This window comes from Mastigoproctus giganteus, chromosome 3 (genome assembly GCF_048544385.1).
Source record: "Mastigoproctus giganteus isolate SK-2022 chromosome 3, ASM4854438v1, whole genome shotgun sequence".
NCBI lineage: Eukaryota > Metazoa > Arthropoda > Arachnida > Uropygi > Thelyphonidae > Mastigoproctus > Mastigoproctus giganteus.
Genome location: NC_143577.1, coordinates 51,635,823 through 51,700,624, shown reverse-complemented (window position 1 = coordinate 51,700,624; position 64,802 = coordinate 51,635,823). Strand labels below are relative to the sequence as shown.

Here is a 64,802-nt window from a genome sequence, read left to right as displayed (position 1 = left end):
GGTCTGAGACAGTATTTAAATTCTGTATGGTGGAACCAACTGATGATGTTACCAACAGCAAATTCAAAATGGAAAGCATTCAAAGAATTAATCTTGGAAGGCTTTTCTTACCATTAAACTAGGCTTTTCATACCAACAAAAAAATATTGTTCAAGATTTAGGCCTAAACGGATGTCAGATGAACTAATTAGACATGTGACAAAGAAGAAAAATGCATGGGATATTTATAAATTAACATGTGACACAGAAGCCTATGATAGATATAAGCTGGTCTGTAACCAAGTTACAAAGGAGGTTAGGCAGGCAAAGGCAGATTACAATAAATCTTTGGCAAAGGATGCAAAGAAAAACAGCAAAGAGTTCTTTACTTATGTAAACTCTAAAAGGAAGGGGATGAATCAGATTGGTCCACTTGATATCGATGGTTCAACTGTTGATGATCCTGCTCAGGTAGCTAACAAACTAAATGAATATTTTGCATCAACATTCACACATGAGGAGCTATTCAGGGAGGGGAATGCCAGAGAGGTGTATTCAACTCTGGCATTAGGCTAGATAATCTTGTAATAAGAGAGTAAAGTGGAGGAGAAATTAGTAGTAGTAGTAGTAGTAGTGGCATGTGATGCAAGAAAGCAAATGTATGAGCTTATGCAGCATCAGCCAAAAAAAAAAAATTGTTGAAGATAAACACAAGAAAGGCACCTGGGGTGGATGGAATCTATACATTTATATTAAAGGAGGCGGCAAAGGAAGTAAACCCTTAGCCATAATTATGAGAGCTTCGCTGGACTCAGGGGAGGTACCCATGGACTGGAGATGTGCAAATGTGACCCCAATCAACAAAAGAGGATCAAAGGGAGACACAGGTAATTACAGACCTGTTAGTTTAACTTCTGTTCTAGGGAAATTAACGGAGGCACTGGTTAAAGAAGCATTGCAGGATCATCTAGACAAGACTTCAATTACAACTCAGACACAGCATGGGTTTGTTAAGGGGAAGTCTTGTCTGACTAATTTGATTGGATACTATGATGTAGTCACAAAGGAACTTGGATGCAAAGAATAACTTTGATATCATATATTTGGATCTTAGAAAAGCCTTTGATACTGTTGCACATATAAGACTGCTGCACAAATTGGAGCAGTGTGGCATTGGAGGCAAATTGCTGCTATGGATAAAGGGATGGTTGAGGGGGAGAAGACAGAGAGTGGTAATCAATGGACACTGCGCTTCGTGGACTAATGTTATTAGTGGAGTCCCTCAGGATTCAGTGTTGGGTCCATTGTTGTTTTCTGTATTTATAAATGATATTTATGATGAAGGGGAAGTCTTGTCTGACTAATTTGATTGGATACTATGATGTAGTCACAAAGGAACTGGATGCAAAGAATAACTTTGATATCATATATTTGGATCTTAGAAAAGCCTTTGATACTGTTGCACATATAAGACTGCTGCACAAATTGGAGCAGTGTGGCATTGGAAGCAAATTGCTGCTATGGATAAAGGGATGGTTGAGTGGGAGAAGACAGAGAGTGGTAATCAATAGACACTGTGCTTCGTGGACTAATGTTATTAGTGGAGTCCTTCTGGATTCAGTGTTGGGTCCATTGTTGGGTTCATTGTTGTTTTCTGTATTTATAAATGATATTTATGATGATATATCAGGCTTAATGTCGAAGTTTGCAGACGATACGAAGGTTGGCAGGGTTGTTAATGACACAGTACACTGCTGCAACAGGATCTAGAAAAGTTGAGTAGATGGGCTGAGAGGTGGCAAATGAAGTTTAATATTGACAATTGCAAAGTACTACATATGGGAAGCAGTAATCCCAGAGTGACATATCAACTCTGTGGTATGTGGTAGAGAATGAAAAGGACCTGGGGTAATTGTGCAGGCAGATATGAAGTTTTCTGAGCAGTGCAGACGGTTTGCAAGAGTAGCTCATGGTGTCTTGTCAGTGATATACAAGAATTTTTCTAGCAGGGATAAAGAGGTGATTATCCCCTTGTATAAGGCAATGGTAAGACCACATCTTGAGTACTGTATACAGTTCTGGAGGCCGCAATTTAAGAAGGATGTAGAGCTGTTGGAATGAGTACAGAGAAGGGCAACAAGATTAGTGAATGGAATAAATTGTTGCTCTTACGAAGAAAGGCTTAAGTTTTGCAAATTACAGTGTCTGGAGACTAGGCACCTCTGAGGTGAGCTGATTGAGGTGTATAAAGCCTCGAATGGTTTGAGCATTCTCAATGCTGATGGGATTCTTCCTCTTGCTCAGAATAATCGCCTGAGAGGGCATAAATTCAAATTGAGGAAAGACGGTTGTAGGATAGATGTGCGGAAATTTGCCTTTAGCCAGCGGGTGGTTGATTGTTGGAACAAACTTCCATCTGTCATTGTAGAAGTTGATAGCTTAAATAGATGTTCAAGGCAGAACATGACAAACATTTGGAGTGAATGGATGGGTTAAATAAGTGTTTTTTTTTTTTTTTTTTTTGGCTGATGCCATATAAGCTTGCTTTCTTGCATCATGTGCCTTTGCTAATGCTAACCTGGTGAGACCCTGTATATTTTTCAAGGAACATTTTTAAATTTGCATTAACAGCAATGGAATTGTTTACTTACAAGAACATACAATTAAAAGTTGTGTTTTTGTCTTTTTACACTGTCTTCTAGGGATGGCATTATTTTATTTCAATGATGATTGATTTCCAAAGAAACTGTAAAATCTTTTAGAGAATCTTTCCTGTTTATTTGTGTTTATCGTTGTAAGAATATTTTGGGAGAGAACGTTTGGAACAAGTGGTACAATTCCTTATATAGTTACAGTGCTCATAACATGACCATTAGAACATGATAATAATTCAGAGAAACTTACTTTCTCATTCACATGTTTATGACCAGTAAAAAAAAAAAAAAAAAAAGAAATATTCTTTATTATTATTTATTATAATATTTCATTATTATAGTACTTGTACTATTTTTGTTTGTATTAGTATATAAGCACTGTAATAACAATGCTTGTATACTATTAGTAGTCCAAATGATGTAATAATGCTAACATATGTATATGTAATCTTCAAACTTACATATTTAGCCTGCTTTGCCTTCTTCAATATCAAAATAAATATCGAAAGCAATAATGGGCCCAGCACTGAACCCCTAGGGTGGTCTGCTAATAGTGGATGTCCAAGAAAGAGCAATGCCCATTGATAACCACTGTTTGTCTTCTCCAACTCAACCATCTGTTTATCCAAAGCAGTTTCCCTGGTGTCACACTGCTTCAGTTTGTATAGCAGTCTTTTATGTGGAATTGTATCAAAAGCTTTTATGAAATCTGTGTATATGATGTCAAAATAATTTTTTTCCTTGCAGCTCCTTTGTTATCACATAATATTATCCAATCAGATTGGTCAGACAAGATCACCAACTTAACAAATCCAGGCTGTGATTTTTGTATAACTGCATTCTGTCTAGATGATCCTGCATTACTTCTTTAAATAGTGGCTCCATTATTTTCCTTAGACCAGGAGTCAAACTTACAGGTCTGTAATTAACCACTTTACCCTTTTATCCTCCTTTGAGAATTGGTAATATGTTCCTACATTGCCAATCCATAAGGACCTTTCCTGAATCCAAGGATGCTCTCATAATTATGGCTAAGGGCTTACTTAACTATTTTGCTGTTTTTTTTTAATATAATTGAGTAGGTGCCATCAGCCCAAGGTTACTTATTTACTTTTAGCTTCAACAATCTCTCTACTTTCCTCTCAGATATCACAAAATGAATCCTTGAAATCTCCAGCATCTTGCTTTCAAGACTGCTGCTCTTCTAGTAGAAGCAGTGTGAGAATCCCTTTCACCTCTGCCTATGGCTATTGTTAATCTAATAGACTTTTTGCCCCCCCCCAACTAGCAGTTTTACGACCCACCTAACACTGCCTCGATAGCATCAACAAATATCCTTGCACCCTTTCTATTTAAGTGTATCCCATCCCTGTAGAAGATCTCTCTCTCCTGTTAACAAGTACAGACCATGCTGAGAAAAATTCTACCCCATGAGCCTTTGTCGTTAATCTAATAGACTTCTTGCCCCCCAACTAGCAGTTTTACGACCCACCTAACACTGCCTCGATAGCATCAACAAATATCCTTGCACCCTTTCTATTTAAGTGTATCCCATCCCTGTAGAAGATCTCTCTCTCCTGTTAACAAGTACAGACCATGCTGAGAAAAATTCTACCCCATGAGCCTTTGTCGCCCCAGGGCCAAATTGACCTACAAGGCTCTCATCATATACTCGCTTCTGTCATGTCTGGGCAGATGCATTCAAATTTAAGCCTAACTAGTGATGTTTTTCAATGTTGCCCTGTATTTGTTAAGTCTGCAGATCTCCTATTCTTAATGTCATTAGTGCCAGCCAATGTGTACAACAATTTCATCTTTTGTGCCTTTAAAAGATAATATCTGCTCTACAACATTATCAACTTTTGCTCCTGGCAGACATACCCTGACCCTATTCCACCTATTCTTTTTTGCACAATATATTTCCTGTTTCTCTGGCAATAGAGTCACCAACAACAACTATCTCCTGTGGAACTGGCACATTCTGCCTTGTGGGTTGCCACTGTGTTGTCTGATGATCAAGTGCAAGCTCTGGCATTGTTTTGGGAAGCTTTTTTTTTTTTTTTTATGAAAACCCCAAGCACGAGAGGTATTAGAAGCTATAATACTTAGTACCGTGCTTGGGTTCTAGAATGAGAAGATGAAAGAAGATATTTGTTGACATTAGATTTGAACTTCTGTAGACTGTAATTTTCAGGAAATACGTACGAAGGAAGGTTGTTCCAGAAAATGGCAGTTGAATGAAGTTGGTTGACAAGGAAGATAAAGTTGGTTCTGTGCATTTGATGTTGGACAGTAAATGGATGTTGGCTGGTGGCGGCACGTGTTCGGACTGTTTTGAAAGAGAGGGCAGGAATTATAGAAGCCAATTCAGAAGAACAGTGCCCATGGAAGTATCTGTAGAAAGGGCATGCAGCAGAAACAGTACGTCTATGAGACAGCGAGTGGAGAGGCTCTGTTAGAGAGGAGTCATTAATTAACCTAACTGCCCTCTTCTGAATGGAATCTAGAAGCCTGAGAGAGGTTTTGGGGGCACCCCCCCAGATGTGGGAACAATATTTCATGGTAGAGCGGATTTGCAATTTGTACAGAGTGAACAGCTGTTTGGAAGAAAGGTAATGCCGATAGCGAAAGAGAAAACCAAGTTTTTTTAGATGTAGAGGAAGCAATATTTGTAATGTGCTTGTACCAAGAGAGATTAGAAGTCAGGGTAATCCCCAAAAGAGAGATATCATTTTGCCTAGAAATTGAAGTGTCACCAAAGATAAGCATAGGAGCAGAAGAATCCTTTTTGTGAGATATAAGACAAGACTGAGTTTTAGAAGGATTGAAATCAACTAAGTTGTCTTTGCCCCACTGGAGAATTACCTGGAGATCGGCATTTAAGGAATTGGTAGCCGATATTCGAGAAGTTGAAGCTGATTGTGCAGGGGAAGGTTTCTCAAAATGGAAAGTAGAATGCAATGTGCTATCATCGGCAAAACTATGGATAAGATTTCTGTCCAATGGAAGAAGGTCATTAATATAAAATACTAGGAGAAAAAACTGAACCTTGGGGGACACCAGAATTAGTGGAAAAGTTAGAAGACAGAGAGCCATCTACCATCACCCTCAGTGAGCGATCAGAGAGAAAACTGGAAACCAATTACAAAACACAGTTTGCAAACCATAAGATGGAAGCTTGTTAAGGAGACCTTTATGCGAAACATGATTGAAAGCCTTTGAGTTGTCAAGAGCAACTGTTTCCCCCAAACTTTTCCATTGAATTTGTCCATAAATGGGTAACATAAGCCAGAATATCACCAGTGGATCGACACTGACGGAATCCATACTGGCGATCGTTGATCAGATGGAAGGTTTCTAGGTAGTTTAAGAGTTAGCAGTTAATTGATTTCTCCATTACTTTAGAAAGAATAGAAGTAATTGTAATGGGATGATAATTGGATGAGAGGGATTTGTCACCCTTTTTAGGAACTGGCTGGATATGAGCAAATTTCCAAGCAGAAGGAAAAACAACTTTGGAATAAGAAAGTGAAAAAAGGCGGCAAAGAACAGGTGTAAGTTCAGGAGCACAGGTTTTGAGAACAAGTGGAGAAATACCATCAGGCCTGGAGCTTTCTTAGCATCAAGGTTTGTCAAAATCCTTCTGACATCCTTTTGATGGAAGATCACAGGAGGCATTGAATGGAGCGTGTTGGGAATGGTGGCAGGTGTTTTACCAAGATAATTAATACAGGAGTTGGAAGAAAAATGGGATGCTAGCAGATGAGCTTTATCCTTGGCTGAAGTGACAACAGAACCAACTGATTTTGACAGAGGTGGGAGCAGAGATGGTCAAAAGTTGCAGCCAATAGCTGTTGCAAGAGACCAGAATGCTCTGCTACCATTAGGGCAAGAAGCAAGTTTTCTACTCTTGGCCTGTTCAAAATCTAGTTTGGACTGATTAATAACTGCTTTACAATTGTTGTGAGCTTTGGTGTAGGCAGAAAATGAAACTGAAGAATTGGAAACAAGCTAATTACGATATGCAACGTTCTTCTCTTGAACAGCCTTAGCACATTTATTGGAAAACCAAGGTTTAGATAAAGGACGAGATTTTAAAGTGGAGTGTGGGATAAAGGATTCCATTCCTGCAAGAATAATTTCACTGACATGATCTGAGCAAACGTTGACATCAGAAGTTTTGAAACAGTAATCTGACCAAGGAAAAGAAGAAAAGAAATCTCGCAGGTCATCCCATTTTGCATTCTTGTAATGCCAAACAACACGAGGTTGGGAATAGCCATGAGATAAAGGCTCCACTGAAGAAGAATCACCAAGTTGTGATCTGAGGTACCTAAAGGACCACTCACTTCGACCGTGTACTTAGAAGGGTTGTTTCTGAGAAAAAGTTCAAGCATGTTGGCTGCATGGTTAGGATTGTCCTGTATTCTTGTAGGTAAATGAACAATCTGTGCAAGGTCATTAGAAATTGCAAAAGCATCAGCATCTCGACCAGCTGGGTCGGTGTGGCTAGAAAACGGAAGCCAGCTGGAGTTGTGAACATTAAAATCACCAAGGAAAATGACCTCACTGTCAGGAAAGTTGGACTGGAGAAAGTCAAGTTGCAAAGAGAGGAAGTCAAAGAGCTTCAAGTGATTAGTGGAGTTGGGAGAACGGTAGAGACAGCATGAATTTGACACAATGAGGTAGAGAGATTTTAAGCCAGAGAAGATCAAAAAGAGGAGATTCCAAATTACCAAGTGTCTGACAGGGAATATCGGAATGGACATGTGCACAAGGTGGTAGGTAACCTTTGACATGTCCTTCCGCCTCAAAGTGGTAACCTTTGAGGTGGAAGGAATCATAAAGCGAATAATTTGGGCAACTGAGATGAGCAGTGATTGAATCAACCGATAACTGAGATTCTGTCAGAAAAAGTACATGGGATGTGGCAGACTGCAAGTGAAAATGGACATCATTTAGAATAGAATTGAGACCACGTATATTTGTGAAATGAACTAGGAAGTGTTTGGGAGGTTTAGATCTTTTCGCAGATAAGCTTACTCTATTAGTTTGATAATTCATGGTGTATTCAATAGTAAGAAAAAGTGGGGGGGGACATGCTGTATGAAGTAATGAAATTTTTGGATATGGCAGACACATGGTAAGAATATACCCAGATCCTTGACATAATGTGGCCTCGACAGTGCCCCTTGCATACACACTACTCGGGCTCCCTCCAGTCACTATCTGGCAGAGTAGAGGTAGCAAGATTGTACACTAGCTGATCCGGAAGCCTCCTAAAGAGTTACCAGTAGGTTCGATCCAGTGTACTAACTAGCGGCTGACTGCAAATACCGTGTTAGAGCTGTACCCTCGAAATGTAAGGAAGATTGGATCTCACCATGATGTTCATCATAACCTCAAAAGTCATCAGTCATACTGCATGATAGAAGAGATGAGGAAGGGTTGACCGGAACTTGGTTCTAGAGACTAAACATGGGTTCCACCACTTCAACCTCCAATAAGCAAAGTGGTGGTATTTCACCGGTTGATGAGACTCATCTACCATCTAGTGTTGCATGGTAACACAGAGGGGTGGCATTCCTCCATGTGGTGTGGGTGCCACACCTTGACCCCTGCTTATGTTGGTTCACACCTGGGTGGTCACCCATAGTGTTCATGTGCATGGAGGTTATACCCAGGGTTACCAACAGTCCCACCATTGTGAAGGTGCAAGCAGAGGATTTGGCTGTCACAGACCATCCGGACTTTGCCGAAATCGGGTCCACTTGACTTGAATGTCACCCGAATATCAGTTTCATCAGCATTTTAGACTCCCAGGTAACAAGTACAGCTTGTCTGGCATATCTGAGAGAATGTCTGTGACAACCTCAAGGACCAAAGCTGAGAGCTTTATGAGCTCCCCCAGTTTAATTTCGTCAAGGGTATCTACCTGGTTTTTCAAACTCTCATAAAGGCCCATTACAGTGCTGAGTTGGTGCGTAATATCCTCACGTTCCTTACATGGAGCACACACACAAAGACATCCCCTTGGCAATATCATGACCTGTTCTTGATAACTCTGAAAACATCAAACAAGCTATACATTTCATAAGGCCGTGATTTGCAGGACAACTATCTCCCCTCAGTTCTCCTCAGAGCCACGACACTCCCACTAGCTTGAGCCCTTTGCTTTGCTGCTGTGGTCTGAGGCATGATTTTCGTTCAAATTCAGTATAATGACAAATACTACACTAAAAAAATATACATAATGCAGTAATAACACTATGTACCAGTTATGCTATGAAGTTAACTTATTAATTATATACAGGGTGTTTCAGTTAAACGTTTCAGAACTCCTAAGAGGGGTAGGGTACATCCTGACAACTCGAAATCATATAGCAATGTGGGGTCGGAAATGCTTTCCTGACGCGGTGTTGTACACAGAAGCACCATAAAGAAAAGAGACCGTAAGTGAGAAATCGTTTTAATAATACATGAAAAGAAGCAAAAGGTACATGGATTAAAGTAAGTGTTCGAAGTTTCTTCCACGGGCTACAATGCACGCCTCACATCTCCGACGCATGGACATCCGAACATTCTGGAATACTCCAGGCGAATTTCGAATTTCTTCGGCAGCTACTGCGATTCTTGCAACCAGCTCCCAGCATTGTCAACAGGGGTGTCATAAACTAGCAATTTCATATGACCCCAGAAATAAAAATCAAGACATGATAGGTCGGGTGACCGAGCAGGCCAACGCACGGGACCACCACGTCCGATCCACTGTTGACCAAATGTGACATCCAGGTAGTTACGAACATCTCCGCTATAATGGGCAGGGGCTCCATCGTGTTGGAAACACATTGTGTGTTGCGTCGATGCAGAAATCTGTTCATCTCTCAAAAGTTGTGGCAATACTTGCTGCAGAAAGATCAAGTAGATAGGTCCGGTTAGACGACACGGTAACAGATAAGGTCCGATGAGGTGATCTCCCATAATACCGGCCCATACATTGACCGAAAATCGAATCTGTGCTGCACGACGTCGTATTGCATGCGGGTTCTCGACCGCCCAGATATGGTCGTTATGCTTGTTGAAAATTCCTTCCCTTGTGAATGATGCCTCATCGGAAAACAACACTTCAGCAGGAAAAAGGGGATTTGTAGCACATTTTCCAAGGTACCACTGTGCGAAAGCAATACGAGGTGCATAATCCTCCGGTTGCTGTGTCTGGACACGCTGCCTGGAGTATTCCAGAATGTTCGGATGTCCATGCGTCGGAGATGTGAGGCGCGCATTGTAGCCCGTGGAAGAAACTTCGAACACTTACTTTAATCCATGTACCTTTTGCTTCTTTTCATGTATTATTAAAACGATTTCTCACTTACGGTCTCTTTTCTTTATGGTGCTTCTGTGTACAACACCGCTTCAGGAAAGCATTTCCGACCCCACATTGCTATATGATTTCGAGTTGTCAGGATGTATCCTACCCCTCTTAGAAGTTCTGAAACGTTTAACTGAAACACCCTGTATAATTAAAATTCGAATTTTCTTATTGATGCAAAAAATGGTGGCAGAAGTCAAATGTAGTTCCTTAAGCAATTATAAACAATATGTAACAAACAAATTCACCAATGTATTCAGAGAATCACAAATAATAACTACACTTCTAATTCTTAATGAAAGTTAAATGCACTTATAATCCTACTCCAGTTCACAACTTATGCAACAATAATACTACCATGCTACCAAGTTTGCATTATGTGTATTAGGCTATGCTGTTATGCTCGAAAGTAGTAAGTTAATTATAATATATAACAAAATTATCCAACTAATGCCAATCGAAGTTGTTGTTGTTGTTGTTATTTGGTTTTTAGGAGCATTAGCAACTAAGGCCATATTGCTCTGGGGATATGCGGTGGTCATTCATTGACTTTTCTGCATCCTCCGTATTTGGTGGTCGCGGGCTTGAACCCCGGTCTAATCAAGAAGCGCGTGCTACGCACTGCCACTCCTGCCCACCTGGCTACGGAGACGCCGCCAATCGAAGTGATTCAAAGTTTAGAGCTACCTATTTACCACATTTAAAAAAAATTAGAATTCCCTTACCACTCACCCTATAATTGTAACAATAGTGGAAAGATTCGAATGATACAACGTTTCTACCTGTATTAAGAAGTAACCTACAAAATCTGTAGCTAAATTAAAAAATAAGCTAATGAGCATGACTAGAACTAAGAATTAATATCGTATTTTTTGAGCATTAATTCAGAAGCTTAATTTTTGTGCATTCTAAAATATGGAATTTCAGATTGCATTAAAGTTTTTTCAGAATACTAATTCTAATGCTCTTGCCAAAAGAGTAGACCACTTGTGGAAATGTCTTTAGAGGAGTGTCTTTAGTGTATCAACTGAAATCATGACAAGTGAGACAGTATTTAAATTCTATACAGTGGACCAACTGATGATGTTACCAACAGAAAATTCAAAATGGGAAGCATTCAAAGAACTTATCTTGGAAGCTACTAGGCTTTACATACCAACTAAGAAATATTGTTCAAGGTTTAGCCCTAAATGGATGTCAGATGAACTAATGAGACATATGGCAGAGAAGAAAATGCATGGGATACATACAAATTAACACGTGACACAGAAGCCTATGATAGATACAAGTTGATCTGTAACCAAGTTACAAAGTAGGTTAGGCAGGCGAAGGCAGATTACGAGAAATCTTTGGCAAGGGATGCAAAGAAAAACAACAGAGTTCTTTACTTATGTAAACTCTAGAAGGAAGGGGATGAATCAGATTGGTCCACTTGATATCGATGGGTCAACTGTTGATGATCCTGCTCAGGTAGCTAACAAACTAAATGAATATTTTGCATCGAGGTTGAGCAGATGGGCTGAGAGGTGGCAAATGAAGTTTAACATTGACAAATGTAAAGTACTACATATGGGAAACAGCAACCCCAGAGCAACGTATCAATTCTGTGGTACTACACTGAGAGTGGTAGAGAATGAAAGGGACCTGGAGGTTGGTTGTGCAGGCAGATATGAAGTTCTCTGAGCAGTGCAGACAGGCTGCAACAGTAGCTCATGGTGTATTGTCAATGATATATAGGAATTTTTCTAGCAGGGATAAGGAGGTGATTATTCCCTTGTATAAGGCAATGGTCAGGCCACACCTAGAGTACTGTATACAGGTCTGGAGGCCTCATTTCAAGAAGGAAGTAGAGCTGCTGGAACAAGTACAGAGAAGGGCAACAAGATTAGTGAATGGAACAAAGGGGTGCTCTTACGAAGAAAGGCTTAAGTTTTGCAAATTGCAGTGTCTGGAGATTAGGCACCAGCGAGGTGATCTGATAGAGGTGTATAAAGCCTTGAATGGTTTGAGCATGCTCAATGCTGATGAGATTCTTCCTCTTGCTCAGAATAATCACCTGAGAGGGCATAAATTCAAATTGAGGAAAGACAGATGTAGGATAGACGTACGGAAAATTGCCTTAAGCCAGCGGGTGGTTGGTTGGTGGAACAGACTTCCATCCCTTGTCATGGAAGTCGATAGCCTAAATAAGTTTAAGGCTCAGCTGGACAGTTATTTCGAACGAACAGAGGGGTGAAGTGGAAGTGGTTATTTTTTATTTATTTATTTTATTTTATTATTTTTTTTTTGGCTGATGCTGCATAAGCTTGCTTTCTTGCATCAAATGCCTCTACTAATGCTAATGCAACACAAGGCCTTATTGTAATTGTGTTTATTACTAGGCCTTATTTTTGCTGTGGTCCTATATTTGTTTTTCTTATGTTTTCATCAATTGGAGAAGTGCTCCATTTTAAAGCCTAAGTGGGTGAGAGGAGGGGGGATAGAAGGTAGCAGTACACAAATTCTTCTCATAAAATATGTCATTATTCATGTTTACTTTAACTTCCATTTCATTTATGATGAAAAGTACAGATAGTGCAGAGCATCATTTTTGTATATAACTCTACAAATGAATGGCTTCCTGCTATAAATTATTATGGATATATGATGAACCTAATCATATTTTAAAAAGAAGGGCTTACTCACACAATATACCTTAATGCGATCTCAGGTGGAGGGAATTTGGGTTCCCCTGTAAATTATTCTAGGTTTTTCAGCCTATAGAAGTGTTTCAGCCTTTTGTCTGTCCTTTTGTCTGTAGAAGTGTGTTCATGAATGCACGCACTTCTACAGACAAAACACATATATACAGCTATGAATGTATGCTTGGGAACTGTTAAAATAATAAAAAAATATATATACTTTAATACAATATAGCCTTTACATGTGATGAGAATATCAGTGCAAGTTGGTATGCAGACAATCTTCTCTTGTATTTACCTCTTGAGGCAAGGTTTTCTTTGCCTTAAAGTGTTATTGCCTGTGAATGGTCTTCATATTTCCTGCAGTTACATGTTTTGGCTCCAGGAATTGGCTCCATAGCACTGAGATGACACTTTCGATCACATTAAAGAAACTAGTGATCATTATATATGGGTTCCCCTTCACCATCCAGTGGCTCTCCATTACTGACATTCATCCGGATGATATCTACATGTACATCCCTGTAAAACAAAATCTTCTATCAGATATATTCACTCACCATTTAACTGTCTTTCTAGAAGGATGCAAAATTTGAATGTTTTTGGCCTTTTATTTAAATTTTATATTTTGTCTTAGACAGTGAAATGACATGCAAGTTTTCTTAATTTTTGCATGTGTGTACTTCTTCTGAGTTTGGCATTTGGTTTTCTCTAAGAAATATGAACATTTGATGTATTTAGTGATTTAATTTAACTTTAAATTCTTTTTTTTTTTTTTTTTTTTTAGCAAGCAAAAGCACTAGATCATGAAAGAAGAAAGAAATTACTTTTGGTTCTTGAAAATAATAAAACTAGGTAAGTAACACACACACACACAGTACTGTAAAGGTTGTTAATAAGTTTCATGTGTAATATATTCTATTCTGAAAAACACATACAATGTTTATGCACTCAGGTACGGTTTAAATTTTCGTTGACTTAATGTCAGGAAGCCTCAGAAAGTAATTGTTTTTTTGCAATTATAAAAATTTGTAAAGTGTTCTTTTAAAAATGATGAAATATCCTAGTATTTTAAACTATTTAATTATAATGAAACTGTTAATATCACCAAATAGATAAATGTACTACACTAATCCTATGTAATTTTTGGCTAAAATCAGGAGTTCTACAAGCAGTCAAAGGTCACTCAGTTGCCTCTCTCTCTCTCTCTCTCTCTCTCTCTCCCCCTCCCTCCCTCCCTCCCTCCCTCCCCTCCCTTATTATACTTTTCACCTACATAATTTGTAGTACCAACTGCTGAAGATAACAGTTTTTTCATGAGAAGGAGTGGTAGTGTAACAGACAGAAAAGGGAAAAAATGTTCAACATGCTTATAAGATTAAAACATAACTTGAAATCAGGATAAAAACCATTTAATTATAAACTACAATTTTGTCCCAAATAAGATTTAATAATTGGACCATTCTTTATGTTTTTGGGACTTCTGAATCTATATAAACTATTAAACCATTAAAATCACAATTAATAATTCAAACGTAAATACCTTTAAAAAAACAAATCCAAATTAGCTAAAAAGTGGTATTCCCAGGAATATTGCCTAATTAACTTCCAAACATTCTTTGGTTGATAAGCCATAATGCTCATGGTGCGCATAATGAGTAAACATAAGGGTACTTCAAGGTTCCATTACACTTTGAGGTAGCTTTGCATCTGTTATAATGGAGGTCATTAAAATGTAATATATGATTGTGTGTGTGACTGATGAGCTGCCAAATTAGAGGCCCTTATCCCATTGCTTTAAATGGAGTGATATGGCATTTACAGATCTTAGGCAATTATTTTGCATGAAGCAATGGGACTATGCCTAAGATTCACTATTGAACGGTCTTTTTCACTATGTTTTGTTCGTAGCAAACTGTTCAAATCACTAATTGGCATTGTTTTAATTGTATCTCATATTGTGAATCAACCTTCACGAGTTTCCAAGCTATTGCACTGCTTTGAATAAGTATTGCTTCACCAGTGGAGCAATACTGGTGAAGTATTGCTCCACTGGTGAAGGTGCAATAGTGACAACCCAGTTATGAAGTATAAGTACACAGTATGAGAGATGCCTGATGGCGTGTAATAGTATAAACTAAGGTAATTATTTTGCATGAAGCAATGGGACTACGCTTAAGATTCACCATTGAACTGTTAGTGCTTTTGCACCATTTTTTGTTCGTAGTGAACTGTTCAAGTTGATAATTGGAATCGTTTTAATTGTATCTCATATTGTGAATCAACTTTCACGAGTTGCTGAGGTATTGCATTGCTTTACAACCTCAGTAACTCGTTGTGAAAGTTTTACTGATGAACTGTTTTGAAAGAGAGAGCTGGAATTGTAGACGCCAATTTGGAAGAACAGTGCCCATGGAAGTATCTCTAGAAAAGGCATGCAGCAGAAACAGTACACCTATGAGACAGCGAGTGGAGATACTCTGTTAGAGATGAGTTATTATTATTATCTGTTTATTAACCACAAGAAACTGTAAGTCACCCCAGGACGGCAGTGTGCCAGGAGGGTGAGAGATTTACATACTGAGGTGCGAGGAACCACATATACAATGTACAAGAGTAAATGCATGCTCGACCAGAGATATTTACAGAATTGAACTTACATACGCTTGAAATAAAAACAAAGTTTATAGCAATAGACATCAGAATTAAAAAAAAAAAAAAAAAAAAAAATGCAGTAGCCAAAAAAAAAAAAAAAACCGGGAGTAGGTGATCGTCACAGGTTCAATAGTTGGTAACAGTTCTTGAGGCATTCCTTTCTGTAGAGCTTGTCCTCATAGAACTTATCAGGGTCGATGCCCAGTTTATTTTAGATTTGGAGGCAGTTGGCCGGAAATGTGCTCCTAAGGGAATCATTGTTTGTAAGTATAAACTGGAGAGGGTGGCCGGAGTCGTGGTGTTCACCTCTCGTCTTCTTTGGGCCAGAGATTAATGGGGATACATATGGAGCATCTATTCAGCCTGTGATAAGTTGAGCTAGCATGAGCATTTCTTGTCGTAATGAGAAGTCTCCGGGGAGTGGTCCCTAGATTAGCTTGGAGATAGTAAAAGGGTGACCCACCACCCTGTTCATCCATCTGAGCAACCAATATTCCAGACAGGTACTTTTTTAGGTGGGAGGCAAGAGCAGATGACCAAATTTCAGATGCGTAGAGGGGGATAGGGGTAATGCACCTCAGGATGTACTGACAAAGCAGTGCTGGCTGATGCACACCAACGAGCTCCTGATGCACTGCCTAAAGTGTTGCTTACATCTTCTGTCTCATCCCGACAAAGTGGGGCTGGAAGGTGAGGCCTAGGTCTGTGAGGAAAGTTACCTTTTGCGCCCTTTCCCCACCAACAAAGATTTGAACATCATTTTTAGCTCTTTTTTTGGTTATCGGCAGTTGAGCAGATTTGGAAGAGTTCAGATGCAACCCAGTTATGGCTTGATAATTTTCCAGTTTCATTATCTGTGTAGAGGCCTGTTGGTTAATATCCAGGATCTGATCAGGATGGTTTGAACTCACGTAGAACTTCAGATCATCTACATAAGAGACAAAGTTAGAATTATATGCTAGGAAAGGTTCCAAAACTGCTGCGAAGAGGATCGTTGAAAGCATACTCCCTTGCGGGATACCTCTTGTGACATCAAAAGTTACCTGGAAGTCGTTGACAGTAACAGACAGATGTCTGAGAAGTAGGATGGACTTCTCAGACATCTGTCTGTTACTGCCAGACCAAAGTAGTGCAAAGAGAGCTGGTAGATATATTCTATCGTATGCCGATTTTAATGTCCAGGAAGATGTCAATCTGGGATTTGTTATTGATGGCCTGTTGGATTCTGAAGAGAGTTCTAGAAGATTAGTAGTTGTTGAACTCTTGTGCCAAATGGTATGAAAGTACTTGGGCCTGTGACCAAAGCAGTGCTGGGCAGTTGCTGGCTGAATCGCTTTTTCAAAGATTTTAAGTAAAGGGCAACTGATGAAAATTGGTCGCAGATTTTTCGGAGATTTAGGTTTCCTAATATTTGGAATAGGCTTGACATGGTAAGATCTCCAGATCTTCCAGATTGTAAGATTAGTCTGAAAATGTGGAGTAGAAGGTCAACTATGTATGTGCTGCATATTTTTACTATGAATAATGAGAAACTGTCTGGTCCTATAACCACGGGGGCTCACATCTGGTGAGTATGGGCTTGGCACACCCAGGGTCCTGAGTTGGATATCATAATTCTTCTCTTTCTTGGCGATTCCCTTCTACTTTTGACTCTCTCTAAATCTCTATCTCTCTCTCTCTCTCTCTCTCTCTCTCTCTCTCTCTCTCTCTCTCTCTCTCTCTCTCTCTCTCAGGGTAACTCGGGAATTTTTTTTTGTTCCCCCTGGTGCAGCATAAGCCTCAGGCTTCCTTGCACCATATGGCTATTAATAATAATTATACTAAAATAATAATAGTAACTCATGCACTTGAAGAAGAGTTGATACCATGTAAGTGGCATTTGAAAAGTTTCTAGCCTACCACAGAAAGAATGAAACAGTCTGGAAATGATTAAATGTTATTCATCAAAATCACCTCTGAAATTCTTTTCTCTTCTTTTCAAACACCTCTGAAATCCTTATAATTACATGTGTGATATAACATTTTTTCATCTCTTTTAGGTTTCTTGGTTGGTCTTCTAACCATTACTTGACCAAAAGAATAATATTGTTCTTTGTTCTAAAGTGAGCTTTTGAAATGTTTTTTTTTCCCTTCACTGCAGGAAACAGGTAGTAATTCAAAGGAACCATATCCAAATAATCCAGTATGAGTGCAACAGCAATTCATAATAACCCATATCATTGATTGTCTCTTTGGTTATATAGGCCCTGTAGCTGGAAGCATTATTATACAGAAAGAGGATTCCTCTGGAGAGTTAATTGCTCATGAAATTTCAGTAGCATGGAAGAATAATATTCATACTTAATGTATTCAAGTAATCAATGAATGTTACCCTTTCTTTATCTAAAAAAACTGATAAAGCTCTTTTAAATTTCTTGTGGAAAGATTCTTCATCTTGCAACTTTGTGTGCTGTTATTTGGTCTTTAGACCATGATAATGGATCTTTCGTCCATGGTCACCAGTTGACTTTTTTGAATATTGGGAAAATTTCACAAGAATTGTCTTTTGTAAATTGATCCTCTGTCTTCTAGTCTGCATTTATTTAAATGTTTTGGTATGCATTTTGCTGAAATTCTTTTCATGCTAAATTCTTTGTGAACAGTATGATATACTTATTCACAGCATATGCTTAGTGTCTTTGCTCTGTATTATAATCCAGTCTGATGATCTTTAAAAATCAGGTTTTGAAAATGATTGTTTTCTTGTTTGAGATGATTAAAGATTATCCAGACTTTCAGTTCATCTTTGGTGACACACTGGCCCCTATTGAACTCAGAAACTCATTCCTTGATGGTACTGTGTGATAGACTACCATGTAATGTCAGCCTTTCACAGATCATTGATAGATAATTGATTAGAAGCTCATACTGGACAAGCTAGAAATTGTTTCTAGTGTATCATCCATTTTCCATTTGCACTACCTTTGCTTTTAGTTTGAAGAGCAAAAGAAAACTATGAATCTTAGGAAGGTAAAGATGTGGGCAGGCTATCTGTGTGAGAATAATAATTGATAGTTAGTATAGAAGAGATACAGTCATCTCAAAGAAAATACATGTTCTTCTCATACTGTGAAACTGTCTTGAATTCTTTATTATGCAGGTAAGGGCACAGCATAATGAAGGCTGGAATTAAGGGCAGCAGATACTTGTTTTTTCTTTTCCATTTATATAATTTGGGTCATAGGTTACTTGTTATTCTTAAGCAATCAGATATAGTATGATTATAAAATAATAAAGATAAAAAAACAAAACTTAAGTAGTATGACTAGATAGTGTGTTATATTAATTATAACACATTCATTTAGATATATGAGTACCAACTTTATCATTCTGTATGGTTTATCTTCATATGTCCAGTATTTCAGTAACTAAATTCAACTAATAATCGGAAAAAATTATTTATGGTGCCTGATTATGAAAATTTTAAACAAAGAAAACTTCCATTTATCATCCTCTAAATTTTCCCTCTGTATTATAAATTGTTTATAATTTGACATATTCATAACGTGTCACTAGTTTTGAAAAAAACAGAGGTGTAGATCTTGTCTTTGATGAGAAGAGCTTGTTGTTCTGGGACTTTTTGTTTCAAGTACAGTTTAATCAGCTGGGCATGTGTATGTTGAAGGTTTTTCTGATTGCAGACGTGCAGCCTAGTTTATGGGCTTGGCATAATATAAATCACAGCATTACATACTAGTAAGCATCATCTATATAAAGTTTCTCTCATGTAAAACTTCTCTAGCCGTATATATCTATATATATACTGTATCTGTAATATATCTCAAAATGAAATACATTAATTAATTGTAATATTCCGAAATGAGCCAACTTGTGCTTATTTGTTATTCATGTTGTGCTCTATTTATGTATGCAGCTACAAAAGTGAATTCTGATGGTGTTTTTACTCCTTCTTGGACAATGCACATAAGGGGACATAATTTAAATGAAAAAAGATGGAAGATGTGTGATAGATATAGGATAGATTGCAGTAGATGTGAAAAAATTTGCTTTCAGCCAGAGTGTGATTGTTGGAACAAACTTCCATCTGGTGTTGTGGAAGTAGATATTTTGAATAAATTTAAGGAAGGATTAGATTGTTAAAGGGGATGTGCAGATGAGGTAGATAATTTTTTTTTTTTAAGCTTGCTTTCTTATATCATTTGCCACTACTAATACTAATACTGTTTCTTTTGTTTCAAGTTAATTTTTTGAAAATTTTGTGAACTGTGTTTTTTACTTCATGAGAATGAAGTAAAAAAAAGAAACACTAATGTAACATGTGAAAGATTAAGCTGTTTTGTTATGTGACATTTTGAGAAGTCACTGTTCCTTGTTGTAAGGACTTGGATTGGTTTCTGTATTGATGTGGAGACTGAACTATTTGAACTCAGGGAGTTACAGTTCCAAAGTGGTTTATAGTAAAAATATAGAAAGCATGTAGTTCATAGTGTTTTTAAAGCATATAGCTCATATTTCCTAGTGCTGCTAGGAAATTTCTTGATCAGGTACAAAGGCTGTTTCTTCTGCAAGTCTGCAGAGCAGTTTCCACCATAGTCCTCCAAGTCATTTGTGGCACATTGCAAGCTATCTCTATCTACAAGCTGTATGTGCAGGTCTTTGTTACCATATTTGTGAAAACAATGTTTTACATGTTTTACACATCCAGGCAAATCAGAATTCAGATATCATAAAAGAACAGACTAGAATTCATAACTTTCTGGCTTACTCATTGGTGGGTGGGCAAGTACCCTGTTGTTGCAATAGTGACAACCCAGTTTTAGTCACAACTTTTAGTGGCTCCAGTAAGGATTGGGCCAATGTTCTGTTTGACTTCCATTTTTATCAAACCTTGCATAATGCTCTTATTAGAAAAATTAGGTCCTTACCTCCTGAGGATGTATCAGAATTTTTACAATTTAAAACAGAAACTTGTAAAACAGAAACAGAAACATGGTCTCTCAGCTGTTGCTGAGAGACCATGCCGTTAATGCCTTTAAACTTCATTTGGAGATCATAATCCATCAGCATTGTCTCTTAGCTGTTGCTGTTTCTTCTACTCGACCTTCTAATCCTTCTGGCTCCACCTAACAAAACTGTACTGAATCTCTGGCTTGACCTCTTCCTACTGGCTATACTTAACTGAACCTTCCTACTGAATCTTTAGCTTGACTCTGCTTATCTGTGTCCCTGGATTAAACCTTTGAACTGGCTCTGCTACACCTTTTAACTGATCACTCTCAAACATCTCTTAACTGGAAATTGGGTACAGATTGGCAACATAACTGACCCTTTATCTCAAATATGAATTGATTTTCCTGCACCTTTAAATGGATTACTCTCAACCTTTTCTCAACTTGAAATCTTATGACATCTTTTGTCATAAGACTGAAAATTTTTATCATCCTCTGCTGACTTCTAACTTTGCTAGATATGGGATACCTGAGGAAATGCTTTCTTTCTCTCATTTCCCCTTCTTCTGTTCTTTTAATCCTTCCTTTTCTCTCCATTTTCACTTTCTTTGTTGGCCTCTGATTATCTGGGAGTGGGATGGGGCCTTTTTCCCTTTCTCTTTCCCTTTTCATTCTTCCCATCTTTTTTTATTCTTCTCTTATTTTAGTCTTCTACTAGACTTTTGCTTTTTATTTCCTTTGCATCTTGGCTGTCCTTTTCCTGTCTCATGAATTGGAGAGGCAATGCATGTGTGTTAAACAGACAAAGGCCTGTCTCCTCATTGCAGAAACAGGAATCAGGGAGGACCTTCCTTGTGTGGCTTCACCTTAGTTGCAAAGTGGCTAGTGTAATAACACACTACAGTGCTACTCTACAAAACCGTACATTACACACATAACTAGCTTATCGGTGTACTTTCTTCACCTCAGATTAAACAGGTGGATAAGGAGGAGACTTCCGGTACTGCCAAGACACAAGATACAACATGTTCCTTATATATACTGCCCTACCATTAATATCCAGACACCTGCATATCTACAAATAACATTTATTTACAGGAAACTAATAACAAGTGCTGAAACAAGTGCCCAGAGGTTCCCAAACTTTCTTGATTCATGGCGCCCTTACTGTCCCAGTAATTTTTTCATGGCACCCCTAGGCCAAAAGAAATACCTAACACAGTGGTTTTTGACCTTTTAATATATACCTATATAATAATTTTATTCTTTATATAGAGGTGCTAAATAAAGATCTATTATAGATCACCACAAAATTAAAAAGATATGGTACAATGGATATTGTACCCTTTTTATAATGAAATAAATATATAAATTTCAGAAAAAAAAAATAATAACTTTAAGTAACTTAAACCCAAATTACACGGCACCCCAAGAATGTTGTTGCCAGCACCCTGGTTGAAAACCACTGCTTTAGCCTTTATGGCAGCCTCTAGTCTCTGTGGAACATACTCTGCCAGTTTTTGTAAATATCCTCTGTTATTTCTGCTCTTCGGCCTTCAGAGCAGTGACTGGTTCAACTCTATTTTTTGGCCAGTCTCTCCTCAATCTTGGCTGTTCTTGTGAATTAATGCATGTGTGTTAAACAGACAAAGGCCTGCCTCCTCATTGCAAGAATAGGAACTGGGGAGGACTGTCCTTGTGTGGTTTCACCCTAGTTGCAAAGTGTAACACACCACAGTGCTACTCTACAAAACCCCACATTATGCACACATAGCTAGCTTATCGGTGTACTTTCTTCACCTCAGATTAAATAGGTGGATAAGAGAGGAGACTTCCAGTACTGCCAGGACACAAGATACAACATGTTCCTTATATACACTGCTCTACCATTAATATCCAGACACCTGCATATCTACAAATAACCTTTATTTACAGGAAACTAATAACAAGCTTTAGCCTTTATGGCAGCCTCTAGTCTCTGTGGAACATACTCTGCCAGTTTTTGTAAATATCCTCTGTTATTTCTGCTCTTCGGCCTTCAGAGAGCAGTGACTGGTTAAGCTCTATTTTTTGGGTCGTCTCTCCTCAATGCACTTGATGATCCAATTCATCCAGAGGTTCTTTATAGGATTGGGGTGAGGACTTTGGGCTGGCCAGTCGAACTTTTCAGTGCTCATGTCCTCAAATCACTTTTTCACAATGTAAGCAGTATGACATAGAGCATTGTCGTGCTGATACAGGTTGGGCCTTCCCTGACATGCTGCCACAATATAGGTAATGCATTATTGTCTGTAGATAGACCACAGAACTATTGGTTATTTTGTACAGAACAACCAATGATCCTAGTCCAAATCCTGAAACACAGCTCCAGACCACTGCATTCTCCAAACTTCATTGTATGTAGGGAAGATACAGTCCACCAGGTAACTTTCTCCAGGCATCTGTGACATCGAGGAGCAACTGTGGGACTGGTAAACCATGTATTGTGGCTTGTGACTCAAAACTGCACATTGGTGTACTGGCCAGGAATGGCAGATCTTAAACCAAGCTACACGGATTCTGTTGGGGTGAATAGAGGTTTTTGGATCGCTGCACAATTGTGATAACCTACATTGTGCAGCATCCTGTTAATGATATCAGTTGTTGATCTAGGGGACTTCAGCGCCATTGAAATGTCAACAGACCAATTGTTATGTGGCCCCTGTTATCATTCTGCACTGGAAGTCATGACTTCATCAATTGTGGGAACTTGCATTCACAATTGGACTACTGTCTCCTTGAAGGCATATGAGCATATTTGTAGTTGTGTCTGACACATAGTACTTGGACAGGATTTGATCAACTATCAATGGAGGAAGTGTCCAGATATTAATGATAGGGGGGCAGTGTACGTTCCTATTGTTTTCATCCAATACAGTATCACGAGGCAGTTTCAGTAGGAAAACAGGGCATTCTAAATACAGCCTTTCAATCTTATGTCAAGCTGGTAAATAGATCAAAATAAAATGCCTTGTACTTTTTATTATATTCTCAGTTTTCACATATGTAAATTTGGTGTATATTGGACTATTAAAATGAACCTAAAGAAATGGTGCTGATAATTTGAACAGCCATTATTTAAAAACAAGATGGTAAATCAAAGAGAAACATTCCTGTCAGTATGCTATAGATTCCTTCTCTCATAAGCTTACCCTTTTGGAAAGTAGGCTAAAAATTTATTCAGCATTTATCTGATATGACCTGAACAGCTAGAGAAAATGAAATGTAATTCATACTTTAACAAATAGAACCTTACAGTGTGTATTTTATTTCATTAAATTGTATGTGCATGCATGCATGCATGTTCCAATGTAAGTAGTACTGACCTAAGAAAGAGACATTGCACATATGGCGATCCTCATTCCATTTCTGCAAATATCTCAAAATTGTGGAGTTAATATTTTCGGGTAGGTTTTTTTAACCACTGGGTTTAATTTAATACCTTATAAATGTGGTCAGATTATTTAAGTTTTCCATAAGAATCAAAGAAACAAAAGTTGTTATTGTGTATATATATGTATATATATATATATATATGTATATTTTTAGTATCACTTAAAAAGTATGGTAATTAATGTTGATAATGATTACAAAAGAATTTCTTCTCCCCCCCCCTCTCTTTTATCCCAGATTTAAATCTGGCAAAGAAGTTAAGAAAAAGACTACCATTTGGGGATTAAGATCCAGAGTTCCTCCACCAGTTCCAACAGTTGTCCTTCCTGAAACTGGTCGTATAACCTCTGATGTGTTAAGTAAAATCAAAGCTAAAAGAAGAAATAAAAAATCTAGATCTGGCATCAAAGCAGATAGGTAAAGTTAACTCTAGCAAATCTCTTTCATTTCACTGGTGTTGGTTCAGGAGTACTGATTATGAGTAACATTTTGGAATAGTTAAAAATTCATTAGTATTCAAAACATATACACAATATAATATTGAATATAAGTAATGTAAGTGTTGGTAATCTTAAATTGTTTAATAATATAATGTATTAATATGGAACCGTAAAGTTATGAGACTGAATTTATTGTGGAGTTTCATACCATGTGGAGACACAGCTCATAATCATCATCCATTTATTGTATTCATGTAAGAATTGGATTATGCTCTCACAGAGTAGAAAGTTGTACATGCTTTTCCTTGTGATTTAAAAATGAATGATTGTGTTTATTAAATTACAAAGCCATGAGGCATCAGTATATTGTGTTTGTAAATTATTCTGTGGTCAGTTCAATTGTTTGAAGAATAGAAACAAACAATTGTTTGAAGAATAGAAAATAATCTTAATTTCCAGAGGGGGGGGGGTAACCATACCTCTCCTGAGACTGATTAACTTTTCTGGCTAATTCTCCTGCTATCCTGATTAGAAATCAAACCAGGCCTTTTCAGCATTGTGCAGAATAAGAATAACAATGGTCATTGTGCTTCTATTTTCTCTAGTGTCATGCTATATCAAATATTATATCAAAAAATTATAAATCAGTTTAGAATTACTATTGAAATAATTTTTAATTTTTCATCAATTCTTATTGAAAATTCATATTTTTCATTTTAGCATTCCAATTCCTCTGAAAAGGAAAAAACCAAAGACAAAACCTCCAGCAGATATATTGAAGAGAGGAAATCAAGGAGAAACTGTTAAAATTTCTGTGGAAGCCATTAAAAAAGTATGTAATTTGATAAAATAATGCACAGTTGGACCCCTGCTTTATGATATTAATCTGTTCCAGAGACACCATCGTATCATGAAAATATCATAATGCGAACCCAGTAACACATTGTTTTTTGGTAATTCATTCCACATCTCAGAAGTTGAAATTTTTGCTAAAGCTAAAAGATAATTTATCAGTTTACACAATGTCGTACATACCGAATTCAATACAGTAAATTTATGTCAAAAAATCACTTCAACTAAAGGATGCAAAAACAAAACATGCGGCCAACACGTTTACAAATGCTGCTTTTCTGAGAGGAAAAACTACGTGGTCCGGACGGCAATATAATCGTAAGCCCATCGTAAAGTGAAATAAGTAGGCGCTGGTTAACATGATCGCTTGTTAGTAGAATCAGCCACTTTATAGAATCCTCTCCTGCTCAAAAACCAATTCAAATCATTAAAATGCACTACACTTTCATTGTTATCATATGTTCAGTTATAAGAATCAATTTTGAACACCTTTGTGATATTTTTCTAAAGCACATTTATGGAGGTCACTACCATAAAAAAATAAAAACAATTTGCAGTTTCCGATTTATTGGGCTTTTCTGTTAGTGCAATCTATTATAAACAGGTAGTAAACTTAATCTTATTGCATTTGTGATATTACCGATAGCTGGAATTCTGTGGGATTTTACATTATTATGAAATACGTTTCCCCTTCCATGAAATCTTCAGTCATATAAAAATCATAAATAAATTATCAGAATCTTCTCTTCATTCCTATTTTTTAAGCTTCGTAAACTTGTTACTCTGTATCTCACTTGCTTATATTGTGTTAGTTGCAGTTTTTGCATGCCATGTTGGCCCCGAGTGCCAAGCGAGTGACTAAAGCGATTCTTCAGTGATTTGAAAGCGATTTTTCTTAAAAGAGCGATTGATTGTAGTTGAACGTTATTTTCTAATTCCCAAAGTTATATAATTTTGCTCTTCTAAAGTAAAGAAGTCAGCTTACTCAACAGAAAGGAAACCCACCTTTCTTCTTGTATATAAGACTAATCTACTAACGCACTAACACTAACAACCTTATCGCTTGGTCACTGGTGGCACCGCTCCTGCCTCCACGTGGCGGGGCTGGAAGCCTGGGAGGAGAAATCCACTCTCCCGGGACTAAAAGGAGCAACTATGGACAACACAAAACAGTCCTACTATGGATCTCTTGATCCAGATTCAAGTAGACATGACGACCATGATAATTTGAATAAATCCCATGCTAAGAGACAAAAAAAAGAAGGGACAGATTTTTCTGCTCCTCTCTTCTTAATATTACATTCCTCCACAGACCAACCATTGAGTAAACTCTCCCCATTTTTGATTCAGAAGTGTCTCGAAAATGTGGCTGGGCCTCCAAAAATGGTTCGGCGACTAAGATCTGGAGACCTATTAGTGGAGATGAGTGAACACAGACATGCTGAAAGACTCTTGAATATATCTACCTTTGGTGGAATTCCCACAAAGGTTACCCCACATGCCACCTTGAACTCCTCTAAAGGGGTAATATCTGAATGGGATCTTCTAAATGTATCAGAGGATGAACTTGTCTCCGAATTAAGTAACCAAAATGTAGTCCAGGCAAAAAGAATTGTCATCAAAAAAGATGGAGAGCCTGTCCCTACACGAACAGTCATATTGACATTTAAGTCACCAAATCTCCCCACAACTATAAAAGCTGGATATCTCAGATGCCATGTTCGACCGTACATTCCCAACCCAGTTCGGTGCTTTAAGTGCCAAAAATTCGGTCATTCGCAAACTGTGTGCAGAGGTATAGTCACTTGTGCTTCTTGTGGTTCAAAAGAACACACGCATACGGACTGTAATAATGAAACCCAAAACTGTCCTAACTGCCAAGGAAATCATTCTGCCTTCTCTAAGGACTGTATCCAATGGAAAAGAGAGAAGAACATTCAGAGATATAAAATAGAGAATAAAGTGTCATATCAAGAGGCAAAGAAACACTTTGCAATCCCTACTAAATCATCTACATACGCCTCAGTTACTCAACAGCTACGCACAATATCAACTCAGACTGACTGCTCCGTCCCTCCAAATATCTCTATATCTGGTTGGGTGAAATCATTACTTACTTCATTAAAAGAACAATCTCCCTCCAAATATGCAACCCAAGAAGTAAATACTCTGATAACAATACCTCCAGATAAGAATCCCAATCAGCAACCGAAAGTACAAACTAAGAGCTCTGAAAAAACTGATACGCACACATTCAGATCTGATACCATGGACACTGATGAAAAAGCGGATGAAGATGACACATTTCTTGAAATTCATCCAGAAGGTGACATTGACACAAGCAGACCAGTCTTCTCAAAGAAGGATAAAGGAAAAATTGACAGGCGTAAGCAAACTACCTCACGGAAGTTAGCAGACACTAGCTAAAACCAAACAATGGATACAATTATTCAATGGAATTGCTGTGGGCTCCGTGCTAACTTTGACGATTTTTACGATCTTCTATCTGAATACAAGCCTGTTGCAGTATGCATTCAAGAAACAAATCTCACAAATGCAATATCTATGAAAATTAAGCATTACAATATGTATAGAAAAGATAGAAACTCATCTAATTTAGCTCATGGAGGAGTAGCACTCATAGTGAACACTTCGGTGCCCTCTAGACCTATCCCCCTGCAAACATCTTTAGAGGCTATTGCTGTCCGTGTCACCTTCGGAATCACAATAACATTAGTTTCATTGTATCTATCACCAAATCATACATACACCTTTGCTGATTTAGATAATTTAGTAATGCAAATACCTGCTCCCTTTTGTATTATGGGTGACTGGAATGGCCATCACCCGCTATGGGGTTCTCAACATCTTGACTCCAGTGGACAGATAATTGAAAAACTTTAGATAAACATAACCTGACAATTTTAAACACTGGTGCTCACACATACGTGCATTTACCATCTGGCTCAACCTCTGCTATTGATCTTTCAATATGCTCTCCAGTGATATTTCCTCTCATAGACTGGACCGTTACTAATAACCCTCTCGGGAGCGATCACTTCCCTATCATCTGTACTTTCTGTATAAGTTCTACTCCTCAGAGTAACATTAGGACAACCTGGAAATTTGCTAAGGCTAACTGGATTAAATACCAAGAAATAGCTCACTTAGATACTGTCTTCGTATCAACCCACACAATTGACTCTGCAGTAAGCTACATTACAGATAAAATAATGAAAGCATCCGAGACTGCTATACCAAAATCATCATCCAAAATCCGGCTTCATCCAAAAATGTGGTGGAACGAAGCATGCAACAGTGCTAAAAAAGAAAGGAACAAATATTGGAATATTTTTCGAAAACATCCAACCACAGCTAACCTCCTACAGTTTAAGAGAGTTAGAGCTCAAGCTCGTCATATAAGACGGGAGAGTAAAAAAGAAGCAAGGGCGCATTATGCCTCCACCATAAACAGATCCACGGATACTTCTACAATATGGAAAAAAATCAAAAGAATTAATGGTAAATACTCGCAGACAACTTCTCCTATTCTACTTGTAAAAGGGAAAGAAATCTCTGAACCTACAGAAATTGCCAATGCCTTAGGTACTATGTTTGAAACGCTTTCAGCTGTTGCCACATATGAACCTGCATTTCAATTGCTAAAATCCCAGACAGAAAAATACAAACTAAATTTGAATACTGTCATCCTTCATTCTTATAATCTGCCTCTGACCATGAATGAATTGCGTAATGCACTTGCAAGAGTGAAAAACAGTGCTCCAGGTCCCGACGGGATTTATTACACTATGATCTGTCATCTAAGTGAGGAATCGTTAACTGTACTCTTACAATTGTATAACAGAATTTTCTTAGAGGAGTATTACCCCGCTAGCTGGTGCCATTCTTATGTGCTAGCCTTCCCGAAACCAGGGAAAGACCACACAGATCCCAAAAATTACCGTCCTATTTCTCTAACCAGTTGTCTGGGAAAAACATTGGAAAAAATAATTAACGCCAGACTGACATGGTTATTAGAGACTCAAAGCATTTTAAGCCCAAGTCAGTATGGTTTCCGGAGAAAAGATGTACGCTTGATCTCATTATCAAGGCTGAAACAAATATCCGGAATGCGTTCTTGAGAAATGAACACCTAGTTATGGTATGTGTTGACATCGAAAAGGCCTTTGATACAACTTGGCGATATGGGATTCTTCAGGACATGCATAAATTTGGACTTCGGGGTCATCTCCCAAAATTTATTAAGAACTTTCTAGGCAATAGATCCTTTCAAGTCTGATTCCACTCTTCATTATCTCGAGCATATGTACAAGAAGAGGGAGTTCCCCAAGGATCAGTGTTGAGCGCCACGCTCTTTGCCATTAGGATTGATTCTATTACCAAGTGCATACCTAACACAGTTGACGCATACTTGTACGCTGACGATCTTGCCATGTCATGTCATTCTCAAAATATGAGACTTATTGAAAGACAACCATTAAGGCACCATTAACAAAATAGTCTCTTGGGCCAAAAATAATGGATATCGGCTTTCTAAACCAAAAACGACTGCTGTGCATTTCTGTCGCAAACGTTCTTTACATCCGGATCCAGACCTTCAGTTGGATTCTCGTTGTATTACTTTCCAACCTAGTATTAGATTTCTTGGTGTAATATTTGATAAAAAATTAAACTTCCTGGAACATATAAAACATATCCATACAAGTTGTCTTAGAAAACTAAATCTTCTCAGAGTAATTTCTTCTATGTCATGGGGTGCAGATCGTTACGTGCTGTTACATCTATACCGCTCACTGATCAGATCCCAGTTAGACTATGGGTCTCCTGCATATGACTCAGCCAGGCCAAGTGTATTGAAATGGCTTGACCCTGTACATCACAGTGCATTAAGAGTTGCACTGGGGGCTTTTCTCACATCACCAATCTTAAGCCTGTATACCGAAGCCTATGAACCACCGTTACACCTTAGGCAGGAAACTCTACTACTAAATTATGCAGCCAAAATCAGCAGTCTCCCACATCATCCCATGTGGCAATGCCTTTTCACGCCAAAATGGAGAGAAATCTATCAAACTAAACGGCGTTACAACAAACCATCTGGCATTAGGCTTGAAGCTTTGATCACAAGCTGGGGCCTGAAGTTTTCTAACACTAGAAATGCTAGTATCCCCTCCAGGATACTAGCATGGAAATGCAGCCATGGCTTTCCATGGCTCCAGTACATATTGATAGACATTTTCAGCAATGGGGAAAGAATAACTTCTCCGATATCAACATTAGACAAATACATATGGCTCATTCTACCGAGTTTACCGAGTTTAGCAGCTTCATTCAGCTATACACAGATGGATCCAAAACTGGTAATAAAGTTGGCACAGCTGTAGTACTACCAAATGCCACCATCTCCAGACAGCTCCCACCAGAATGCAGTACTTATACCTCAGAGTTATATGGTATTCTACTAGCCTTAGAGAATATAAAAGAAGCCTCGTACGCTAAATCCATCATTTATACGGACTCGTTGAGTGCTGTTAATGCTCTACAGTGTAAATCCTTCCCTAGTCATCCTCTGATACAGAAAATTTTAGCAGAGTTATTAGCACTTCATGGACGTGGACAGCTCGTAATATTTTGCTGGATACCTGGACACGTTGGAATCGTAGGAAACGAGCAGGTAGATTTAGCTGCTAAAATTGTTACAAATGAGATACCATCAAATTTCAGGACTCCTTATAGTGATCATAAGTCCTTTATCAAACAGACATATAAAGAAGTGTGGACACGCTTGTGGAAAGATCAGAAAAATAATAAACTTTTTGAAATCAAGAGAGAACCTAAACTGTGGCAATCCAGCCTGAGACGAAACAGAAAGGAAGAAACTATTCTAGCCAGATTACGCATTGGTCATACTTTCCTCACTCATAGCTATCTACTAACAAACAGTGACCCTCCACAATGCAGTAATTGTTTATGCCAACTAACAATAAAGCATATCATCATAGAATGCCCGCAATATCAAAAAGAACAGAAAACAGCTTTTTCCTCTAATTTTCATAATTACAATCATTTAACACTGCAGTGTGTCCTAGGAGATCGAGAGAACATAGATGACATTTTTCTTTTTCTAAAATTTATTAATAAATATCACCTTATCTGAACTGCTATCTCCTGTAAGAAAAACGAAGGAAATATCAGACAGTAATTAGTGCATTATAGCCTAAGTTGCTGATGCACCAATAAATCTAACAAACAACAACAACAACATGCCATGTTCTTCATTATTGATTGCTTATCTTTTTTACTGTTTTAAATTTTACAACCGAAAAAAAAAAAAAATGTCAGTGAACAGAAATATCAGTTAGTTAGTATGTAAATATTACATTTAGAATACTAAATGTTGAAGGCATAATATATTATGGGTTTAAATTAACTATATAATATTGGTGTAAATACACCATAGTTTACCCATAAGTTTAACTACATAAATAATGTTAAGGCATCATTGATTTTATCTTATATTATGGCTACCTGGTATCTTGTTGTGAAGGTAGCCACAATATGAGATAAAATTAAACGATGCCTTAACACTACTTATGTAGTTAAACTTATGGGTAAACTGTGGTGTATTTACACCAATATTATATAGTAAATATTACAGTATGTTTTAATTAAGCTATGTATGTAAGCATAAATTTTATTTTTATTTTGCTAACCCACGGAAAATATTCTTCTGATATTCATCCAATATATATCCGATATTCTTCATGTATCATTTAATTTTGTTAATTGGTAAGGTAATAAAGTAAAGTTAAATTTGTGCTTTATATCTTTACTTTTACTTTTATAGCCTGTGGATAATATTCCTCCTATTTTTGCTTGTTATAATCGCTGTTTAATAGAATTAAAATTCATTTCACAAATGTGATCACAATGACTGGCAGTTACTACATATTTTATTATGGAGAGTCCATCATAAAGTGATTTGATCATACAACGAATCAATCGTAAAGCGGGGTCCACTGTATATTTAACTGATAATATGATCTCCCATCTTAGAAAATTTTAGAATAGGAAAAAAACTTTTCTTGAATAAAATGACTAGTTGTTTCATACTTATTGATAATTTATTTAAAAATTTCTAATGCCGTAGCTATATCAGTGAGTCACAACTGGCAAAGAAGTTGGAATTTAAAATTGGAATTTTTTAAAAAAAATTTGTGAATTTCTTCTTATTTTCATTAATGAATTGACTGTCAGGTGGGCTAGTGCACATCTGATGGCCAATTTATATTGAAAAATAAACATGAAGGATAATAGTGTTGTTCTCTCTAAAATGTGACTGACCATTTCATTATTCTTGTGTGGTGCGAAGCTAATTAACAGTGTGTTTCAGTAAGATGCCAAAGAAGTACAATGTAAAATTTGAGAAGACATATATGCAAGATTTTCCATATATTGTAAAATCTGAAAAGGTAACATGTTTGCCTTGTGTATGTACTATGTGTGGATGTGATTTTTTCAATTTCAAATGGTAGGAAATAAAACAGACATTCACAAACAAATAAGCACATGCATCTTTAAAAGCATATGCTTTTTGATATATATGCTTTTATAACAGATACAAATGCCTTTATGGCAAACTGCATATGTATATCTGTACATACTTTTATGACAAATGTTAGATGTATATTTGTGTATGCATCTGACAAAAGAAGCAAATAAGTATCTTCTGAGTTGCACTGGTCATTCAGGCATGTTGTTTAGAAATGATTTTCCTGATAGTGAAATAGCAAAAATGCACCCTTGTGGAAGAATAAAAAATAGCAGACATTGGTAGTGAAATTGCACAGAAAGGGTAAAGAAGAATGAGTCCAAACTGTATTCCATTGTTGATACTCTTTGTAATAATAATGATAATAATAATAATCATCCCCTGGAAACTCCCCTCATCAGAGAGAAATAATAACATAATAATAATATAGGCCTAACAAAAGGAGTAGCAAGGATATTAAAAGAAGAGATTGATAATTTGTTCTTTAATTTGTGCACTGAAAGAGGGGGGGGGGGGTTGCAAAACGTCTTATGAAAATGGATGAATATTTGGTGGGCATTCATTACTCTAAAAAGAAATGCTAAAATGAAAGATGGATTTAAACAATTTCAGCTGATGCATACCACTGAAGTAAAAAAGATTTTGAATCATGTATGGCATTTTGGCTGTCCTTGGTTAAATATGTGACTAAACTGGTAGAAGAATGGCAACCTTTGGCAAGTCTCTTTAAAAAAGAGGTTAGACGTGGTGGTGAGAAAAGCCATATAAGCAAGCAATCACAAGCAAGTTTCTGAGCAATGCAGACGGTCTGCAAGAGTAGCTCATGGTGTCTTGTCAAGGATATACAGGAATTTTTCTAGCAGGGATAAGGTGGTGGTTATCCCCTTGTATAAGGCAATGGTCAGGCCACACCTTGAGTACTGTATACAGGTTTGAGACCTCATTTTATGTAGAGCTTTTGGAACGAGTACAGAGAAGGGCAACAAGATTAGAGAATGGAACAAAGGGTTGCTCTTATGAAGAAAGGCTTAAGTTTTGCAAATTACAGTGTCTGGAGACTAGGCACCTGCAAGGTGATCTGATTGAGGTGTATAAAGCCTTGAATGGTTTGAGCATGCTCAATACAGATGAAATTCTTCCTCTTGCTCTTAGTAATCGCCTGAGAGGGCATAAATTCAAATTGAAGAAAGAAGGTTGTAGGATAGATGTACGGAAGTTTGCCTTTAGCCAGCAGGTGGTTGATTGGTGGAACAAACTTCCATCTGTCGTTGTAGAAGTTGATAGCTTAAATAGATTCAAGGCAGAACTTGACAAACATTTGGAGTGAGTGGATGGGTGATATAAGGGGTTTTTATTTTATTTTATTTATTTATTTTTTTTTTTTTTTGGCTGATGCTATATAAGCTTGCTTTCTTGCATCATGTGCCTTTGCTAATGCTAAAATGCTAATGCTAAAGTTCTCTGACTCATATTCAAATCCAGTTCATGAAACAAAAGATGCTTTGAAAGGAGACAAATTAATGAACTCTCCAAGAAAAAGAACTGAATTGCAAACTTACGCTGAAAGCAATCCTAAACAGGCCAAACAAGCTGTTATCCTCACTTTACAGAAAGTCTGGTCACAATCTTCTCTTCTAGGCGGAATAATGCAGTCTGCTTGTTTCTTTTAAATGTTATGCAAATGTTTTAAAATCCTAACATATTTCTTCAATCCAATGTACTTCATATCTGTATACTGAAATCATTATGTATTGAAGAATATTATGTGCAAATTTATTATACTAGCAATTTTTAAAACTTCTACTCACATTTTGGAAATTGATTACCATAGCTGATTAAACAAGCAGGATGATTCTGACTTAGTCATAGGCATTTTTTGTGCCAAGGTCATGAAAAGTCTGAAACAAGAAGAGATTTTCTTTTAGTAGTGAGGGAGTACTTTATTGCTGTATGTGTTTTTGTGGTGCATAAGTTCCTTTTGAAAAATTATGTTCTTATAAATGCCAAGGTAGCACAAATTTCTTCAATTAGTGTTATATAAGCCGTGTGGTGCAAAGAAGCCTTAAGCTTTGCACTAGTCTAAACAAAATTATTAATTACTTAAATAAATAGTAGATAAATACTACCTATTTGACTCCCTCTGCACATAGGTGTCTATTCAGCTGACCTTTGTGAATTTCCCCAAGCTGTCCAGCTTCAACCACCCAAGGAGGTGAGGTGACTTATTTCATTAATTAACAACTCACTAGCTATAATAAAACTTCCTTCAATCCAGGCTAAACCTCTTTTCCTATAATGTGCATTTATATCCTCTAGTTCTGGAATCATTTATAACATGAGAATTCTGGCCTCGTTCATTTTACTTTCATCCCTCAGAGCCTTATACACTTCAATCAAGTCTTCTCTGAGGTGTCTAGTTTCCAAGCTCTGTATCTCACATATTCAAAGTCTTTCCTCATATGGACACCCTTTTGCTGATCTTTTAAAGTGTGTTGCCCATCTTTGAACCCAAGAAACTAGTTTTTTTTTAGGTGCAGCCTCCATATGTTCAAACACAGTAGATGTTTGATAAATAAGAAAGGCCTTTAGTGTCTCGGTCAATGGTGTCTCAATAGGACACCATGGACCTTCCTTGCCACCTGTCTACACTTCTTGGAGAACTTCATGTTTGACCATATTTTAAATCCCAAATCCCTTTCTTTCTTTACTGTTTTTAGTTCAATCTTATCACATGTATAAGTTATTTTGGGATTGCTATTCTCAAGTGTACCAATGGCCCTCAATCGCCAGCAGCTTTCACTCCCCCCCCCCTCTTGCAGCAGCAAGAGGATCAGAGTGGAAGCAGAGGGTGCTAAGAATCTCTGGGTATGACCAAGCTACCATGCACGGAAACTGAACTTGGCCTGTTACAACATAAGATCACTCATCAGTGAAGATAGGATATTAGAGCTGGAAAAGGAATTAGAAAATGTGAATTGGAATATCATCGATTTGGCTGAAACAAGAAGAAGAAATGAATCACTTATAAGTTTATCAAGTGGAAATCTGCTATACACCAATGGAAACAGTGAAAGGAGCAAAGGTGGAGTTGGCTTTCTGGTCCATAAATATATAAAAAACGGCATTTTGGAATTCAAAAAGTGCATCACCAAGGGTGTCAAGGCTACTACTCAGGATTTCTAAGAGGTACAAACTAAAGATTATAATGATTTATGTATCAACATTGAGCCATGATGATGAAGAGATTGAAGAAATGTACACCAAAATTGAGAGTCTTCTAGATGAGCAGAAAACCCACTACACTATTATTATGAGGGACTTCAATGCTAAGGTTGGAAAGAGACAAAACAGTGCAGAAAGGGGAACTATAGGAAATTTTGGAATTGGTGAAAGAAATGAAAGAGGTGAAAGACTTGTGGAATTTGCAGGAGCTCAAGGAATGTCAGTAATGAACACTTTTTTTTTCAAGAAAAGGGTGAACAGAAAGTGGACATGGAAGAGACCATATGGATTAAAAACTAATTAAATCGACTACATCCTCACTAACAGAAGATATATTGTGAATAATGTTACCGTCCTGAACAAGGTAAATGTTGGAAGTGATCACAGAATGGTAAGATGCACACTTGATATAGATGTAAGAAAAGAAAGGAAAAAACTGACTCAAGTAAATAATATGAAGGTCTTTGAGATAACAGAAGAGGAGAAAAAGCAGTATGTACTGGAACTAAGAACAAGTTTAAGCTTCTGTGGTATTGCTTAAAGATATCTTCACCGATGAGTGTTCAGGCCCAAAATATCAACGAGGAATACTACAACTTTTTGAAAGTGATAAAGCCCAAGAAATCCAAAGAAGAAAAAATTAGTCAAGAAACACTTGTCATGATGAACTGAAGACAACAAATGAAGAGCAAGATAAACACTGACAAGGATAAAATTGAGTATACTGAGTTATGCAAAGCCATTAGAAAGAGACTCAGAGAGGACATAAGAAGATTTAACCCAAGAAAAGTAGAAAAAGCATTAAGGGAAAACAAAGGACAAATTAGCAGCCATGAGCACTAATACAGAAAAACAAATGATACTGAAACTGAAGAATAGCAATGGTGTACTTATAAATAGCAGAGAAGGCATAATTCAAATAGCAAAAAACTACTATAGAGAATTATACAAGGAGCGAGAGAATTGATGCCAACAGTGTTGAAGATGGATCACAAATTAGTAACACATACGACTTACCCAATATCCTTCCTGATGAGGTAGAACATGCATTGAAGAAAATGAAGAATCAGTAAGCCCCAGGGGAAGATGAAGTTACTGTAGAATTGTTAAAATTGGGAGGAAGAGACATGAAACAGAAACTGGCAAGACTTCACAAAATGCATTAGAAACACTGTGACTCCTAAGGAGTGGAATAATGCAATCATAGTTTTGCTCCATAAGAAAGAGATAAATTGGAAATTATAGACCAATTAGTTTGCTATCCCACATCTACAAGTTGTTCACAAGGGTCATTACTAACAGATTTGAAAGAATACTTGATGAGAATCAACCGAAAGAGCAAGCTGGCTTTAGGACAGAATTCTCAACTATGGGTCACCTTCATAATATCACAGCTAATGGAGAAAGCAAATGAATATAAAACACTTAATGGTACCTGGCATTTGTGGATTATGAAAAGGCATTTAACTCCATACAGCATAAGGCAATGTTTTGGGCATTGGAAAGACAAGGCAGAGATACCCCATATATTATGATTTTTAAGAAAATATATGAGAATGCTACCTCCTTGATTAGACTAGACAAAGAGAGTAGCAAATTTAAAATTGAGAAAGAAGTTTGACAAGGAGACACAATATCTCCAAAGTTGTTTACTGCTGCCCTTGAGAAAGCTTTCAGAAGATTAGACTGGTCGCAGAAAGAGTCAATGTGAATGGAGAGTACCTAAACCATTTACGATTTGCAGATGACATTGTGTTCATAAGCCATGACCCCAAAGAATTAGAGGAAAATCTTAATCAGTTATGCAGAGGAGTTGGTAAGGATTTTGGACTAAGGATAAATATGGTTAAAACAAAAGTAATGATGAACAAGTATGCCACAGAAAGGGATATAATCATTAAAGGAGCAGTAATTGAAAAGGTGGATTCATATACTTCTCTGGGACAAGTCATTAGCTGTAATAATGATAAATGGCTGGAAGTTGAGAAGGATAAATTTTGGATGGATACCATTCAGGAAATATAGTCACATACTGAGGCGCAATATCACAATTTGTCTGAGACGTAAAATAATGAACCAATGTATACTCCCCACCATGACTTATGGAAGTGAAACTTGGGCACTCACCAAAAGAATGGAAGAGAAGCTGAGAACTACACAGCGAAGAATGGAATGAATCATATTAGGAATCAGACTGTTAGATAAGAAGAGAAATACATGGATTAGGAAGCAAACTGAAGTAAAGGACATTCTTATCAAAACTAAAGAACTAAAATGGTCTTGGGCAGGACACATAGCTCGAAGACATGATGACAGATGGACTAAAAAAATAACAGAATGGTACCCAAGAGGAGCTAAAAGAAAACCTGGAAGAAAAAAGGCGGAGATGGATAGATGAAATTCATGAGTTTGTGGGTAGTAAATGTATGGCCAGTGCTCAAAACAGAAGGAACTGGAAAGTTGCTGGAGAGGCCTTCATCCTGCAGTGGATTGAAAATGGCTGATGATAATGATTCCCAAGTGGAACTGCATTTTACTGCAGTAAAATATAGCTGCCACTTTTTGTGACCATGCTGAAGAAGTTCTGCTTAGCTCTGATCATTGACTATTCTACCAATCTTGACATTATTCCCTGTATCCTATCCCCTATGATTCTGTCAAAATATCTAACCAGGTTAGTTAAACATGATTTTTCCTTTATAACACCATGCTGTGTTCCATTCAGAATTCCATTTCTATATATAAGATCCTGTATTGCAATCGTAACAAATTACAAGCATTAGTAGGCCTCCTTGTATTTGTAACTTGTAACTTGAGGATTCTGTGTTGTACTCTTTGTAAGTACAGCATGGATTCCTCCGCATGCTGTACTCCCCTAATGGTATATACCCATTCAAGGCTTCTGTGACTATAGCTGTGAAGGTATAGTGAGCTCTCTCCCCAATTGACAGAGGGCCTATAGAATCATAAGTTGTTATAATCTACTTTCCTGAAATTAAAACCCCATTCCTTTACCTTTAATAACTACTACCTCTTTCCTCATCATACAACTTAGAATGCTGTGATCACTCCATGCTAATGGTTTTTGTACTTGGTAACTGTATGACTAGTTTTTTTTTTTTTTTTTTGAAAACCTTAAACACGAGACATATTAGAACCTATAGTACTTAGTACCATGCTTGGGTTGGAGGTTAAGAACACAAAAGAAGATATTTGTTGACATTAGACTTGAACTTCTGTAGACTGTAATTTTCAGGAAATACGTATGAAGGAAAGTTGTCCCAGAAAGCGGCAGTTGAATGAATAAACGAGGAAGATGAAAAGTTGGTTCTGTGAGTTTGAAGTTGGACAGTAAATGGATGTTGGCTGGTGGTGGCATGTGATCGGACTGTTTTGAAAGAGAGAGCGGGAATTATCGAAGCCAATTCAGAAGAACAGTGCCCGTGGAAGTATCTGTAGAAAGGGAATGCAGCAGAAACCGTATATCTATGAGACAGAGAGTGGAGAGACTCTGTTAGAGATGAGTCATTAATTAACCTAACTGCCCTCTGCTGAATGGAATCTAGAAGCCTGAGAGAGGTTTTGGGGGACACCGCCCCAGATGTGGAAACAATATTCCATGGTAGGGCAGATTTGCGATTTGTACAGAATGAACAGCTGTTTGGAAGAAAAGTTTTTTAGATGCAGATGAAGCAATATTTGTAATTTGCTTGTGCAAAGAGAGATTAGAAGTCAGGGTAATCCCCAAAACAGATATATCATCTTGCCTAGAAATCGGAGTGTCACCAAAGATAAGCATAGGAGCAGAAGAATCCTTTTTACGAGATATAAGACAAGACTGAGTTTTAGAAGGATTGAAATTAAGTGTCTTTGCCCCACTGTAGAATTACCTGATTGGCATTTAAGCAATTTGTAGCAGATATTCGAGAAGTTGAAGCTGATTGAGCAGAGCGAGGTTTCTCAAACTGGAAAATGGAATGCAATGTGCTGTCATCAGCAAAACTATGGATAGGATTTCCAATTAATGGAAGGAGGTCATTAATATACCAAAGGAAAAGAGTGGGAGAAAGAACTGAACCTTGGGGGACACCAGCATTAGTGGAGAAGCTAGAAGACGGAGAGCCATCTACCATCACCCTCAATGAACGGGCAGAGAGAAAACTGGTTAACCCATTACAAAAAACAGTTGGCAAACCATAAGATGGAAGCTTGTTTAGGAGACCTTTATTCCAAAATAAATCAAAAGCCTTTGAGATGTCAAGATCAACTACTTGTGTTGCACCGAACCTTTCCGTTGAATTAGTCCATAAATGGGTGATATAATTTGGTAATATCACCCATTCACTGGTAATATCACCAGTGAATTGACACTGACAGAATCCATACTGGCGATCATTGATCAGATGGAAGGTTTCTAGGTAGTTTAAGTGTTGGCAGTTAATTGATTTCTCCATTACTTTAGATAGAGAAGAAGTAATTGCAATGGGACGGATTTGTCACCCTTTTTTAGGAACTGGCTGGATATGAGCAAATTTACAAGAATAAATAAAACACCTTTGGAATAAGAAAGTGAAAAAGGCAGCAAGGAACAGGAGTAAGTTCAGCAGCACAGGTTTTAAGAACAAGTGGAGAAATACCATCAGGACCTGGAGCTTTCTTAGAATCAACATTCACCAAAATCCTTATAACATCCTTTTGATGGAAAACCACAGGAGGAATTGAATAGAGCATGTTGGGAATGGTGGCAAGTGTTTTACCAAGTTCATAAATACATGAGTTGGAAGAAAAATGGGATGCTAGCAGGTCAGCTTTATCCTTGGCCGAAGTGACAATAGAACCAGAGGCAGGAGCAGAGATGGGCAAAAGTTGCAGCCAATAGCTTTTTTCAAGAGACCAGAATGCTCGGCTACCATTAGGGCAAGAAGCAAGTTTTCTACTCTTAGCCTGTTCAAAATCTAGTTTGGACTGATTGATAACTGCTTTACAGTTGTTGCGATCTTTGGTGTATGCAGAAAGGGTCCTGAGCTGGATATCACCATTCTTCTCTTTCTTGGTGATTCCTTGCTGCTACTCTCTCTCTTTCTCTCTCTCAGGGTAACTCGGGAATTTGTTTTTGGCTGGTGCAGCATAAGCCTCAGGCTTCCTTGCACCATATGGCTAATAATAATAATAATAATAATAATAATAATAATAATAATAATAATAATGAAACTGAAGAATTGGAAACAAGCCAATTACAATATGCATCATTCTTCTCTTGAACAGCCTTAGCACATTTATTGGAAAACCAAGGTTTAGATAAAGGACGAGATTTTAAAGTGGAGTGTGAAATAAAAGATTCCATTCCTACAAGAATAATTTTACTGACACAATCTGAGCAAATGTTGACATCAGAAGTTTTGAAACATGTTCGTGTCAGACGGCACCTGGGATTTCTCCCATCTCTGCAGAAGTTTTGAAACAGTAATCCGACCAAGGAAAAGAAGAAAAGAAATCTCACAGGTCATCTTGCATTCTTGTAATGTCAAACAATACGAGGTTGGGAATAGCCACGAGATAAAGGCTCCACTGAAGAAGAGACAATCACCAAGTTGTGATCTGAGGTGCCTAAAGAACCATTCACTTTGACCGTATACTTAGAAGGGTTGTTTGTGAGAAATAGATCAAGTATGTTGGCTGTATGTTTAGGATTGTCCAGTATTCTGGTAGGTAAATGAACAAGCTGTGTGAGGTCATTAGTAATTGCAGAAGCCTCCGCAACTCGAACAGCTGGGTCTGTGTGACTAGAAAACAGAAGCCAGCTGGAGTTGTGAACATTAAAATCACCAAGGAAAATTACCTCACTGTCAGGAAAGTTGGACTGGAGAAAGTCAAGTTGCAAAGAGAAGAAGTCAAAGAGTTTCAAGTGATTAGTGGAGTTGGGAGAATGGTAGAGACAACAGATGAAATTTTCAGAATGAGGTAGAGAGATTTTAAGCCAGAGAAGATTGAAAAGAGGAGATTCCAAATTACCAAGTCTCTGACAGGGAATATTGGAATGGACATATGCACAAGTACCACATTTGAATCGAAAGGAATCATAAAGCGAATAATTTGGGCAACTGAGATGAGCAGTGATTGAATCAACTGATAACTGAGATTCTGTCAGAAAAAGTACATGGGGTTTGGTATACTGTAAGTGGAAATGGATATCATTCAGATTAGAAGTGATACCATGTATATTTGTGAAATGGTCTAGGAAGTGTTTGGAAGGTTTAAACCTTTTCGCAAATAAGCTTGTTTTGTTAGTTTGACATTTTGATGGAACATTGACAAATGCAAAGTACTGCATATGGGTAGCAGTAACCCAAGAGAGACGTATTAACTTTGTGGTACTACACTCAATGAGGTGGAGAATGAAAAACACCTGGAGGAAATTGTGCAGTCAGATATGAAGTTCTCTGACAGTGCAGACGTGCTGCCAGAGCAGGCCATGGAGTTTTGTCAATGATATATAGGAATTTTCTAGCAGAGACAAGGAGCTGATTATCCTTTTGTATAAGGCAATGGTCAGGCCACACCTTGAGTATTGCGTACACGTCTGGAGGCCTCATATTAGAAAGGATGTAGAGTTGCTAGAACGAGTACAGAGAAGAGCAAAAAAGATTGGTGAGAGGAACAAAGGGGTGTGCTTACGAAGAAAGGCTTAAGTTCTGCAAGTTTCAATCTGGAGACTAGGCACAGGCGAGGTGATCTGATTGAGGTGTATAAGGCTTTGAGTGGTTTGAGTAGGCTCAGTGCTGACAGGATACTTCCGTTTGCTCAGACTAAGAACTTGAGGGGGCATATATTCAAATTGAGGAAAGACAGTTGTAGAATAGATGTATAGAAATTTGCCTTTAGCCAGCAGCTAGTTGATTGCTGGAACAGACTTGCATGTGTTGTTGTGGAAGTTGATAGCTTAAATAAAATTAAGGCTGAACTAGACAAACATTTGGAGTGACTGGATGGGCGAAATGGGAAGTGTTTTTTTTTTTTTGGCTGATGCTGTATAAGCTTGCTTTCTTGCATCATATGCCTCAACTAATGCTAATTTCATGGTGTATTCAATAGTAACAAAAAGTGTGTGGGGAGGAGGGGACATGCTGTATGAAGTAATGAAATTTTTGGATATGGCGTACACATGGTAAGAATATACCCAGCTCCTTGACATAATGTGTCCTCAGCAATGCTCCCTGCATACACACTACTCACACTCCCTCCAGTCACTGTCTGGCAGAGTAGAGGTAGCAAGATTATACACTAGCTGATCCGGAAGCCTCCTAGAGAGTTACCAATAGGTTCTGTCCTGGGTACTAACTAGCAGCCAGCCTGCGAACACTGTCGAAAAGTAAGGAACTTTGGATCCTGCTATGGTGTTCATGTTCATCATAACCACAAAAGACATCAGTCATACTGCATGATGGAAGAGATGGGGAAGGGTTGACTGGAACTTAGCTCTGGAGACTAAACATAGGTTCCACCACTTCAAGCCTCCGATATGCGATTAATATCAAATCACTGTGGACATAGAGCAAAACGGAGATAGAATAAATTATGACAAGTTTAATAATAGAAAAAACACATACATACATTACATTAGATACACACAAAAAGCTTTCGGTTATTTTTGTTAACTTTCCTCAGTCAAACTGACAGTTAAGAGTGGAACATGAGGTCGTGTACTGCCAATCATGCACATGAACTGCGTGATTAACTGTTGGATGTTGAAGCCTGTGGCTGTGATGCATGTGGACGTTGCCAACGTTTGTCATTAATCAAAATGGTTGTTTTGATGATAGAGTGGACACAACATCCATTGCTCCTGTTGACCGAGGTATTGGAGCATGTGATGTTCAACGACTCCAACCAGGCACATCATTGATAGTGGCGGTACCTATCCACAATCACAATATCGCGGTGGGTTTGCTAAAATGTGTTCAGCAATGGCCGCGTGTTCTACATCCGCTAAGCAGATTGCTCTTTCATGTTCCGAAAGACATTTTCCGAACCGTCTTCCAGTTTCCCTAATGTAGCAGCTAGTGCAGTCACGGCAAGAGATGCGATAGACCAGACCACTTTGTAGTAAGGTGGAAATCAGTGTTTTCACTTTAGAGATGAGGGATCATAACTTTCTGCCTGGGAGTTGTATGCATTTTATCCCATCTGATTTTAGAACCCTAGAAACCTGTTGTGATAGGTTTGGGTAGTATGGGATAAAGGCGCTCGCGGTTGAGTCATTACCTTGGTAATGACTCAACCGCGAAATGGTGATATTGCACCGGTTGATGAGAGTCATCTACCACCTAGTATTCCCTGGTAACACAAAGAGGCAGCATTCTTCCCTGTGGCGTGTGCACCACACCTCAACCCCTGTTTATGTTGGTTCACACCTGGGTGGTCAGCCACAGTGTGCTTGCGCATGGGGGTTATACCCAGAATTACTAACAGTCCCACCATCGTGAAGGTGCAAGCAGAAGATTTGGCTGTCACAGACCATCTGGACTTCGCCGAAATTGGGTCCGCTTGACTTGAGTGTCACCCATATATCAGTTCCATCAGCATTTTAGACTCCCAGGTAGCAAGCACAGCTTGTTTGGCATATCTGAGAAATGTCTGCGAGAACCTCAAGGACCAAGTTCATGGGCGATGATCAGGTCTAGAATATTCTTGCCCCTAGTACTTTCCCAAACATGCTGATAACATATACAAATAACAGTTATTTAGTTGATTTAAATTTTTTTTTCACCAAGGTGAGTTCCCTTCTCATTTGCTCTAATCAGTTAGAGGCAAATTGAAATCGCCCATAACAAAAGAGATACTCACACATTGGCCTATTGAGTTGCATGTAGAGAGGCTCTCATAATATTCCTCACAATCTTCTGTTAGAGTGATCTGTAGATTATGCCCACTCTCACTACCTAGTGGCAGTATTTATATAGGTCTTGCCACTGAAATCTTTGGAAATTAGGTGGTGGAGCCTGCCAGAGTACAGTCTGTCCTCGTATAGCACGATAGTTGCGTTCCTAGAAATCCTCGTGCAATGCAAAATCGTGCAATATAAACAACAGGCCCTATGGGAAAAGTAGGGTTATGTGCCGACCACCCAAGATTGAACACACATTTGGAACCAAAACATTACCAAACACAATAAATAATCGGGTAATTTTAATCGTTATAAAATACTTACGTATTTTATAACGATTAAAATACGTAATAAAAATAATATTATATTATAATAAAGTATTTTTAGTATTTTTTAATACTAAAAAAGTATTTTTTACGAATAAAATACGTATTTTATTCGTAAAAAAATTATTATATTAAATAAAATAGTCGTAATAAAATACTTACGTATTTTATAATACGTAAGTATAAATTATAATACGTAAGTCGTAATAAAATATTGCTAATGCTTTTGCTTCTATCGTAAGCAAACTTGCTTTTTGTTTGATTTTCTATCCAAAGAGATGACAGCCGTTCCATCTCTTCCAATTCTTTGTGTCTTAATCTAATGGATTTTAATTACACTTTGAGTTGTTCCCGCTATGAAAGTTGTTTTTATTTTCGCTGCATTCTTTGTAATTCTCGGCGTTGCCTCATTTAGGTCGGTAGCACGTGCAATATCACATGGTCTTTAATTTGGCTCAAAGCGTTTCACAATTTCATATTTTTTCTCTATCGACAGAAGAGGACTGGCCATAAGCCTTACGGGGGAAACCACGGTGGGCCGGAGGCCGGTGTGATTTTGGCCATAAACCGTAGTAGGAGGCCACTACAAATTTTCCCGGGTAAGAATTTTTGACCCAGTCCGCCTCTGTTTATCGATATTGCTTTTTTTTTTTTTTTTCTCTCTCTGAATCTGCAGTGTCTTCGCCAGGACGCTTCCTTTTCACACCTTTTAGTATTTTACTAATTTTTAGGGAATAAAGCACAATTACAAAACGAGGAGGCACGCTTAATACACATAAACAAAGCTGCGCGCGTGTAGCAACTGAATAAACAACACCGTAAAGGCCGAGATACACTATTAACACCTCACATTTTACTAAAGCACATTTCTGGGGGTTACTACCATAAAACAATAAAAACAATTTCCAGTTGCGTTTCTGCTAGTGTAATCTGTTATAAACTGGTAGTAAACTCCATCTAATTGCATTTGCGATTATATCGATAGCTGGAATTGTGTTGGTTTTTACTTTATTATGGTGAAATGTGTTTCCCCTTCACTGATATAAAACACATAAATACATTTTCAGAATCTTCTTCGTTCCTATCGTGTTGCGTTCAGTTGGGGTGATTCCGCATTCGACTGCCATTTCTTGTAAACACAAAGGCGAATCGTGTATAAGCGAATTCGGTTCATGTTATATAAGATAACGTTCCCCTATTTATAAATCGTGTATGATCGAATTCGTGTAATGCAAACACGTGTTATACGAGGACCGACTGTACTTAAATAATCTACTGGGTGACTGACCTGCCTCCTCGTGGCAAAGTGTGGGCAATGGTGGGTCCCATTAAGGGCCCAATGGCTAAATAGTCAGAGAAACAACAGAACATAACACTACACAAGCTACACCCCACACACTTTTTAAATCTCTGGCCTCCACAGAATTCTGTGTCACTTACAAAGAATACAATGTGGAGATGGGAGAAACCTTGGTAAAGTAAGGTAAGTAAGGTGCAGCCATTATCAACCCACTGCAGGGTGGAAGCCTCCTCAACAATTCATGCTGAGGGAAATGGACCATAATCTGCCACGCTGGTCCAGTGCGGGTTGGCAGATCGACCGTATTCAGCAGTCAGGTGCTTGAACCCCGGTCTACTCAATGAGCGTGTGCTACTGCACTCCCGCTCCTGCCCACTCGGCTACGAAACCTTGGTACCGTCAGACAACTAACACACTTTACTTCACTTTACACTTTACCTAGTGGCAGTGCATTTTAAAATTTGAAATTTTTTGTGGACAAATTTCTAGTACTTCTTGGCATTGTTAAAAAAAACGGGAAGTGCACGAGGAAGATTGAAACATGAAAAATTATTCTGGGTCATTCTTAGCATTTTAATAATTCCTCTTAGTTCTTGAGAGAATATTTAACCAAATTAAAAAGAAGAAAAAAGAAGAAAAAACAGTTCAGATCCTTTCTTTCTGGTGAAGCTTTGGAAATGCTCTTGTCAAATAAGTATAAAAAAAATTTGATTTAACATTTATGGATTGTTGGATTTTCTCATCAGTATTTATGAAGAAATTGACATTAGTCACAATCCAATCCAGAAGAGTAGCATCTCTTCATAGCTAGTTCAAATAAAAGTTTTAAAGCTGTGTTGCTTCCCAGTGGGTAGGGCCATGCCAGCCTATATGGCCACCCTGGTGCAAACTTCTTTTTGCTACCCCTACTCCCCCCATGGTCATTTTTCTTATATCAATTTATTTCGTGGAAATTTAAAAAGAAATATTTCCAAAATATATAATCTTATTTTTTAAACACAAAATAACATTAGCATTAGTAGAGGCATGCGATGCAAGAAAGCAAGCTTATGCAGCATCAGCCAACAAAAAAAAAAAAAAAAAAAAAAAACTCCCATTTTACCTCTCCATTAGTGCCAAATGCCTATCCAGCTCAGCCTTAAATTTATTTAGGCTATTGGCTTCCACAACAAAAGATGGAAGCCTGTTCCACCAATCAACTACCTGCTGGCTAAAGGCAAATATTCACACATCAATTCTACAAATATCTTTCCTCAATTTGAAACTGTGCCCCCTCAGGTTCTTAGTCTGAGCAAGAGTAAGAATCTCATCAGCATCCAGCTTGCTCACCTCATTCAAGGCCTTATACACCTCAATCAGATCACCTCACAGGTGCCTAATCTCCAGGCATTGCAATATGCAGAACTTAAGCCTTTCTTGGTAAGGGCACCCCCTTTGTTCCCCTCACCAATCTTGTTGCCCTTCTTTGTACTCGTTCTAGCAACTCTACATCCTTCCTAAAATGAGGCCTCCAGACCTGTACACAGTACTCTAGGTGTGGCCTGACCATTGCCTTGTATAATGGGATAATCACCACCCTGTCCCTGCTAGCAAAATTCCTGTATATCATTGACAAAACTCTGAGACCTGCCCTGGCAGCCCGTCTGCACTGCTCAGCGGTGCAGACGGGCACCGCCTCAGCGAACTTAATATTTGACTGCACAATTACCCCTCAGGTCTTTTTCACTTTCCACTTTCCTGAGTGTAGTATCACACAGTTGGTACGTTTCTCTTCGGTTATTGCTACCCATATGCAGTACTTTGCATTTGTCAATGTTAAACTTCAGTTGCCACTTCTCAGCCCATTTGCCCAACTTATCTAGATCCAATTGGAGTAGCATACTGTCTTTACTGTCGTTAACAACCCTGCCAATCTTTGTATCATCTGCAAACTTGGACATTAAACCTGATATACCTTCATCAATATCATTGATAAATATACAAAACAACAGTGGGCCCAACACCAAACTCTGGGGAACTCCACTAATAACATTTGTCCATGAAGAGCAGTGTCCATTGATTACCATTCTGTTGTCTCCCACTCAACCATCCCTTTATCCATTGTACCAACTTACCCTTAATGCCATACCACTCCAATTTGTATAACAGTCTTCCATGTGCAACAGTATCAAAAGCATTCCTGAAATCCAAGTATATGATATCAAAATTATTTTTGGCATTCAGTTCCTTTGTGACCACATCATTGTATCCAATGAAATTGGTCCGACAAGACCTCCCTTTAACAAACCCATTCTGTGTCTTAACTATTACTGCAGTCTTGTCTAGATGATCCTGCAATGCTTCTTTAACCAGTGATACCATTATTTTCCCCGGAACACAAGTTAAACTAACAGGTCTGTAGTTACTTGTGTCACCTTTTGTGAACCCCCTTTGTGAATTGGTGATACATTTGCACACCTCCAGTCCATGGGGACGACCCCCCCCTCAAGTCCAAGGAAGCTCTCATAATTATGGTTAAGGGTTTACTTACTTCCTTTGCTGCCTCCTTTAATATAACTGGATAGATCCCTTCCACCCTAGGTGCTTTCCTTATGTTTAACTTCAAAAATTTCTCCTCCACTTTGCTCTCAGTTATTATAAAATCACTTAGCTCCCTGTTAGCATTTGATAAACTTCTGGCACTCCCCTCATTGAATAATTCCTCATGTGTGAATGTAGATGCAAAATACTCATTCAGTTTATCAGCTACCTGAGCATGATCATTAAAAGTCAACCAATCTATGTTAAGTGGTCCAATCTGATTCATCCCTTTCCTTCTAGAGTTTACATAAGTAAAGAACTCTTTGCTGTTTTTCTTTGCATCCTTTGCCAAAGATTTATCATAATCTGCCTTTGCCTGCCTAACCTCCTTTGTGACTTGATTACAGACTAGTTTATACCTGCCATAGGTTTCTGTGCCACTTGATACTTTATATTCATCCCATACATTTTTCTTGTCTGCCACGAGCCTCATTAATTCATCTGACCTCCGTTTAGGCCTAAATCTTGAACTGTTTCTTAGTTGGAATAAAAAGCCTAGTAGTCTCCAAAATTAAGTCTCTGAAGGCTTCCCATTTAGAATTCAATGTTGGTAACATCATCAGTTGATCCCACTGTACAGAATTTAAAAACTGTCTAAGACCTGTGTAGTCACTTTTACGAAATCAATAGCCCTTCCCTTTAGCCTTGATCTTTAAGTAATTCCCACATTAGTACATTGAGATCACTGTCACCCAGTGGTTCCTTTATCTGCAAATTTTTAATGCATGAATAATCACTGCTGATAATCATATCAAGAGTATTACTCCCTCTGATTCCCTCTTGAACATGTTGCTGTAGAAAACAGTCATCCAATAAATCCAAAAAAGTATTGCTAGTGTGCGAGTGACCAAACCACAAGTTCCAGTCAATATCTGGAAAGTTAAAATCCCCCATTATAAGACATTCTGATTTACTGGCCCACTCTTATTTCTCTACACAATTGCTCATTATAGTCATCAAATTCATTAGGCCTATAACACACAACTAATCTCATTTTCCCTTTCCCAGTGCTTATGTCACACCAAACACACTCAACATTGCATTGTCCACCAACATCAATTGGATGCACTTCCTTAGATTTTATTTTTCTTAACTAACAGCATAATCCCTCCTCCCTTCCTGTCTTGTCTATCCTTTCTGTACACATTGTACTCCTCAAATTCCAATTCTACACTGCTTATATCTGTGTGACACAATGTCTCTGATATTTCAACCATATCTGCCTTTGATGTTTTGACTAGCACTTCAAGCTCATCAAATTTATTAACTATACTCCTAGCATTGGTGTGCATGCAAGTATACATGCACCTGTTCCTATTCTTAGTTACCCTAACACAGCACATGTATTTACTTGCTCCACTATGATCTCAACAGTCCTGGAAATCTTCATTACTTTGCTTTCCAGGCTGCTGCTCATTCTAATAGAAGCAGTGCAAGAATCACTTTTGCCACTGTTAACCTTTTAGTCTGTGTACCCCCCCCCCAAGCTAGCAGTTTTCCGACCCACCTAACACTGCCTCGATAGCATCAGCAAATATTCTTGCACCCTTTCTATTTAAGTGTATCCCATCCGTGTAGAAGCAGTCTCTCCTGTCAACAAGCACAGACCACGCTGAAAAAAATTCTACCCCTTGAGCCTTGCACAATCTCTCCAGGGCTTAATTGATCGACAAGGCTCTCATCATATACTCCTTCCTATCGTGTCTAGGCAGAATTGTAGACACTTTCACATTCAACCCTAACTCGCGACTTTTTTTTAAACTTGAACTGTACTTGTTGAGTAAATCTGCAGATCTCTTACTCTTAATGCCATTAGTTCCAACGTGTATAACATCACCTTTTTGCCCTTAGATGATGATATCTGCTCTACAACATCATCAACATTTGCCCCTGTCAGACATACCCTGATCCTGTTCCACCTATCCTTCTTGCATAGTATATTCCTGACAATAGAGTCACCAACAATAACTAGTTCCTTTTGTACCAGCGCATTCTGCCTTGGAGATTGCCTCTGTTTTACCTGATGCATGGGAGTGAGCTCTGTTGTTGAGCTGGGCAGCTGAAAGCTTGATGGGCCCCTCATGTTAATTTCTTTGAGGGCATTTATTTACGCTACACCTCAAGCTCTCATAGATGCCCATCAGAACGTTGAGTTGGCATCTAATTTCTTGACACTCTAGACACCTAGTGCACACACACACACAAAGGCATTCTCCTTGGCTAGATAATGTCCTGTTTTAGAAAGGTCAGCAAACACTTCACACATTTTTTGAATCTCTGATGCATTGGAGAATCACCCCCTTCGTTTCTCCCCCAAGTCGCATCACTCTGACTAGTCTGTGATCTTTGCTTCACAGCTCTAGTCTGGGTCATGATTTCTGTTTAAATACAATTTAATTAACAATAAATTTTAATAAGATTAATATTATTTTTGATTAATTGATAATACTATAATAAGCTAACAGATTCTTAATACAGTGCTTCGTATTATGCTATCTAGTTTTACTTTATACCTTACACTGTCAGTTATACGTTAAGCTATTTCTTATTGACTACAGTATGGTGGCTAGTTCAACAGTATTGGTGCCAACACTGGGAGTCGTAACTTCCAAAAATTCAAAATAAGAAGCTAACGAATGCTACTAAACCTATTTAATATCTCTGTAAGACACAATGTACTGTGTTAATTAACGAAGATGGTAAAAATTAAAAATACTTATTCCTTTACAACGGCCAAAAATCCACTGACTGTTCTCTTCCGCTACCTGAATGCCCTCTTTATTACAGTACATGAAATAAATGATATAAGTGATACACAATAATATAAGTCATATTAAATGATACAAGTGAAATACATGATATTAAATGATACAAGTGAAATACATGATATTAAATGATACAAGTGAAATACATGATATTAAATGACACAAGTGAAATTCATGATATATTACGATACATGAAATATGTTAAAAATAAAATAAAATAACAAAAATACATTAAGTTGCTTTGGCTGCAGACAAAAGTTTCAGAGAAAGATTTGAAACTTTGTTTTTTAATATTACCCACCGTTTATTATAGAAAAAAAATTATAAAGTTCCTGTATAATTCCAAAATAATCAATTGTCTCAAAAGATATTTTTGCCACATCATTTCACCACTGAATTTAAAGTATGTGCAGCGCAAGGTATGAAAAAGGCTCGAGGGTTTATATCTAAAATTTTTTTATGAACACCGTTAGGTTTTCCTTTGATATTGGTGCCATTGTCCATAGCCTTGCCCAAGCATATTTTGAATATTAATATTATATTTTTCCAAAAATTTTAAAATGAATGTAGTTAGCCCACTACCAGTTGTATTTTCAATTTTACAGAAACTTAAAAAAGTTCCCTAATTTCAATTTTTTGTGTTTCATTATAAATTACAAATCTTAAAATAATTGTCAATTGTTCCTGATGACTGTCATCAGGTGTACAATCTAAAGTCAGAGAATAATATTTAAGTTCCTGTAACTTATCTACAATTTTTGTCCTTATACTATTTCCTATTATATTTAAAATATCATTTTGTATCCTAAATAATGTGGCATGTTGAAGTTTATCAATCTGAATACGTTGAATGTGGTCAAATAAAGTGGAATTAAATTTGGAAATCATTTGTATTAATTGCAAAATGTTTCGTTATTGTTATCGAATAATTTTGAATTAGTACCCCTTAAAGCCAAATTTTTTGCCAAATACTGAATGTTAAGGGCAATTCTCTTTAATACTGATTGCCATCTTATTTTTCTTTGATTTATCAGACTTTGATGATGTGCATCTACTGTATTTTATAATTCTAAGATTTTACTCAAATTAATTAATTTGTTAGTGCATTCAGCATGCATATTGCTCTTTTTGTGAATATTCAACTGTCTTGTTAAATGTTGCCAATCTTTGAATCCACCGTTTACAAGTGGAACTGAAACAGTACTATTTAAAAATAATTTACAATTATAACAGCAAAAGACAGCATTTTGGGAAATCAAATGCAGTAACCAATTATGCAAAAGCGATTCACTGTTTTGTAATTTTTTTAGTGTAATATTCAACAGAAAAGTTTGTTCTATTATTATCTTTTGGAAAATCAAATTATTTTAATTGTTTTGTTTTATTTTCAATTAACATCATTCTTATTTTATTATTTAAAATTTGTGGCCATTTACTGGGATCACTAAGTGAAGTTAGTTGATCTTGTATACCACTATTATGATCTTCATTTTCCTCTTCATCTGAATTTGCATCTAGTGTTTCTTGCTGAATTGGAATGTCAACATCTTGGACAGGTGATAATTCACGTGTTTCTGTTTATTCATTAATAGTAGTAAAGCTAGAGGAAATCAAAGTCGATGGACTTGGCTGTGGCTGAATGTCCAGAAACCTGGTAATCGAACTTGTTGCTTTTTTTATTTGGTCACTTTTAATTTTTTTTTTTCTTTTTCTTTATTCACCAGAGAGTCATTTCCTTCCTCAGACATCTGAGAAATATTGAAAACAAAAGTTTTAAATTTAAAATTCATTATTTGTTAATATAAAATATGACAAAACACATTCTTCAGTACATTAAACTTTTAGTCTCCTTAGTCTTTGCTGTCTCTTTTAGTGTTTACAGAACATTGGTCTTTATCGCCTCTTAGTCTCTGCCACCCTGGTGTGGTACACCACTTACACCACCGGGTTGGCACGGCTCTGACAGTGAAAATATACTCCCATTTATCTCATGATCCAAAACACTGTTTTATTTATTTAAGCATACCTGTAGATGCTGTGTTTGACATCTCCATATGAAAAAATCCAATGGTAAGACGTAAGTGAGAACATCTTGGAGGCAGATTATTGGATCATTCCTTTCAATCTATTTTTTGGAAACAGTGTTTCATCATCATCATCATCATCAGCCATTTTCAATCCACTGCAGGATGAAGGCCTCTCCAGCAACTTTCCAGTTCCTTCTGTTTTGAGCACTGGCCATCCATTTACTACTCAAAAACTCATGAATTTCATCTATCCATCTCCGCCTTTGTCTTCCAGGTTTTCTTCTAGCCCCTCTTGGGTACCATTCTGTTATTTTCTTAGTCCATCTGTCATCATGTCTTCGAGCTATGTGTCCTGCCCAAGACCATTTTAGTTCTTTAGTTTTGATAAGAATGTCCTTTACTTGAGTTTGCTGCCTAATCCATGTGTTTCTCTTCTTATCTAACAGTCTGATTCCCAATATAATTCGTTCCATTCTTTGCTGTGTAGTTCTTAGCTTCTCTTCCATTCTTTTGGTGAGTGCCCAAGTTTCACTTCCATAAGTCATGGTGGGGAGTATACATTGATTCATTATTTTACGTTTCAGACACACTGGGATATTGCTCTTCAGTATGTGACTATATTTCCTGAATGCTATCCATCCAAAATTTATTCTTCTCTTGACTTCCAGCCATTTATCATTATTACAGCTAATAACTTGTCCCAGATAAGTATATGACTCCACCTTTTCAATTACTGCTCCTTCGATCATTATTTCCTTTTCCGTGGCATACTTGTTCATCATTACTTTTGTTTTATCCATATTCATCTTTAGTCCAAAATCCTTACTAACTGTGCATAACTGATTAAGATTTTCCTCTAATTCTTTGGGATCGTGGCTTATGACCACAATGTCATCTGCAAATCGTAAATGGTTTAGGTACTCTCCGTTCACATTGACTCCTTTCTGCGACCAGTCTAATTTTCTGAAAGCTTCCTCAAGGGCTGCAGTAAACAGCTTCGGAGATATTGTGTCTCCTTGTCGAACTCCTTTCTCGATTTTAAATTTGCTACTGTCTTTGTCTAGTCTAATAAAGGATGTAGCACTCTCATATATTTTCTTCAAAATCATAATATGTGGAGTATCTATGCCTTGTCTTTCCAGTGCCCGAAACATTGCCTTATGCTGTATGGAGTCAAATGCCTTTTCATAATCCACAAATGCCAGGCATAATGGTGTTTTATATTCATTTGCTTTCTCCATTAGCTGTGATATTACGTGAAGGTGATCCATAGTTGAGAATCCTGTCCTAAAGCCAGCTTGCTCTTTCGGTTGATTCTCATCAAGTATTCTTTCTAATCTGTTAGTAATGACCCTTGTGAATAACTTGTAGATATGGGATAACAAGCTAATTGGTCTATAATTTCCAATTTCTGATTTATCTCCTTTCTTATGCAGCAAAACTATGATTGCATTATTCCACTGCTTAGGCATCACACCTTTTCTAATGCACTTTGTGAAGAGCCTTGCCAGTTTTTGTGTTATGTCTCTTCCTCCCAATTTTAACAACTCTACAGTAACTTCATCTTCCCCCGGGGCTTTCCGATTCTTCATTTTCTTCAATGCATGTTCTACCTCATCAGGAAGAATATCGGGTATGTCGTATGTGTTGCTACTTTGCAATCCATGTTCCCCACTGCTGGTATCATTCCCTCGCTCCTTGTATAATTCTCTATAGTAGTCTTCTGCTATTTGAATTATGCCTTCTCTGCTGTTTATAAGTACACCATCGCTATTCTTCAGTTTCAGTATCATTTGTCTTTCTGTATTACTGCTCATGGCTGCTGATTTAAATCCTTTGTTTTCCCTTAATGCTTGTTCTACTTTTCTTGTGTTAAATCTTCTTATGTCCTCTCTGAGTCTCTTTCTAATGGCTTTGCATAACTCAGTATACTCAATTTTCTCCCTGTCAGTGTTTTTCTTGCTCTTCATTTGTCGTCTTTGGTTCATCATGACAAGTGTTTCTTGACTAATTTTTTCTTCTTTGGATTTCTGTTTCCCTATAGGTTTCTTGGGCTTTATCACTTTCAGAAAGTTGTAATATTCCTCGTCGATATCTTGGTCCTGAGCAGTCTGCAGAAGCTCAAACTTGTTCTTAAGTTCCAGTACATACTGCTTTTTCTCCTCCTCTGTTATTTCGAAGACCTTTGTATTATTTACTCGAGTCAGTTTTTTCCTTTCCTTTCCTACATCTATATCAAGTGTACATCTTACCATTCTGTGATCACTTCCAACATTTACCTTATTCAGGACGGTAACATCATTCACAATATATCTTCTGTTAGTGAGGATGAAGTCGATTTCATTGGTTGTTAATCCATTTGGACTCTTCCATGTCCACTTTCTGTTTACCCTTTTCTTGAAAAAAGTGTTCATTACTGACAGTCCTTGAGATTCTGCAAATTCCACAAGTCTTTCACCTCTTTTATTTCTTTCACCAATTCCAAAATTTCCTATAGTTCCTCTTTCTGCGCTGTTTTGCCTTTTTCCAACCTTAGTATTGAAGTCCCCCATAATAATAGTGTAGTGGGTTTTCTGCTCATCTAGAAGACTCTCAATTTCAGTGTACATTTCTTCAACCTCTTCATCATCATGGCTCGATGTTGGTGCATAAATCATTATAATCTTTAGCTTGTACCTCTTAGAAATCTTGAGTATTAGTCTTGACACCCTTGGTGATGTACTTTTGATTTCCAAAATGTTGTTTTTTAAATCTTTATGGACCAGAAACCCAACTCCACCTTCACTCCTTTCACTGTTTCCATTGGTGTACAGCAGATTTCCACTTGATAGACTTATAAGTGACTCATTTCTTCTTCTTGTTTCAGCCAAACCGATGATATTCCAATTCACATTTTCTAATTCCTTTTCTAGCTCTAATATCCTGTCTTCACCGATGAGTGATCGTACGTTATAACAGGCCAAGTTCAATTTCCGTGCATGGCAGCCTGGTCGTACCCAGAGATTCTTAGCACCCTCTGCTTCCACTCTGATCCTCTCGCTGCCGTAAGAGGGAGAGTGAAAGCTGCTGGGGACTGAGGGCCATTTGTATTGTTGTGCTCTCATTGTTGGAGGGTTTGGTCTTTTCCTCTTCACGCTGACCAGGCGTCTTGAAGAGAACCACTCTACACGTTCGTTGCCACCTAAGTGACGTAACAGGGCTTACCATCGAGAAGGTGTGCATGAGTGGATTTTAGGGAGGCAGGCCAACCGGACTTCTCCTAAATCTTCTGTAATAGAGAGATATTGGATCCATCAGTGTTTTAGGCTGAGTGTCTGATAACACACAGGATACCTGTTCCCCTCTAAGCCCCTGGAAACAGTGTTTAACACAACACAAATAGTTGTTGAAATGAGGAGGAGTTTCAGCTAGTTGGGGTTGCATTTCCCTTTCAGTGTCATTAATTTATTGAAAAACAAAAAAGTTTCAACATTCTAGATAATTGTCTCCAGCATATGTACTTTTCATTTAAAAATGTTTGCATATTCAATGTTTGTAAAATATGAAAGAAAGTATATTTGCTTTTGGTGACATTTATGTTATGAGAAGAAAAACTTGTTTTCACATTTTTTAACAAAACTACATCATATTAGTGTGGAACAAGAGTTCTTTTTTGAAAACTGTTATGTTAAAGTGTAGAACACAACTTATTTTTTGTAGTAAATTTTGCTTTCTGTATTTAGCATGAAAGGTATAGTGAGAAGCTTGAAGATTGTGATATGCTGCAGTTCTCTCGATGTGCATCAATACCTGATGGCATTACAGATAGTGAAGACACTTCTTCCTCTCATGGAACACTGGATTCAATCATTCCACCACCATCTAATTTTGAAGGACTGAATCACCCCTTCTGGGATATTGGAAGAACATCCCATTTGGAAAATCACATTTTAAGAAAAGGAACCAGCAGGAAAAGAAGAAATGAGGTAACACAGTGTTATCAAACACAACAGATTAGCAACATCAGTTCCTCACTATTAATGGACAGGTTTGTAAGTGAAAAGAATATGGAAAATGAGAATACTTCAGAAAAAATTGTGAAGTCGGCCTCACTTGAATGTGTTGGAACTAGTAAACTTTCTCTTTGTGATTTACGGACTTCTGTAAATACATATTTTGGTGCTGCTGACCGAATAGCTAGTGGCGAAAAGTTTAATGTGTTAGCTAGGAGAGTATCAGTTGATAGTACCGTACAGTATCTTATTGAGTGGGGTGGAGCTGATGCCTAAAGTCTTCCTTCATTTCTTGTTTTCACTTTTCCTTCCCCCTCTCCTTTTTTATTTTATATTGCTTTTTTTTTCGGTGCTAAAGGTCCTAATTGTGTATAGATGTATACTAAGTATATAATTTCAATTTAAAGAATAGCATGCAGAAAAAAAAATTATTATGCAGTTTACTATTAAAGTTTATTTCTGGTGGGATGTGGGGGGGTCACACTGAGAATTTTGTTAGTGAGCTTTAATCATAAATTTACAGATACCTTCTGTTAAGAGACAGAAGTAAAAATCCATCATATCAGAGAATATTCTTTAGATTTCATATTATATATGGAATAGAATCCTTTCATATAAAAGTTTATATTTTAGGTATTGTTAAAAATTTGGAGATATGTAAGGCCTAAAATTTATAATTGCTCTAGCATTTTTTAAATATTTATATATAAATATTTTTCCTTATATGTCATGCTTTTTTAGGAAGCAGTTTTATGACATCCAAATTGTCTAGTATAGTCACTGCTAGTTACTTTATCTCAAATCTTGTGCATTACTTATGCTTATGTTTGCTCAAGCTGATTTGTAAAATAAACATGAATATTGCATTTATATCAATTGTAAATAGATATAAATTAGCAAGTTATTGAAAGAAAATTAATTTGCACATATCAAAATTTTATAATTTGTTTTATATTTCAATATAATTAAAAATAAATATATTTATTAAAAATATAAATAGTCTATTAATATAATTTAATTATATTTTTTAAATAGTCATTAATAATTCTCTTGGTGTAGAATCTATTTTTAATTCATTTTTAGAAATATGATACTTTATATCTCGGTGTATAATCTGTTAAATTTTTAATTCGTATTGAGAAATGTGATATTTTATATTGTATTTAAGGTAAAATGTAAAATTTATAGGAAAGATTAGTTTTATGATGATTTAAAATATTCTGGAATTAACTAAAAGAATTTAAGGACCAATTCTTAACAACAACAACAATAGTATGGTTTGTCATAGTTAAATTTTAAACTAAATTTTATTGGTTTACTTTATGTTGAAGTTCTGGAATTAACTGTGGTTTTTATCAGTACTCTGCAATTAATGGTTATTGGTATTCTGCTCACCTATAAGTCAAGGAATGAAATTCTATAATTAATCCTTATAATAATACTTCACCTTTCATTAATTCCACTCTTTTCATGTATGCTAAGGTATTTATGTTTCACAAAGCCATATAAGAAACAAGTGATAGTACAGTATTTACATTTCGAAGCAGCTCTGTATAATGGGTTACAGGAGTTATTTTTATTATTAATAATGATATACAGGAGGGACATCTAGCCCTCAGGCCATGTAGGCAGCCCTTAGTGTTATTAAAGTACTTTTAAATATTATTGTTATTAAATATTATTAAAGTTATTAAAGTACTTTTAAATATTGAGGAGGATACATAAAATTAGGGGTCTTGGTATTGCATAATAATTGTTGGATTTTCCCATTTATTTATTAAATGTAAGAATATTAATTCTTATTAAAATATTGCAAAAATGAAAGTTGGTCACAAATTTTAAATGTATTTCTTGTGAAAATTCATGAGGACCATGTCCTTCTGCATTTTATCTGTTTTTTTCCATAGCCAAAAAAGCGTGGACTCTGGATATATTGTGTGTTTAATAACATATCGGCCATACCTTCAGGATTTATTCAAAACCTAAAAATAGTGAAAAGGTTCATATAAACACATGTCTGATCTTGAACAGTTATGGCTGTTTGAATTTTAAAAAAATGTCTCTGGAGTTTTCAGTGGTAAATAATAATAATAATTTAAAAAATAACAGTAAGCAAACATGTACCTACTATGAATAAACATTTTACTAGATATGCATCTGAATATTCCATAGCCATTTTTTAAAATTCAAACAGCCATAGCTCTGTAAGCATTCAGAATTGGACACATGTTTATATGAACTTTTGTTCGTTGTTTTCAGGTCCTGAACTTATTCTGAAAATATGGCCCATGTTATTAAACGCCCTGTACCATTTCATTTCATACTGATAGTGGTATAGATATGAGGTATTAGTGACCTTTGAAAGCATTGTCTGAAAATAACAAAAAGTAACCAGAACAAATTTAATGATTGTTTCGATACATTTGCCCCAAAAGCAACCTTGCAGGCTAGTAGAGTATATATGCATACATAGTTTGTAACAAGCAATTATGTAGTAAAAAGATTAGGCATGCTGACAACATTAATGGATTCAGCAAACAGATATATATATACATTAAAAGACAAAATGATAGCTGAGGATTTCATGCTGAAAGAGGATCTTTCAAGTGTTCTGGTTTCCTGTTGATCACTTGTTGGATCTATTTGGAAGCTAAATGCAGTCTCAGTTTTGTTGGTTGCAGCAGTAGCTTTTGATATTCATTTGCCTTGCAGGGTTTTATAAATTATATTTCACACCAGTTTTGCTATGTATTGTACCATTTGGTTACATGGTCATTTCTGTTGTGCAGTGTTAAAATTAGTATGGTTAGATTGATTAGAGACCTGTTAAGGTTTTTCTTTTTACTTTGTTTCTTAAGTGACTTTTTTAATGCAATTAATAATAACTTCAAACAATGTCATTTTTTTTCAATATTTTTATTGATATTTAAAGAAATTATTTGCAGTTACCATTTGAAGAATTCTTTCATTAGGTTGATTTATTTTTACTTTATCCTGAAAAATAGTAGGCTGCCATTCTATTGTAATTTTAAGCATTACATGAATGCTTCCTTATATTTTGTGTTTTATAGGAAACACAAAAATCATTCCAACAATTACAGAGAATCCACAAAAAATTAGAGCATTTGATGACATAAATGTGCAAGTTAATTAAAAAATATTCAGCTACATTAAAAAATGCCTGAAAAAGCTTGCTATATTTATGAAATACATTTTGTGTAACAGTCTCAGAAATAGCAATGAAGGAAATTTCAGATCATTTGATCTCTTTAGCTAATTTAATAAGTTAGCTAAAGAGATCAAATGAAAAAAAATGAAATTCTGAGAAACGCATTATGCTCTTAGTTACAGTGCAACGTAATGCAGGTAAGCTATGCTTAAAACTTCATTTATTAGAACATGTTATAAACATACTTGAAATGCTGGCTAGAAACTGTTCTTTGCAGAGAGAAAGAGAGAGAGAGAGAGCTGTACTTATATTTTTCTTTTATCAAATGTTTTTTATATATGCACTTGACACTTATTTCATTGCTTTATATATATCAGTTTCTCCCATTCCACTGTATCAGAGACAAGTACAGAATTCTTCAGAGGACTGTTCCATATAGTCTAGTTCACTATCAAGTTTTGTATGATGTTGCCAAAACTGTTGTTTTCTTCAGGTCTGTAGAATTCATTACTTTCATTCTGTAACAGTTGATAGAGCCACTTTTCAGAGATAACCTGGTAAAATCAAGGGTGAAAGTTTTAATGAATTATAAAATATTCCTCTTATGAAATAGGAAAAATAAACATTCATTTAAAGATGGCACAATCTTTGGCATGTAGAAGAGATGACTAATGGAATTAAACTGAGTTAGTGTATAATAAGTACACAGAAAATGACTGTTGAATATGGGACCATTTTATCTTTTCAATCCTAACAATGTGGTAAAATAGGTGAAGCTGAAAATTAGAAACTATTCTTATAGGAATTGTAAAGAGAAAGAAGGAAAGGTAGTCAAATCATAAACAAAATAACGATTTTTTTGATTTACAAAATAATGATTTTTTGACTTTAAGACCTATTGGGATGTGAGAGAGATGTGTGGTAGTTGACAAAAGTAATGAGAAGCAATACTGAGAGAAAGAATTTGAATGTGCTAATAATGTGGAAAGATTAATGCAGTTGCCAGTTTAGTTTGTCAGAATATAACATTTTTGCTGAAATAATGCTATTCTTGGGTAAATTAAAGTTGGCAAATTTTACTTCTGACATGAATTTACAAAAAAAAAAAAAGTAGCTGGGAACCTAGGAATGCTGTTTAATAGAAAGTTACTTACAGAATCATATTACAAGCATTTAAAAAGATGTACATGGAACCCTTCATACAGTCTGGTTTGCTTATTAGGATATTGTCAAAAGGAAACGTATTTTCACTTCACTAGTCAAGTTTTAATGAAAATCTTCTAACATTTGTTTCTCTTACAGTATTTGTAGTATAGTTTGTCTTATTCACTGTATATTCAGTTCAGTTAACGTCAATCAAATCAGCCTTTTTTCTTTTACCTTACAAAAGTTTAAATTGCATTTTTAACTTTTGAAGGATGACTCATAAGTTTGCCACCAAAAGATTTCTTCCCTTTATTTTTTTTGGGGATATTTCTGTTCTTTTTCCTTTTTTTTTTGCCTATTGCTTTAACATTTAGACTAAGCACCTGCATGGTGATCTGATTGAGGTTTATAAGGCTTTGAATAGTTTGAGCAAGCTCAGTGATGATGGGATTCTTGCTTGGATTACGCAATTGAGGGGACATAAATTCAAATTGAGGAGTTTCAGAATAGATGTGTGGAAATTTGCCTTTACCCAACAAGTGGTTGATTGCTGGAACAAACTTTCATCTGTAATTGTGGAAGTTGATAGCTTAAATAAATTCAATGAAGAATTGGACAACCTTTTGGATAGGTGAATGGGAAGGGGTTTTTTTTTTTTTTTGTATGGCTGATGCTGTATAAGCTTGCTCTCTTGCATCATATGCCACTACTAATGCTAATTTGCAATTTATCCAAAATCATGAATATTAAAATGCCAAATTAATAATATTGTAATCAGTCTGCATTGCAAAGAAATATAACATGGTTTTATTGTTTTAATTGCTCTTACATTCCACATGATATTAACCATTATTTTGATTACATTCTAGAAATCCAGTTTTAATTAAAAATGGTTGTTGAGCATGGGACCAAAATAAGCTTTTTCCAAGCAGTTCTGTTATATGTGTATTTATCTAAAGCAACAGCTATACCAGCATTATGCTTACATGCTGGAATTAGGGATGGACAAAGCAGTTTATAACAAGTTCAGTTATTGCGTTGCCTTTCTGCATACTTATCACTAATAGAGATGTTTAAAAAAAAAAAAAAAAAAAAAAAATCACTGAATCTAAATAGAGACATAAGAAGATAGTAAAATAAGAAATTTGTGCAGACCATGCTGACCAATTTAATGCTCTTCTGATGTCTTTGACAGGAGAGAAGCGTTTGCTAACTTCAGTTCTGTAAATCATCTTCTCTTTACTCTGTTTCCCATATTAAAAGTGTTGCTTGCAAGTCAGATAATTTTCCCATATGTATTCATTTGTGTTGGCTTTCTCCTTAGAACTGGAATTTACTGTTTCATCCCAAGATTCACAGGTAAAAAGTGCTTTAACCAATATAACAGTAATTTAAATAATCAGAAATATTAAGTAATGTAAATGTTAGTTGCAGAAGTTAATTCACATAGTTATAACAGCAGCTTCTGAGAGAAAATTTTTGACTTTGTAGCAGATGAGATTGTAATGTTTAGTTTCTACATCTTAATGCAATATAAATCATGTTGAATTCAAAGGAATGGCACAGAAGAAAATTTTGATTACAGTGGAATTATTATTAACCCATATCCCTAATATTTCAGTTGTTAAACTGTGATATGTAATGTGCCATATCTAATTTGCATGTTCAAATTTATTTTTCCCAAGCCATCTAATCATCTGCTGGGATTTCATTATCAAAATTTTTTTAGTATTTAATTACTTATATTATATTGGCAAAATAAAAATGCTTAACTTTCTTTACATCTAAACTGGAAGAATACTAATAACCAAAAAAAAAAAAATAATAATAAATAAAAAAAATTTAGTTATAGATCTTCAACCTGAGGTATAAAGAATCTAGCTATTATCATTTTGTCTTTCCAGGGAATACATTTTGTGTAACATTGCAGAAATCAAAATTTCTGCAATGTTACACAAAATTTCTGTTGTACAGTTATGATTACTTTACATAATAAAACTTAAAAATGATGGACGAATTAAGAATACAGTGGGACATTGATTATTTCAATGTGGATTATGCGAAACGGATTACCTAAAAGCAACCAAGGTACTGGCAGATGTGCTACTTACATGCACTGTGTAAACTTATAATAAGAAGGCTGGACTTGTTTTCATTTATCAATATCAGGTGGCAAAACACAAATGTGAAATGTTGTCATTTTCTTTCAAGACCAGTAACATAACTGTTTTTGAAATATTGTATAGTAAGTCATGTTGCAATTTCTGTTGTTACACTGTAATTTATTTACATTGGAGAAGTATTAGTTTATTTTAGAATTTCTGTTCGTGTAAAATTTGTGAACTTTTACTCACATAGAAGCAGCTTACAAATTCAGTATTTTGAATAAGATTAGGGCCACCTGCCCTCTTCAGCAGACATCTGCAGGTTAGGTTTTTAATCTAAATTACATTTTACATTAAAAAGCTGGTTGGAACAACAACAGCTGGTTGAGACAGTTCATTGGGAGAACCACTTAGAAAGGGTGGTTCTCCCACTGAAGAGTTGTCCAGAAGATCTTTAAAAATTCTGTTTATTTTAAGCAAGATGAAATTAAGAGTGGTCTGTCTTACTACAGTCTGCTATTTATATTGTGGCCAAGTGACAGATCATCAGCTGTCTTGCAAAAACGGATACTGCTGTCCATCATTGACAAAACTGGTATCATTGAAAAATTAAGAAAAAATGTTAATGTTAGTATTGGTTTGACTTCCAGATAATTGGAGTGGGGAGATTGACAGTTTTTGTTTGAACAAATTGATTATCTG

At 36.7% G+C, this 64,802-nt stretch overlaps 1 protein-coding gene and 1 long non-coding RNA gene across 2 annotated transcripts; both read left to right on the top strand.

The window, feature by feature from the left end:
- Positions 1-13,477: 13,477 nt before the first annotated feature.
- LOC150087958 (uncharacterized) lies at positions 13,478-24,947 on the top strand. The gene is made up of 3 exons (XR_016546772.1): positions 13,478-13,538; positions 23,957-24,136; positions 24,880-24,947. It is a non-coding gene; the product is annotated as an uncharacterized LOC150087958 (long non-coding RNA).
- Positions 24,948-24,958: 11 nt separating this feature from the next.
- Positions 24,959-58,025, top strand: LOC150087957 (uncharacterized). The gene is made up of 2 exons (XM_090370526.1): positions 24,959-24,991; positions 57,411-58,025. Exon 2 carries the CDS (start codon positions 57,447-57,449, stop codon positions 57,954-57,956), a length of 510 nt encoding a protein of 169 aa, XP_090226652.1. The 5' UTR covers positions 24,959-24,991; positions 57,411-57,446; the 3' UTR covers positions 57,957-58,025.
- Positions 58,026-64,802: the final 6,777 nt, after the last annotated feature.

Coding starts and splice junctions, on each gene's coding strand:
- LOC150087957 (XM_090370526.1), top strand. CDS start 57,447: ATGCTGCAGTTCTCTCGATGTGCATCAATACCTGATGGCATTACAGAT.